Below are 72,089 nucleotides of genomic sequence, written 5' to 3'. Positions count from 1 at the left end.
GGCTTTAAAAACCATGAAAGCGGAGATAAAATTATTTCCCTATTTTCAAGCTGTCGCTAACACCAATTATTGACAGCTAAAAGGAGATAGCGACCATCTTGGGCCCCGCTTTGCATGTCAGTGATACTTATCACTAATGACATGCAAAGTGGCGTGCCAAGATGTTAGCGACTGGAAACAGTCCCTAACATCGCTACCTTCTATTACCAACTTTTGGAGATATTCGCGCTAAGCGCGAATATCTCCAAAATCTAACACCTGCCCTGAGCAGTTCTTAGCCATGTTATCCAATGGGAGGTGGATAACATGGCTAAGAGCATTAGGTCGATAATACATGAATATCGCTGACTTTTCTGCGATAATAGCAAGGTTTATCTGCGATAAAAATCGCCGATGTGCGGCGATAATTTTTGTCTCTAAACAAGTTATAGACAAAAATTATCGCTAGTTGTTCGTAATATGCCCCCGGGTTTTTGCTTGCAGAAATCGGGAGGCGGGAGACTAGCACTGAAATCAGTACTCACACGCCTGAATCAGGAGGATTGGCATGTCTGAATTCTCTACAGCTGGGGCCATAAACTACATCCGCAGGGTTAGGTGATAGCCTGGAACCAGCCTGGCATCTAAAATGGCTGCCGTGCACGACAAAATTGTGGCATTCGAAAAAAGGCAAGATGGCGCAGCCGCTGGAAGAGATGTATCAACATATATCAGCCTCCTCAGCCACCCTCAGGAAACATAGGGGATTAGGATATGTCTCCCGCACCCCCTTATACCTAGTACTTTAATTAACGAAGCACAAAATGGCGAATTCCCGTTTCGCTACCAGTTTGCGGCCCAGTTCGCGGCCCGTGAAGCGCTTCTACCGTGAAAAATCATTTTTTTTTTATTTTCCCCACGGGACCCTTTAATAACCCCAACAACATTCCTAGGGGGTCAAGAGGGGGATACCTTGCCCCCTTTCATTAAATTCCCCCTTAGTTTTTCACCTTTTCTTCTCTCTCGATCCTACCGAGAGACAAGATGGCGGCCGCTCCGGACTGTCACGCAGCAAAAAAAAAAAAAAAGCTCACGCACAGCCGCTGGAAGAGATGTATCAACATATATCAGCCTCCTCACCCACCCTCAGGAAACATAGGGGATTAGGATATGTCTCCCGCACCCCCTTATACCTAGTACTTTAATTAACGAAGCACAAAATGGCGAATTCCCGTTTCGCTACCAGTTTGCGGCCCAGTTCGCGGCCCGTGAAGCGCTTCTACCGTGAAAAATCATTTTTTTTTTATTTTCCCCACGGGACCCTTTAATAACCCCAACAACATTCCTAGGGGGTCAAGAGGGGGATACCTTGCCCCCTTTCATTAAATTCCCCCTTAGTTTTTCACCTTTTCTTCTCTCTCGATCCTACCGAGAGACAAGATGGCGGCCGCTCCGGACTGTCACGCAGCAAAAAAAAAAAAAAAGCTCACGCACAGCCGCTGGAAGAGATGTATCAACATATATCAGCCTCCTCACCCACCCTCAGGAAACATAGGGGATTAGGATACGTCTCCCGCACCCACTTATAACTAGTAATTTAATTTACGAAGCACAAAATGGCGAATTCCCGTTTCGCTACCAGTTCGCGGCCGCGCTTCTACCGTGAAAAATCATTTTTTTTTTATTTTCCCCACGGGACCCTTTAATAACCCCAACAACATTCCTAGGGGGTCAAGAGGGGGATACCTTGCCCCCTTTCATTAAATTCCCCCTTCGTTTTCCACCTCTTCTTCTCTCTCGATCCTACCGAGAGACAAGATGGCGTCCGCTCCGGACTGTTTAGAATGTTGACAGACACCGGAGAGCCAATCAGCTTTCTGCGCGCAAAGTTCCGATAAGCGAAAAGTAAGCGGACCGGATCGCTGCCCAGAGCGCTGTTACAGATATATATCTTGGTTTGAACGTTAATTTCTCAAAAACTACTGGAGCACATATATTGAGACCTAGCAAAGGCACATCGGGCTAACAGTCCCTACAATTTTGCCAAGTTTCGTGCAAATCCATTCAGCCGTTCGAGCTAAAAGTGAGTCCAACCGCCCTATGGAAAACTCAATGCAAAAAACGCGTTTTGGGACCCCCCTTTTTTCTCAGCCCCCCCTTGACGAAACCCCACCAAATTTTCGGGGGCTGCTCAGAAACAAAATGTGCCATTTTCCTGAAAATTTCAGCCGATTCCGTCCACAAACGCCAAAGTTATTAGACATAGAATTTTCAAAAGTCCCATAGGGAAAAAATTCTAACTATATATACCTACTGGCGATAGCCAGTAGGTAATATATATATATATATATATATATCAATGAATGAATAATCTTTATTCGAGTAAGAATATCCATAAAAGTACAGTTCGTCACCACCAAAACAGATTAATAAAATATTAAAACAAATAAATATACAATATCATCCAATGCAAATACACTATACAGGAATAAAAACATAATAAAAGGGGTTCAATGGGCCTAAGAACTAGCAGCATAAATGGCATTGTGCAAAATGAGAGTCTAGAACAATTTGTGCAAATCAGCCATGAGATTATAATAAAGTGCATTAGAGTGCGGTCAAACTTGACAGTGCAAATTATTTTAAGTAGATCTGTGCAACATCAGCAATAATTTACATGGATAATGCATAGATATTCAACAAAACAAAAATATCTTCTAAATGTGTCCCTAAGATTATTATACAATGACTCAACCTTCACTAACGATTAAAAATATATAAAAACAAGATAAAAAGTGCACACCACATAAGGATTCATTCATTGAAGCGCGGGAGCGTACTGCTGCTTGGAGGAATGAACTTACTCTAAAAATTAGATCATTATTTCCTAGCTTTAATATTTCATAATATGGAAATTCAAAGTCCATGATAGCCCGAATTTTGAAATATGGGGCGAGGAACCATTTGGTATATCTTACATAAAAATTACAAAAAAGTAAAAAGTGTAATAGAGTTTGTTTGCTACCAGTGCCACAGGGACAGGTCAATTGCTCAAAATTTTTGTTGAAACCTATTGGGAAGCAAAGTGAGTATTTGATGCTTCCGTCCCTGAGGCGATAGAGTAGACTCCTTTTCCATCTCCCCATATCCTTTCTAAGGTATTGTTGTGGCATATGATGTTGAATACTAGGAATCTCCAAAAGGGGATTGTATCTAGCAACAGATGGTTTGAAATGCTCTTTTTTTGCGATACAGGTCGTAAAGTGCCCCCTGACTGATCTTATGTTTTTTCCTTCCGCATCTAAAGGACATCGAAAAATATGCTCCATGTCCACACTAGCTAAACAGTTTTTTACAGCAGCTAACCAGGGTATGCAGCCGCTTTTGTCGCACTTGAGGCAATCTGTAATTATTTCTCTAGTTAAGGTTGCCGCTGGATTCTGCCATATTTTCGCCCAAAAATAGCTGGGTGCGACCTGATGAAATCCTCCACATATTGTAAGTTCAATTCCTTGTGGCGTATATAATAAGGAGATGATATTAGCGCACCGAGGATTTTCCTACAGAATCTGTTCTCTTCGATTTGAATCTCACTACAATTTGCATGACCCCAGACTCCGGCCCCATAGGTGGCAGTTGGTACACATTGCGATTTATAAATCTGAATCAACTGTACCACAACCTCAGATTGTCTTGTTTGCCGAAGACTGATAATGGAATTTATTGCTTTAGTAAATTTACTTCTTGCTTGGGCCGTGTGGGCTTTCCATGAGACAGATTCTGAAAAGACTAAGCCCAGATAGGAAAAAGTGCTGGTGCCTGTCAACAATTCATTGTTTTATTAATGTTGGGAGATTGTGAGACACAGCACGTGAAAGACAGAGATGCTGAAGCAAGCTTTATTTAAGATCAAGTTCAGGGCTAAGTTTGGGTTTTGGGGTATAGGGGTATTTTTGGGGTTCAGAGGTAGGTTTGGGTTTTGGGGTACAGGGGTATTTTAAGTGTTCAGGGCTAGGTTTGGGGTACAGGGGTATTTTTAAGGTTCAGGGCTAGGTTTGGGTTTTGAAGTACGGGGTATTTTAGGGTTCCGAGGTAGGTTTGGGTTTTGGGGTAAAGGGTTATTTTTATAGTTCAGGGCTAGGTTTGGGTTTTGGGGTACAGGGGTATTTTTAGGGTTCTGGGTAGGTTTGGGTTTTGGGGTACAAGGGTATTTTAAGGGTTATGGGCTATGTTTGGGTTTTGGGGTACAGGGGTATTTTAGGGTTCAGGGGTAGGTTTGGGTTTTGGGGTACAGGGGTATTTTCAGGGTTCAGGGCTACGTTTGGGTTTTGGGGTACAGGGGTATTTTTAGGGTTCAGGGGTAGTTTTGGGTTTTTAGGTACAGGGGTATTTATAGGGTTCAGGGCTAGGTTTGGGTTTTGGGGTACAGGGGTATTTTTAGGGTTTAGGGATATGTTTGGGTTTCGGGGTACAGGATATATTTATAGGGTTAAGATGGGTTAGTGTTTAAAGGTGTTGGGGTATTTCAAGGAGTACGGGTGGGTTATGATTATGGGGTGCAGGGGTATTTAAAGGGAGCAGGGTGGACACCCGGAGCTGGAATGTACAGAACCTGGGAAGAAAAATACAATGAAATATTGGGCATAACGCTCGCTTTTTTTCCCCATAATCCCGCGCCCCGCACACGCCCACGCCCCCAGCACACGCCCACAGCACACGATGTGAGACATGGCATGAAGGGCGGAACGTACACACATGCCCCCAGCGTTTGTCACGCCCCCAGCACACACCCACAGCACAACGCAGACACGCCCACAAGGTACTACTTTGCTGGCACGGTTCTTTTACCTTTTAAATATATATGGTGGGCATCTGCATAGCCTCTGTCCTTCTGCTGCAACTGCCCTTTCCAACGCTGTATTGGGTGTTGTGATTGGTGCTGTGGTTCCTGAGATTACCTGCCTCAAAGGTTTGGGCTCTCTCTTTATTATATTAGTATATATATATATGCTGTCCGTTGCAGAATAAAACTTTCACTCAAGGAAAAATTGGGTCTCCTGTTCTTTGGCGGCGCTGCGGTAGGATCGAGACTACGGCGTTGTTTGCAAGAACCTGTGTGGATATATATATATATATATATATATATATATATATATATATATATATATATGTATATATATATATATATATTCAAGCTTCGATTCGTACCAAGAATGACGGGGCACTGGCTGTGGGTGCCGCAAACACGGTTGGTACGCCGTGTATTAATACTGCTCCAAATCTCCTCCCCCAGCCGGGAAAGAAGAAACAGCACTCGCGGGGTGTTTATTCAGATATTTCCTTTATTCGCTCCTCACAGACGCGTTTCAGGTCAAGCCCTTTATCAATGTGTCAACATGAATGTTGCACGGGAGCCATTTTTAAAGTGCATAGCGCGATCTCGTGAGGAAAGTGAGGTAGGACTGCTCGTCTTCGTTACACGAGCGCCATATTGGAATGTGCAAAATGAGCAAAAATTCACATTTCATCTTCGATTAAAATTACTCACAAGCCGTGATTGTAAACTTTTTGAGAATTAAACATAATGCCGTGAATCGGCTAGCCCAATACATGCAATGTCATAGTTCCACATTCTTAATCAAAATATTTGGCGAGCAATTACACATGTTGGTTGAGAATCCTTGAGCACATGCGTGCTATAGCAAATAAGGACATGACATCTCCAGTAGCTAAGCACTTCGCGATTAAACATCGCAGCAATAGAGATCTTTTACAATACTTCGGGGTTGATCGGGTACCGGAGCATGAGAGGGGCAGAAACAGACTACTCAAACTGAGACACTTGGAATCCCATTATATAATTGACCTGCAAACCAAAATTCCAACAGGCCTTAATAGTGGGGAAGAACTGGCCATCCACCTTGGAAAGTAAAATTACAGAAATTATACCAGGTTCAGTGTGTGAGAGTCTGTATAGGTGTATGAGTGCATATGATAGTGTTGTATTGATGAGTGACTGTAAGTATGAGTGATTCTATGGGTGAATGAGTGAATGTGTGTGTAGACCTAGGAATCAGTGAGTGCGTATGTAGTAACTGGTATTGGTGTGTCAATGGTTTCAAGAATGGTAGTCTGTATTTAACACTGGGTTATATTAGAGTGTGAGGAGGTGCATCGTATTATCACATGAATGATATCATCAGTGATGTGATCAGTGATGTCAAATGAGATGTCATCAGTGATGTCATCAGTGATGCCATTTGAGATGTCATCAGTGATGTCATCAGTGATGTCACTGACCATGTCATGAATGATGTAATATGTGACATCATCAGCAGTGGATTGCGGGTGCGCGAAATATTGTTAGTACAACTAACTATATAGGAGCAATTTCAATGGTTTTTTAAATGCTAATTCCTAACTATATAAGGCCTGAAAACTATGGTTTATATATACATACATATATATATATATATATATATATATATATATATATATATATATATATATATATATATTATCAAAGCTCCAAGGTTCCCACCTGTTGGAGAAGCACTCTGACATCAACTGCAGCAACCGCAGATCCAGTTTACAGCATGCCTGTCGATTCACGCCGGACGCGTATCGTGCTCATTGCACCAACTGGTGTACCACCCGGAAATTATCCGATAATATCCTCTCACACCTACAATGCGGGTTTAGGAAAGGGAGAGGAACTACGGACCAGTGCCTAAACTAGCTTCTATTATCTGGAAAATACATGATTGCGAAGAACGTTTCACTTAATTTTTGCATTTAGGGATCTTTCTTCAGCCTTTGATCGTGTTAAAAGATCCAAATTGTGGTACCTGTTCCTAAAATTAGGCCTAGATGAAAATATAGTAAATATCTAGGCGGATCTGCATCAGGATCTTACAGCCACGGTGAGATTTGAACAAAAAGGTAACCTCACACGAAGTATCCGCATCATCAAAGGTGTGAGACAGGGTTGTATCCTAGCCCCACTTTTATTTACTTTATATATTAATAATCTTGATATGGTTTTAATGGGTGCAAGCTGGTACATCCCCGTGTAGGTGAGCGGTTAATCGCGGGCTCTCCTATACGCAGACGATGCTGCTCTTTTAGCTAGAACTGCTGCTCTTTTAGCTAGAACGGCGATTGTCCCACAGCATCTTTTAACATTGTTTGCGAATTTTATGAAGTCTTTGGATTTGGATGTTAACTTTTCAAAATCCCACACTATGGTTAGGGGGGTAAAGACCAAGAAATATAAATCCCACTATTGTGAAGGGAATGTAATAACACGGGTGACCTCGTTTTAAAATTTAGGAGTGTTATTTGATGAAAAGGGTTCATGGGTCCCACAAATGAAGTCCAAAAGAAATGCAATGGCCAGATCTACTTTTGCTGTCCTAAACTTTGCACGTAGATTGGGATCGAAGCAAATGCATTCCATGTTAAACATCTATGGGGGGGTCGGTGGCTAAGGAGTCCAGGAAGATGGCCGCAGGTCCGGGAGGCTCCGTTGCGACGTGAGGTGACGGGAGCCTTTCCAGGCAACTTACTGCTTCTCGGATTGCCGGAACAGCATTGCAGAACGGCGGAAATTCACCGGCACCCGCGAATGTACTTTCCAGCCCAGGAGACGCTGCGCACTCCGGTATTCTGTTCTTCCATGTTCCTGGTGGCTCGCTTTTGAAGCGCGGCCGCCATTTTGCTGCATTTTTGCCGCGTTTGCTGTTTATTGTGCAGGAGGCTGCCTCTCCGAATCTCCTTAGCCTCTAACTTGCTGTGAGTTTACCACTGATGAACACTGGACCTTAATTGATTTTTTGGATGCATTTCCCTGCACCTTCAGCGCTGTTTTTCCTGCTGATTGACTAGCATTAATCTCCTTCTCCTCAGGATGTGTCCGCCATTTTAGTTACTTCCTCACTTCTGCCTCCTGGTGAAATTCACTTCCTACTTCATATACAATGACCCTCTTCTACACTTATATGTAATTCTTTTTCATTTTTTGAGGAGAGTGCATCAGTGTTGAGCCATTTCTATTGACATTTCAAGAATTTTTCTCCTGTTTATTCTCTTCACATATTAGCAGTGTCTTGGTGGTTTTTACTTCGGGCATAGTGTTTTTTCCCGTGGATTTCTTCATTTCAGTGATTTTTCTGTACCAGTTGGCTCACTTTCTCAATGGCAATGTCATGCACCAATCGTATGGCCGCTCTTCACCAACGCACTATTCCTAATGTACCATTGGAAGAGATTAAGCCTTTTAGTGTTTTACAAGACACATTGGATGATTCACAATCTGATAACATTGCTCTCAAGGCTTCACGCTCATCCTCGAAGCAATTTCCTAAATCTTCCTCTCCATCCACTGCCACTAACTCTGGAAAGAGGACCAAAGCCAATCCTCCTTCTCCCACAAACATGTCAGCAACCATCTCTATGGAACTTATATTGGAGGAGATAAACCTTATATGACAGAGACTAATTCCCGCCTCCAGAGTCTTGAGGATAACTGGTCTCACACACAGCAGAGAGTGGTCGATCTTGAGAGTTCTTTTGCTTCAGCTCAAACGGTCATTGCCCAGGTTCCCTCAATGCATAAGGAGATCTTTTTTCTCAAGCAGCAGGTTGAAAATTTGGAAAATCGAAACAGGCCTAACAACTTACGCATTTATGGCCTTACCCAAAATCTTGATGGATCAAATCCAATTTCCTTTTTCCAATCTTTCCTCACCACTCTTCTTGATCTTCAAACGTCACCGCCTCTAAATATTCAACGTGCTCATCGTCTAGGCCCAGCATCTCGACCGTCAGCCTCCACTTCCTCAGTGAAACCCAGAGGTGTTATCCTGTATTTTCTGTAAACATGGGCGAAATGTGCAAATTTGCGTTATTTCCCCACGAAATCGCAAAAAAAATCCACGAATTCGCAATTTTTCCCGCGAAATCGCGGATTTTTTTGCAATTTGCCCTGGAGTACTTTCTACTGGCTAATCCAGTAGGTGCTCTCTCATTGGGTAAATGTATAGTTCTTTTACTACACTACAGCTCCGTAAAGGGCCAGAAGACGTGTCTCCAGTGACCATGTGTGCCTGTAACATAGGCACAGGCACACATGGTCACTGGAGACACATCTTCTGGCCCTTTACGCAGCTACAGTGTAGTAAAAGCACTATGGGGCAGATTTACAAGCCGCTTGCGCCTCTTTTGCGCCGCAGATGAGTCACTTTTGTGACGCAGCGGCAGCACAAAAGATGCGCCATGGTGCTGGGTATTAACAAAGTGACGCATCTGAGAGATGCATCACGTTGTAAAGCCCTGCGCCATCAGGAGGCGTTCCGGCGCAGGGGAGGGCATTCCTGCACAGGAACGCCTCCTAAAAGTGGCTGAGTGAAATCTACAAGATTTCACTCAGTCACTTTGTGGCCAATGCTGCGTCAAAACCCTGCGTCACAATAAAATACACTGAACACAATCTTAACAAAAGTTATTTGCAAAAGATTAAGCTATTGCCATTATAACTTAAAATCACTTTTATTTAAGTATTAATTATTTAAAAAAATTAAAAGCCCTTGTAATTTGTAATATCAATATATCTAAGTCACGTAAATAAAAATCATGTTGCATTACAAATGCTATAGGTGTCACATTTGCGAAAGTTATAACTATCGGCATTGTAAATGACAAAGCTATTAATTTAGCTATTTTCAAAACCAACACATAAATAAAAAAAATTGTCATTTACAAGACCAATAGCTCAAACTTTCCTAATGCGAGTCCTATTGCATTGCAAATGCTTGTTTAGGTTTCGCCTGGCCGTAGCACTGCGCAGCAGTGCTCGCGCAGGCAAAATGTTTTGATCTACAGTATGGGGCTTTGTCCCGCTTCTCTCTTCCATTGGTTAGCCCCATAAATGGAGGCTAGCCATTGGTAGAGATGGTTGTCAATCACTCTTTCCCCCGTCACGAAGCGATTTGGGGCGTTTCCATGTCTTTTTGTAAGTCCCGCCCCCATACCCCCCTCTCGCCGAGGAGTTATTGTGCCATTGTTGTGCCTTGTTTATCCCCCGCCCTCCCTCCCGTCGTCCGTGTCTTCGCCAAAAGTTAATTTTAATGAATTAGACATGGAGGCCGGTTGACAATGGTTAGCGCCGCGGGGGCGCCGGAATTCATGGGGCTCGGCTGCCTGCTGCAAGGTCGGGCCGTCCACGTTGTGGGGCAGAATCATTTCATCGCTTCCATTGAATACTTATTTCCGAGCGGGAGCTGCTTGGCCGGGCCGAGTGAGAGTGCTGCAGCCTGAGCCAATGTGGCCTTCACAGCATGGAGTTAAGGAACACCAATTTTGCCCCTTTTTTTGCCCCTTTTTGTGGACCTCTGACAGGTGTCCACCCTGCCAGAGCCGAGGTGCCTAAGGAAGTGTTGCCAGGAAGCTGCAGCGCGGGGCTGCACTGTGATTAGCCCCGGGAGTACCGTTGCGTCATCGCCAGGCCCCGCAGCCATTGGTCGGGCCGCGAGGGCTTCCCCCAGATCGGAGGACATCGATAGAGGCCGGGGGAATGCAGGGAGCGACGCTGGCTCCGCCGCAAGGTTCTCCCCGGAGTGAGGGAGCCCCGCCGCCGTCCTGGAAGCAGAAACCCGGAGCCCGGCAAGGTGAGGGCTCGGGGTTGTCCCTGCGAGAAGAGGGGGGCGTTGGTACACATTGCCGGTGTCCGCCCCCCTCCCAGTAACGTGGTCTTTATCCGGGGGCCGTTGAGTTGGTTTCGAGTCCCCCCTGCGAGGGACTCCGGCGAAGGGGCCATCTTCTGTTGAGTCACGAGGGTTCCAGGGGGCAGTTTGCTTGTTTCGAGTCCCCCGAGAGGGACTCCAACAAAGGGGGGCCATCTTTGTGTGGAGCCCATGAAGCTCAGAGGGGGCAGTTGTTTCTCTCGAGTCCCCAGAGGGGGGACTCCACCGAAGGCACCAGCATTCCTTAAGAGCCCACGAGAGGCTCAGGGCATATTAGTTGACGAGCCCTGAGAGACTCTTGGTACCATAATTACATTTGGAGTCCCCCAAGAGGGACTCCGACGATTTGGGGCATTTTGGGTGGTAGAGCGGCCCCTGCGCTCATTTAGGATTGCCACGAGGCAGACATTCCAGCCCCTCACCATAAATGTAAACTAAGTTTTGCTTCAGCACTCAGCTCACACAGTTACCCCTAATTATGATGGAAACCCGGAATCCACTGCTCGTAGCTTACCCTTTTCACCAGGTCCCTCTGCCACTCTCCCCGAATGTCTGACATAATATCGACAGACAGAATATCTACATACAAAAATATCGAGACAAAAATATCGAAATCAAAAATATCGGAGTCATATCTTCATAAAGGTAAGTACAAAAATATCGAAAAATTAATATTGTAGTACAAAAATATCGAAATTAAAAATATCGTTTTTTTAAATGTATTAATAATAATGTAAAAATAATTTTAAAATACATATAATTTTACAAATATTAAATAAAAACATTAAAACATAATTAAAAAATTAAAACTAATACATATACATTTAAAATAAATTAAAAACTTAATAATTTAATGTAATTTTATTTATTTTAATTTCATTTAATTGATTTAATTTAAATTTATTTTATTTTTACCCTGTACGCCTGTACCCCAAAAACCCAAAACTGACCTTGAACCCTAAAAATACCCCTTTACCCAAAAACCCAAAACTGACCGTGAACCCTAAAAATACCCCTTTACCCAAAAACCCAAAACTGACCCTGAACCCTAAAAATACCCCTTTACCCAAAAACTGAAAACTGACACTGAACCCAAAAAATACCCCTTTACCCAAGAACTGAAAACTGACCCTGAACCCTAAAAATACCCCTTTACCTAAAAACCCAAAACTGACCCTGAACCCTAAAAATACCCCTTTACCCAAAAACTGAAAACTGACCCTGAACCCAAAAAATACCCCTTTACCCAAGAACTGAAAACTGACCCTGAACCCTAAAAATACCCCTTTACCCAAAAACTGAAAACTGACCCTGAACCCTAAAAATACCCCTTTACCCAAAAACTGAAAACTGACCCTGAAGCCTAAAAATACCCCTTTACCCAAGAACTGAAAACTGACCCTGAACCCTAAAAATACCCCTTTACCCAAAAACCCAAAACTGACCCTGAACCCTAAAAATACCCCTTTGCCAAAAAAAACCCAAACTGACCCTGAACCCTAAAAATACTCCTATACCCAAAATTAATTAATATTATTTAATTACCAATTAATTATTAACAATAACAATAAAGTAAATATATTAGCACATTAGCTGTAATTAATTTAATTTAATAATTAATATTATTTTTCCCCAATTAATTAATTAACAATAACAAAAAATTATATATATAAAAAAAGTACTCTAAATAATGTAATTAACTAATTAATATTAATTAATTACCAATTAACTATTAATAAAAAATATGTAAAAAATTATATTAATTAATTAACTAATTAATATTAATTAATTACCAATTAATTATTAATTAAAAATATTTACAAACATATATTAATTAATTAATTATTATTAAATTACTTCCCACCCTATTCCCCTATAAACCCACAACCCGCTCTGATACTAAAACGCAAAATGTAAACAAATTTACAAGTTTTCAAACATACATTACAAAACATGTTTAACAAACATATAAACAACATAATAAAATACATAACACTAAATTTTTTTTCGATATTAGTAAAATTCGATATTAGTAACATACATACCTTCAAAAAACATTATTCTGTCTGTCGATATTTTGGACATCGATATTCTATACTGTCGAAATTAAAACATCGATATTATTGTATATCGATATTTTAATTTCGATATTTTGTCTGCCTACCACTCTCCCCTCAGGGTTGTCTCATTCCCCGTCTTGTCAGACACAAGTCTCTTCTCTTCTGCTCTCTTCTCTTCTGCTCTCTTCTCTTCTCTTCTCTTCTGCTCTCTCCTTCTCTTCTTCTCTCTCACTCTCTCTTCTCTCCCCTCTCTCTTCTGCTTGAGCTCGTCCAGTAGGGTACAATAGGTCTCACATTTGCGAGAGATTAAGCTATTGGCAATGTAAATGACAATGCCATTTATTTACCTGTTTTCAAAACCAATACATAAATAAAAATGTTGTCATTTACAATGCCAATAGCTCTAACTTTTGCAAAGGCGAAACGTTGCATTGTAAATGCTTGTTTTATATCTGTCAGTGCTTCCTGTTGAGGTTTAATTTTCAAAACAGGCGCCTCATTGCCTACTTGTAACTATTCTCTGACCCTTATTCAAGGGTCAGAGCAGGGTCAGAGAATAGTTGCAAGTAGGCAACGAGGCGCCAGGAAGCACTTACAGGCTTACAGCAGCAGGTGCCCAAGTTGAAGTTAATTTCTTTGTAACCCTTTTGTAAAAGGTTACAAAAAATTTGCTTAAACCTTTACACCTGCTGCTGTAACCCTGCAAGTGCTTGGCTGAAAATTCGTTCCCGCTGATTTGTGGATTTTACCGCAATTTCGCGAGATTTGCCGATCGCGAAATCGCGGAAAATCCGCAAATTCCGCTAGCGGAACGAATTTTCAGCCCATGCTTAATTTTCTGTAATACACGGATCTTCTTCGAGTCCTTCAAGCAGCCAAGCAAAAAGGGAAGATTTCTTACAATGGCTCTAATCTCTACTTTGCTCAGGACTATGCTAAGGCTACTGCCGATCGTCGTAAGAAATTTTTGGCATTGAGACCTGCTTTACGGGCCTTGAATGCCCGCTATGGTTTGTTTCATCCCTGCCTTTTTAAGGTCACCTACAATAACAAGACGACATCTTATGAGGATCCAATTTTTCTGCAGCAGTTTCTGGATTCCTGTAATGCCGACTCAATGGACATCCCTGATGCATAATTATCGCTTGTTTTATTGTGTTTCATTGTAATGGCTTGTCATGTTGTTTAACTTTTTCCTGCTGTTTGTTGTTTTCGTGAAGGTGCTATGTCTTAGTTTCATGTTTAATTTGACCTCTTGTTTTTTCTTTTTTGTACCTCTTTAGATGCTGGTCTTGTGATCCCTGGAATTGTTTTCATTTGTTCTTCACAATTTGCCTGGTGGCTCTTTTCCCCTTGCCGCGTCTCCATGGTGTCTTCGGTCCGTTGTGCTTCCTTCCTTTTTTGGTTCCTCCATCCCCGGTTCTCTTGTTGTTCTATGGTATGTCTTTTGTTATTCAACTTCTGTTTCCATCTCCTCTTTGTACCTTCTTTTCTATTTTTTCCTCATCTCTTCCTCAGCTCCCTCTTTTCTTCTTCTTATTTTCTTGTTTCGTGAATCATTTACTTTCTTTCCTTCCATTTTTCTTCTCATTATCTCATTACGATTCTCAACTCTTCTATATTTCCTTCATGACATCTCAATATTTTCTCTTCCTTCTGTTTTCTTCTTCCTTTTTCACTATTTTTGATATATTGCTTGTATTTGTTCCAGTTATCATTCGTTGTTGGTTTTCATGCTGGTTACTATCCATATTTTTTATATATTTCTTAGAGTTTTAAATGTCAATTAATGTAATTTCTTGGAATGTTAAAGGTTCGGGTTCTCCCATTAAGAGAGAACGTGTTCGTTCCCACTTAGCACATTTGAAGGGGGACATAGTGCTTTTACAGGAAATTCATATCAAAGATGTTGAGGTTTCTAAATTACGTCGTAATTGGGTGGGACATGTTTTTGAATCGCCCGGGACAGGAAAGCGTAATGGTGTTGCTATTCTCTGTCATAAACGTTTGAATGTTCAACTTGTCAAGCAGGATAATGACATGGAGGGCAGGTGGGTTGTTGTATCGTTGTTGGTTAACAAAATTCCTTTAACTATTTTCAATGTATATGCTCCTACTGTACAAGATAAATTGTTTTGGCCTCAAATTCTTTCTTACACGATGCAATACACAGAAGACTATTTTATTTTAGGCGGGGACTGTAATATGATTATGGATCCTTTTCTTAGATTGTAAGTCGAATTCCCGGTTTTCTCCTTCTCCAATGCATGCTAAATTCAGTTCTGTTATATCTCAAAGATCCCTAGTTGACTCATGGAGGCTTTATAACCCTATCTTGTAAAAATATACTTATTTTTCCCCTATCCACTCTTCCCAATCCCATATAGATTATATTTTTATTTCCAAAGCTCTCACTCAACACATTACTCATTCTGATATAGGTTCCATTTTGATTTCAGATCATGCCCTGATCTCCCTGCAGCTTGATTTACTTCCCCCTAGTAGAGGAACTAGGAGATGGAGATTCAATAACTCCCTTCTTTTAGATAAGTCTTTTTCCACTGCTTTTCTTGACTTTGCTTCTCTCTTTTTTACAGACAATGAATCTCCCCAGTCCTCACCTCAATTGATTTGGGACACCTTTAAAGCTGCCTCTAGAGATTTCATTATTTCTTAGGTTGCCAAAAAGAGACGTTTAGTCTCACAATCTTTGTCCAGAATCACTTCTCAAATTAAACAATTAGAACATTTATATTATTCGACTAAATCACAATCTGATCTCAATAATCTTATCACTGCCAAACTTTCCTTCAATAAATTATCTACTGATTCTGCTAACCTAATTTTGCTTAAGTCTAGCGCTAAATATTATTCCTCACAAAATAAAGCTGGCAATATGCTCGCGTACTATCTCAAAGTTAGAAAGGAGCGAATGAAGATTGACTCAATTGTCTCCTCTTCTAATACCATCCTTCATAAAGATGAAGATATTTTAGCTGAATTTACCAACTTTTATCAGACTCTCTATACTCCTGAATCTCCTCCTTTGTCTTCCGACATTGATCATTACTTATCTTCCATTCCTTCTCCCTCGGTATCTGATGTAGACTTTTCCTCTTTAGATAAAGATATTGGCCCTACAGGCATCTTGGAAGCCATTCGCGTTCTTAAAAAAGGTAAAGCTCCTGGCCTGACGGCTTCTCCATTGAATTTTATTCTCATTTCTCCAATTTTCTTGTTCCTAAACTTCATCAACTATTCTCCTTCTGCATAACTTCTCAGAAATCTGAAGGCTCTTTTCAGGAGGCGTTGATTTGTCTTCTTCCCAAAGATAACAAGGATCATACTTTATGTAAAAATTACAGGCCTATTTCTTTGATTAATCTTGATTATAAGATTTTTGCAAAAATGTTAGCTTTACGTAGAGACAAAATGTTACCTCAATTGATCGGTAGGGAACAATGTGGGTTCATCAAAGGATGGCACCTTTCAGATAACACTCAACTCTTTTTCAATGTTTTTAGTAAGTCTCAGACCTCTGATCATTCTTTGACTGCTATCGCATTAGATGCAGAAAAGGCTTTTGACAGGGTTAAAGTATCCTTTCCTTTTGTCCTCTCTTAAATGGTTTGGTTTTGGATCTCAATTTCTTTCTTATGTCTCCTTGTTATATTCTTTTCCTAGGTCCTTTATTTTTGCTAATAGTCTTGTTTCTTCTTCCTTCCCCTTGTTTCGTGGAGTTCGTCAAGGATGCCCTCTTTCACACCTTCTATTTATTCTTGCTTTAGAACCATTCTGGACAAAAATTCAGCTCAATGATAACATCTCTGACTTCTCCTATGGTGAAAAACAAGTAAAACTTTCTGCCTACGCGGATGACATTCTCCTTTTTATTTCTAATTCACAAGCTTCTGTCCCTGCTTTTCTCTCTGAAGTCTCGAACTTTGGAGCTGTATCAGGTTATAAACTGAATGTCGATAAGTGTGAAATCCTTCCCCTCAATAAACTTTGTTTCCATGCCGATTTTCTAATCTCCTCTTTTCATTGGAGCCCTTCCAAAATCAAATATTTGGGTCTCTGGTTTACTCCTTCAATTAAGGATACTGTTGCTCTTAATATTAAACATTTACAAACTACTCTAACAGACTCCACGACAAGATGGCACCCTTTATTTCTCTCCTGGTGGGGTAGATTAGATTCCATAAAAATGATGTTAGTACCTATTATTTTATTTTTCCTTTCTAATCTTCCTGTTAATATTCCAAAATCTTGTTATAAAAATATTTACTCTATTTTGTCTCATTTTCTATGGCAAAATAAAAGAGCAAGAATGTCCTTTTCCAAACTTAAATGTCCCAAACACATGGGAGGAGTTAATTTTCCTGATTTTTCCTCTTACCATACTTCCTTTTTTCTATCTCATTCGGTTTCTTTTTTCTCTGATTCGTTATCAGATGTCGCTTCTTCTCCATTATGGGTTGACATTGAATCCTCCTTTTTCACCCTTTTACTTTTAAAGAATTTGTCTTATTATCTCGAGCTCCACAGAAGATGTCTCTACCATTCTTAGGAATTCCAGAAAACTTTTTCTTCCCCTGTTTATGGATGGCCTTGATGATCGTACACAATTTTTACATTCTCCTATTTGGTATAATACTCTTATTAAATTAAAAACAGAACTTTTTTCTGGAAAGATTGGCATGCCCATGGCCTTTTATGGGTTCATCAACTCCTTCTTGACGGTGCATGTATTTCCTTTTCTACTCTTCAATCTCGTTTTTCTCTCCCTCCTTCTTTCCTTTCCAATTATACTCTGTTGACCGCTGTTGTTCAGACAAGTAATGACTCTTTTACACCCTCACTTTCTCGTAGTCCTTCTTCCTCTCTCAAATTACCCTTTTTGTTATCTTCTTCTTCTGCCTCACAAATCTATAAAAAATTACATGAATTCTCTGTTGATAGAGATAAGTCAAAAGTTGAAGAAGAGTGGGAACTTGATTTGGAGGAGTCTTTTTCTATCTCTTTGTGGCAGGATATATGGAACAAGATAAGGAGGTCTTCTAGAGCAGCTAATACTACCCAAACTTTCTTTTTTATGTATAATCGACTTTTGATCACCCCTGCTAAACTACATATAATAAACTCCTCTCTCTCTTCAACATGTTGGTCCTGCTCGGAATCGAGAGCGGATCTTAAACACATGCTTTTCTCATGTCCTATGGTTCATATTTTTTGGTCTAAAGTATGGCAACAACCTAACACTATTTTTTCTACTAACTTCCCCTTCTCTCTTACACATATTTTTCTAGGTAGCCTTTCTGATATATGGTCCTCCTCCGACTTTAATACTTCTATTATTGACCTTCTCCTGGCTGTTGCATTTCAACAAATTACCAAAGCTTGGAAAGACACATCGTCCATCTACTTTCAGGCTTGGTGGTATGGTGTTTGTTTTAATCACAGACTAGATAGAGCATATGTTTATCCTGTTACCATTGCTATCAAACGTGATTTATTGTGGTTACCCATTACTACTTTCTTAGACTCATCAGCTCAATCCTCCATGTTGAATTCTCCCCGTATTGAGGACGTACCCAAACCCCCTTGATATGTTTCTTGCTTAAATTTACTTATTTTTCTACATATTCTTATCTCTTTAATTTTATATAATGTTTTCTGGAAGACTTGCAGGTTTTTTCAATATGTTACATTTTATATATGGATATTGTATTTTATTAGCTGAGTCCCTTTTCCTCTCTCTCTCCCCTCCTCCTTTTTTTCTCCTCTCTTTTTCCCTTTTTCCTCTCTTTACATTACCCACATTTTTTACTTGCATTGTATTTGACATTAATATTGTATCTTATTTCTTTTTTGCATTCTTTCTGTTCAATAAAGTTCTTCCTTAAGCTAAAAAAAATCTATAGGGCTAAATGCCTGGATGTAGCCAACTATGGTTATGATCTCTGGGGTTACAGAGAAGCGAGTGATATTCAAATAGTGGAAAATACATTTTTAAGAAGTTTTTTATCCATGCCACAATCGACATCTACCTATATTATCCATCAAGAAACAGCTTTAGGTTTCATATCAGATATTATAGGTATGGCACCTTTACTTAAATGGATAAGTATTTGGACTAACCAGGAGCTTGGGATGAACCGCGATATAATTAGCAATTTTTGAACTCTTGACCAAGCAAATAGTATCCCTTCGCTAAGTTGTGTGATTAGGAATGCATCTTATTTGGGGAGACCAGAGCTATTTAGCTCCCTAGAGAAACTCCGAAAGGTGGACATGCTCTAGGCTAAAAGCACGTACCTTGAGATATCAGAAATGGATAGAGAGGCTTTAGAATTAACCACGCCCATTGTGTGGGCACATCAGCTGTTATCCACCTCACAAACAATTGAACTGTACCTAAATATAGTTACTAATCACCATCATCATTTTCTCCTGGTGAGATTTAGACTGAACCAACTACATTTAATTCCTACAGAACCAATGGGATGGCAAAAGCCGAAGGATCTGAATGTTTGTACATGTGATAAGTTTTCCACTCAGGACTCAATGCATTTTGTCTTATTTTGTGATCATTTTTTGTACATCCGAAAACAGTTTATTTTACCCATTTCAAAATGCAAATGTTTTAGATACCGGCTTTTAAAAAAAAAATGTGTCCTCATTTGCCTTGCTTCCGCCCTTTGTCTTTCTATCGATGCCAGCCTTGGGTTTTCTGACCTCAATCGCTATGACAGGGATAAATAAGGTCTAGGCTCCCAGAATAGCAACCATGCTATCTTTTAGCGAAAGCTCCTCTTTCTATCCAACATAGACCCGTCCCCATATCCTTCTGCTCGCACAGAAAAGACTACTCACAGCGGAGGCAGTGGAAGGCTCAATCATTGGACCATTCCCTCTAAACATATAGCTCACCTAGACACAAAGGGAGTCCAGAATTTGTATCGTCCTTTCCCCTGATCCGAAATGTCCAAATTGTCAGTATAGCTCATAGATTTTAACCAATCACACAAACTTGGTGGTGTCGGAGATACCCACAATTTACATATCTCCCTATGAGCTAAAAGCATAGCATAAAGTACGAATTTTGCATTGTCTTTAGTAAAGAAACTTTGGCATTCCAATACTCCAAAAATAACCAACACAGCCCTTACCTTGATCTGCGGGTTTAGGGCGCTAGTTAAACATTTACTTACTGCCTCCCAGAAAGCTGTAACTCCGCACAGTAGAAAAACATATGTAAGTCATCGGCGCTCTGACTGCTGCATTTTGGACATACCACCATTCTTCCTGGGCCAAATTTAGAAAGTCTTTGTGGAGTCCAGTAAGCCCTATGTACAGTAAAGAAATGATTCCTCCTGAGATATGCAGGTTTAACTATTTTATACAGTGTAGTCATAGATACTTGCCATTGGTCTTCCAGCTCAGTCTCTGGCAAGCATCCTCCCCACAGATCCGCCGGCAAGGTAAATACACCATCCTCCATCTCCAGAATCATCCAATACCATAGAGCGATTTCTTTTTTAACAACTGTAGCGAGGAGAAGTTTTTCTTCTAACTCATTTGGTTCTCCTAACTTTTCCCCCATAGTCTGAAACCAGCTTTGCACTTGAAGATATTTAAACCTTGAGAGCCTTGGGCCCACCACCCGCTCGCACCAGTTCCACGGCACCAACTGACCGTCCAGCAGCATGTGCTTCCATCTTAAAATGCCCGCTTCTTTCAAAGACAAAGCCAATGAGTCTTTTGTCCACTCAGGAGAACCTGGGGAGTCCCAGATAGGGGCCCGGTAGCTAAAATATGGTATATTTAACCCCTTCCTAATTTTAAACCATGTTTACGCCATCTCCCTCAGAGTCTTAAACCTGATCTTCTTAAAGTATTTCGGATCGGCGATTTTAAACATAAAACCAATTCTTGCTCCCTTTTTCTTTAATAAGCATCGCTCTAAACATCCTGCCTATTTCTAAATCTAGAGGGATATCTAATAACATTCTACAGTTTTTTAGAGAAAAGGCCCAAGAGTAAAGTCTAAAATCTGGAAGAGCTCTACCACCCTTCAACAGCCTCCTCCTTAATTTGCGCCAGGAGATTTGCGGCCCTTTTGATGCCCAGATAAATGAACTTATATCGATCTGTAACTTAACAAACCATTCTTTTCTAAATGATAAGGGGATAAAATCAAACAGAAAAGTTAATTTCGGAAGCAAGATCATTTTACTAATTTCACTCTGCCAAACATAGTTAGCGGAAGATGCATCCAACCCTGAATATTAGCACAAAACTCTTTTCTAACCCGGTCAAAGTTGACTTTAGTAAGGTCGGCAATATTTTGAGTGATCCTTACCCCCAAATATCTAATTTCTCTTTCAACAGCAATCCCCGTCTCGCCCATATTCCAGCTCATCACTTCTGTCTTGTCTCTGTTAATATCATAACCTGACACTTTACCGAACTCAGTTGTTAATTTCATTACAGCCTTCATGGTTCTTGCAAGGTTCGTTGTAAAAATTAAAATGTCGTCAGCGTACAACACAACCTTCTTTGTCCAGCCGTTAAACCCAAAAGGCACGTGTCCCACAAATGAAGTCCAAAAGAAATGCAATGTCCAGATCTACTTTTGCTGTCCTAAACTTTGCACGTAGATTGGGATCGAAGCCAATGCATGCCATGTTAAACATCTATAGGGCTAAATGCCTGGCTATAGCAAACTATGGTTACGATCTCTGGGGATATATAGAAGCGGTTGATATCCAAATAGAAGAAAAAAAAATTTTAGGAAGTTTTTATCCATGCCACAATAGACATCTACCTATATTATCCATCAAGAAACAGCTTTAGGTTTCATATCAGATATTATATGTATGGCACCTTTACTTAAATGGATAAGTATTTGGACTAACCAGGAGCTTGGGATGAACCGCAATATAATTAGCAATTTTTGAACTCTTGACCGAGCAAATAGTATCCCTTGGCTAAGTTGTGTGATTAGGACTGCATATTATCTGGGGAGACCAGAGCTATTTAGCTCCCTAGAGAAACTCCGAAAGGTGGACATGCGCTTGGCTAAAAGCACGTACCTTGAGTTATCAGAAATGGATAGAGAGGCTTTAGAATTAACCAAGCCTGTTGTGCGGGCACATCAGCTGCCACCTCACAATCAATTGAACTGTATCTAAATATAGTTACTAATCACCATCATCCTTCTCTCCTGATGAGATTTAGATTGAACCAACTACATTTAATTCCTGCTGAACCAATGGGATGGCAAAAGCCGGAGGATCTGAATGTTTGAACATGTGATAAGTTTTCCACTCGGGACTCAATGCATTTTGTCTTATTTTGTGATCATTTTTTGTACATCCGAAAACAGTTAATTTTACCCATTTCAAAAGGCAAAGGTTTTATATACAGGCTTGACCTGCTTTTATAAATCTTCAAATGCTGACCAATGTTTGGGATATTTTTAACATAGCTAGCTTTTCGACCGCAGCAGTTAGATTATGGAAAAAAAGAAGTACTGTCCTGGGGCTGGTGTGTGGGGCTACCACAACAGTAAAGCACTTCAGATTGAGGAAAATGGTTTCCTCAAACATCTGCTTTGTCTGCGTACTGGGGCTTTTTCTGAGGTCATTCACAGAGAAGTAGGGGTCCAGCACCTTGCAGAGATAGTAGCACTTCGTAATCTGCGGCTCTGGCATTCTATAGGGTTCAAAGAGAAAACTAGTTTTACAAAGTCCATCATTTTAGATTGTTTTACCTTGGTCAATGCACTGCCAATTCCTTGGTAACGCTACATTGATTCTATACTTAAGATGTAGAAATGACAATGTCCTTTTTAGGTCTCGGTCTATTCCATTCTGCAGGAATGAATAGGACGAGTCTATTGCGGTGAAACCAAGAGTTAAACTAAGCTCTTCAAAAAAGCGGATTTCCACGAGTGCATGTGCTCTCGTGTATGAGCTTTTGTCAGAGCCACCTGCCTCCAAGAGCTTCACATCCAAGCCATCTGTTACTTCCCCAGCGTGGTGCCGCCAGCAGCTTCACTTCAAGGGGTTTCGCTCCGCCCCCTGCTGCATCAAAGGCTTTCATTTCGCGGCCGCTGAGTTTATTTTTTATGCCGCTCAGACCACAGACTTGCTCCATTACTTGCGTCCTATTTTTTTTATGTGATACAAGTCACATCATAAGTACAAACTGTGGCGCCCGACTTGTATTTTGCTGTTTCCGTCATTGCATCTAAATATATGATACAAGTTTCATGCTTTTGGTAAAATGTATTTCTTTTCCTTTACTGCATGCAAACACGCAGACCATAGTCTCTCTCTCAGTCAGCTGCACGTTCGTCTATTCCACCCCCTCCCTCTCAAGCATGCTCTTCGCTCTCTAAACCCATTACTCAGGCCACAGACTCCATTACTTGCGTGCTATTCTTTTAGGTGATACAAGATGCATGCTCTTTGCTCTCCAAACCCATTACTCAGGCCACAGACTCCATTACTTGTGTGCTATTCTTTTAGGTGATACAAGTCATCATTGCATCCAAATATATGATACAAGTCACACAAGTACAAAGTGTGGGGCACGACTTGTATTTTGCTGTTTCCGTCATTGCATCTAAATATATGATACAAGTTTCATGCTTTTGGTAAAATGTATTTCTTTTCCTTTACTGCGCGCAAACGCACAGACCACAGCCTCTCTCTCAGTCAGCTGCACATTCGTCTATTCCACCCCACCCTCCCTCTCATGCATGCTCTTCGCTTTCCAAACCCATTAGTCAGGCCACCGACTCCATTACTTGCGTGCTATTCTTTTAGGTGATACAAGTCGTCATTGCATCCAAAGATGTGATACAAGTCACACAAGTACAAAGTGTGGAGCCCGACTTTTATTTTGCTGTTTCCGTCACAAGATTCATGCTTTTGGTAAAATGTATTTCTTTTCCTTTACTGCGCGCAAACACGCAGACCACAGCCGCTCTCAGTCAGCTGCACGTTAGTCTATTCCACCCCCCTCCCTCTCATGCACGCTCTTCGCTCTCCAAACCCATTACTCAGCCCACAGACTCCATTACTTGCGTGCTATTCTTTTAGGTGATACAAGATGCACGCTCTTCGCTCTCCAAACCCATTACTCAGGCCACAGACTCCATTACTTGCGTGCTATTCTTTTAGGTGATACAAGACGTCATTGCATCCAAATATGTGATACAAGTCACACAAGTACAAACGGTGGTGCTCGACTTGTATTTTGCTGTTTCTGTCATTGCATCTAAATATATGATACAAGTTTCATGCTTTTTGTACATTTTTTCTTTTCCTTTACTGCGTGCAAACACCCAGACCACAGCCTCTCTCTGAGTCAGCTGAACGTTCGTCCATTCCACCCCCTCCCTCCGTCTCATGCACGCTCTTCGCTCTCCCATTTTTTTTATCGCAAACCCCATTAATCAGGCAACAGACTTGCTCCATAACTTGAGTGAGAGTCATGATTTTTAACCACATCATTGCTACTGTATTTTCCTGTGCTGAGCTGCAATTTTCAAAATCCCATGTTATGTGACAAGGTCAACTCGTCATAAGCACAGCGCAGGTAACACCCATGACGAGTTGACCTTGTCACAAGCATGGAAGTGGTTAAAAGTGACATAAGACCTACTCACTATGGCCTCAGCACCACAGAACATTTGTAACAAAGACTAACACAAAGCTCTGCAATTGTGTGTACCATCATGTTTTTTTTTTCGTGGGACGGGGGGGCGTCTGGGGGCGAAACCACACCAGTATACTAGAGTGCTTTAAGCTCAGCCATAAAGATTCTTATCTGTTGGCGGCCATCCGCTGTGAAATGCAAATCTGAGATAAAGGAAACGAAAAACACAACAGCCCATCCACAGTCACATCATAAGTACAAAGTGTGGCACCCGACTTGTATTTTGCTGTTTCCGTCATTGCTTCTAAATATATGATACAAGTTTCATGCTTTTGGTACATTTCATTTCTTTTCCTTTACTGCACGCAAACACGCAGACCACAGCCTCTCTCTCAGTCAGCTGCAGGTTCGTCTATTCCACCCCCCTCTCACTCTCATGCACACTCTTCGCTCTACATTTTTTTTTATCTCAAACCCCATTACTCAGGCCACAGACTTGATCCACAAATTGTACTTTGCTGTTTCCGTCTTTGATTTCAATTATGTGATACACTTCATAAATATAAAGTGTGGCGCACAACTTGTATTTTTCAGTTTACGTCATTACATCAAAGTCACACAAGTACAAACTGTGGCGCCCGACTTGTATTTTGCTGTTTCCGTCATTGCATCTAAATATATGATACAAGTTTCATGCTTTTGGTAAATTTTTTCTTTTCCTTTACTGCGTGCAAACACCCAGACCACAGCCTATTCCACCCCCTCCCTCCGTCTCATGCACGCTCTTCGCTCTCCCATTTTTTTTATCGCAAACCCCATTAATCAGGCAACAGACTTGCTCCATAACTTGCGTAATAGTCATGATTTTTAAAAGTGACATAAGACCTACTCACTATGGCCTCTGCACCACAGAACATTTGTAACAAAGACTAACACAAAGCTCTGCAATTGTGTGTACCATCATGTTTTGTTTTCGTGGGAGGGGGGGGGGGGCGTCTGGGGACGAAACCACACCAGGATACTGGAGTGCTTTAAGCTCAGCCATAAAAATTCTTATATGTTGGCGGCCATCCGCTGTGAAATGCAAATCTGAGCTAAAGGAAACGAAAAACACAACGGGCCATCCACAGTCACATCATAAGTACAAAGTGTGGCGCCCGACTTGTATTTTGCTGTTTCCGTCATTGCATCTAAATATATGATACAAGTTTCATGCTTTTGGTACATTTCATTTCTTTTCCTTTACTGCGCGCAAACACGCAGACCACAGACTCTTTCTCAGTCAGCTGCACGTTTGTCTATTCCACCAACCCTCACTCTCTTGCACGCTCATCGCTCAACATTTTTTTTTATCTCAAACCCCATTACTCAGGCCACAGACTTGATCCACAAATAATACTTTGCTGTTTCCGTCTTTGATTTCAATTATGTGATACACATCATAAATACAAAGTGTGGCGCACAACTTGTATTTTGTAGTTTACGTCATTACATCAAAATATGTAATACAAATCACATCATAATTGCAAATGTGTGGCAAAAGAATTGTAATTTGCATGTTTACATCATTGCATCACAAAAATACACAAGTCACATCATAAATACAAAGTTTGTCGCACAACTTGTATTTTGATCTTTACGTCATTCCATCCAAATATATTTGACAAGTCACATCATAAATACAAAGTGTGGCAACAACTTGTATTTTAATGCTTACGTCAAGACATCAAAATATGTGATACAATTCACATCATAAATACAAAGTATGCCGCACAACTTCTAAACATTACCAATGCTGTTCACTTTTTTAACGCAGGCCATTTAAGTATGCCTTTCAAATATGAACAAGTCCTAATGTTTCTCAAAACCGCCCACTGCTTCACAATTTTAACGACTACCAGGCCATGTCTCAGATTTCTCCTCCCCCCCCTCCCCACAGCAATACCAAGAGCTTATTGTACTTCCATCCTCCCAGTCTTGTTTTATTCACAAGGCTTAAGTTTTTTTTCTAGTGAATTTTTTTTTTTATTATCTACTACTAAAAAAGGTGGTGTTACTTTGACCACAATACCTACATTTACAACACAAGCATTTTTATCCCTTGTTTTTCTGACCTTCTGCCCTCTGTAACACTCTTTTTTGTGCCTTTCTAGCCTCAGCATCACCACTTCATCACTCAGCGCTAACCCAGCATCACTCAGCACCACCACATTATCACTCAACACCACCACACAAACACTCATCAACACCACAGCACCACTCATCACCACCACAGTACCACTCACCACCAACACAGAAACACTCAGCACCACTCAGACCAACCACAGCATCACTCTGCACCACCACAGCACCACTCAGCACCACCACACATCACTCAGCACCACCGCCGCAACACTCAGCACCACCACAGCATCACTCAGCGCTACCCAGGTTATAGGTGTCACACTTGCAAAAGTTATAACTATTGGCATTGTAAATGACAAATATATTACTTTAACTAATTTCAAAACAAAAACATAACGAAAAATTGTCATTTACAAAACCAATAGCTCAAACTTACCTATTGCGAGACCTATTGCATTTCAAATGCTTGTTGCCTTTGTTGTCATCTGAATGTACATGACCTGACAGAAGCATCAGGTGTCCATATGCGAGCAAAGCAAGCAAGCCTCTGTCAGGTAACCACACGTGCACAGCATCAGTAATAGCAATTACGTCACCACACGTGCACAGCATCTGTCAGGTAAACATTCATGCTGCGAAAAGCATTTTTGACACCTGAGGCTTCTGTCAGGTCGTGTACATTCATGTCCGCATCGAGGCATGTAAAACGTCATCGTATCCATGCAATGACGTCATCACACGTCAGGTAAACGCCACACATCAGATAAACGGCACACAGTAATTAATGTCATCCCAGCGTCATCATATTTATGCAGAGAAAATGTCATCCCCTCACATCGTTTGATCTACACAAAGTCATTGTTTTCATGCATAGAAAAGCGTTTATGACACCTGAGGCAGCATTAATGTCATCCCATCGTCATCGTATTTATGCAGAGAAAATGTCATCCCATCACATCGTTTGATCTACACAATGTCATCGTATTCACGCATAGAAACGCATTTATGACACCTGAGGCAGCAATTAATGTCATCCCATCGTCATCGTATTCAAGCAGAGAAAAGCGTTCCATGTCACTACATCAATGACGTCAAGCGTTCCATCTATTCATGTCAGCATGACGTCACCATCATGTAAAAGAGCAATCACCATCATGTAAATGAGCAATGTCAGTTCATCAAGGACGTCACCATCAGGTAAACGAGCAATTGAGAGCAATGTAACTACATCAATGCAGAGAAAAGCGTCCCATGTCACTACATCAATGACGTCAAGCATTCCATCTATTCATGTCAGCATGACGTCACCATCATGTAAACGAGCAATCACCATCATGTAAACGAGCAATGTCAGTTCATCAATGACGTCACCATCAGGTAAACGAGCATTTGAGAGCAATGTAACTACATCAATGCAGAGAAAAGCGTCCCATGTCACTACATCAATGACGTCAAGCTTTCAATGTATTCACATCAGCATGACGTCACCATCATGTAAACGAGCAATGTGACTACATCAATTGTGTCGGTATAAAAGGGGGTGGTGATGGACGGAGCATCTGAATCAATCAAACACTCACACCCAGTCAAAAGATCTGGGTTTAATCCATCACCGTTCTTTAACCCACTCTGCCACCCCAGTTCAGACATGGCTATATGCAAATCAGTCTGACCCTGTGCCTCATGGGAACAGTCCAGCCCGAACTGCCAAGCCATGTCTTCCCTGATTCAGATGCTCCGTCCATCACCACCCACTTTTGTACCGCTTTTGGCCGCCATAAATGTGGCAAGGTATGCTCAGACGTAAGTCCCTTGCTCACTTTGCCACTGGATTCAAGCAAGCCGGGCTGAAGACGGCTGGAATGCCAGAAACCGGTCCTCGGAAGCTTGTTTCCGGTCCAGGGAAGGCATGGCTTGGCAGTTCGGGCTGGACTGTTCCCATGAGGCACAGGGTCAGACTGATTTGCATATAGAGATGTCTGAACTGGGGTGGCAGAGTGGGCTAAAGAACGGTAATGGATTAAACCCAGATCTCTTGACTGGGTGTGAGTGTCTGATTGATTCAGAAGCTCCGTCCATCACCAACCCCTTTTGTACTACATCAATTGTGTCAGCATCAGGCAAACACTACATCAATGCAGAGAAAAGCGCTCCATGTCAATACATTAGTGATCATGTGTCAGCATGACGTCACAATCATGTAAACGAGCAATGTCACTACATCAATGACATCAAGCATTAATGTCATTGCACAGCATGCAAAACGCCACAGCATCTGTCAGGTTCATGTCACAACATCAATGACGCCAAGCATTAACCGCATCGCTGCTGCGGTTATTTTTCCCCTGTGCGGCTGTTTTCGAATAACCGCTTTAGATGACGAGCTCAGCTCGTCATCAGCACACGCCACCCGTGGCTGATGACGAGCTGAGCTCGTCATCAGCATCGAAGGGGTTAATGTCTTCCCATCGTCATCGTATTTGCATCAAAAAGCGTTCTATCGCTGACGTCAAGCGTTCCATGTATTCATGTCAGCGGACTCACAGCATCTGTCAGGTAAACAAACGCGTTGTAATAGCACGCGGTGTGGAAGACACTGTGATGTAACAGGATGCGTTGTGGAGACGTTCTATGTAAATGTTTCTGCGATGTAAAATGTGCGTTGTAATGCCCCCGCGATGTGTGCACGTCGTGGTAGAGGGTTTCGCTGATGAATTAATTTATATTGCTAATCTCATACATTGTTTTGAACTAATTAGATTCAAATTGGGAATTGTCCTCCACCTTGTTGCCTTCCACAAGATGAAAATGTGTCCCCCGGATTCGACTTCATTTCCATGTGATGGACAGAGTAAGCAAAGCACTGTGCACTTTATGTTGTTTTGTGGTTTTTATTCTGGTTTTAGAAGTTATTACCTAAAACCATTTCTGCTTGTGTTTGGCAATGGATCGCATATTGCTGCCCTAAAATACTTGTCTGAATTAAATGATGCTAGGGTTTGTCTCAAAGTGGCACTTTTTATTATTAATGCTATTAACATACGTAAAAGCATGGCTGTTTCATTATAGGGACGACTCAACATTAGTTTTTAAAGGGGATTGTACACCTTTTAAACATTTCTAAGTGTTTTCAGACATAACCAACTTTGTTTCCTTGTTGAATATTGAGTATTACGTTGTACTATCTTTTATAACTTTTATGCTACCTCTTTGTAATGCATCTAGCTTTTATCTATGTATAGTCTTTTGGTTGTTTTAATCATACCGAATAAAGTTTTCAAAATCAAATCAAAACACAAATCTACTCTTTCTGGCCTTGATTCCACGTTATACGCTCACGGGTTCTTTTTTATCCATGCTGTGTCCCTTTTCACTATTTTTCTATCTTTGCCTTCATCCTTCTTCCCTTTCTGTCTCTCTCTCTCTTTCTCTCGCTCTCTCTCGCTCTGCATTAAAGTCTGATGATTGAAAATAGGTCCTGGTCCCTAAAAGTAGGCGCTGGTACCTACCACCTGAACCACTGGCACGTATTAATCAATGGCTAAATCTGGGGTAATATTTCAGGAAAGCCAAAAACATATACAAATATCCTAAAGGAGCTAATTTATATTGTCAGTGATTATCTTAAATATTTGACATCGATTTGGTCATCCTGGGCCAAAAACAGACACTGTCGCTCCAGAACATTCCCAAATTCCTAATACTTATGTGTGCAGTTTGTCACAGCAGTTAATTCTGACCAGAGGAATTTACTATAAACTTCTGGGCACATTTTTCTGCAAATATAAGAAAGCGCCCAATTGTCCTCTTGTATTCACTTAATGAATGATGAATCTCCGGATCTGGCATGTTGGGTTTCGCTCTCCCGAGCCCAGAATCTACTTTGGCTTGTTTTATGGCGTGCAGGGAAAGGTCTGAAATGGAAATCTTTTGCCAACTTTTGAACTGCAGATGATTGATGTGTTGTGTGAATTTGGATAGGGAAAGGAGGGAACACTCCTGTAAATGACTGGCTTGGCATGAGTCCACGGCACCGGCGCTCTCTTAATTAAACGGCGGACATATGTCTGGGCTGTTGTACCAGCATCTGGGAGGGAAGATTCAGCCTTTCTGTCACTGTCATTCTAATTTCTTAATTCCGTATTCACATCTTATTAATGAACGTTGTTGCTTTTATGAACAACTGTACCCAGCCATGCGGTGGTCTGTATTTAATCTGGCGCTTTGTCCCTGCAGACCTCTTTCTGATTAGTTGCATAGTGTTATTTGTTTTGGTTTTGCCATCAGGCCTCTAAGCATGATATCTCATTAGGTACCATACAATTGTAATTCATTTCCTGTTTCAAAAACGCAACTTGTCTAAAGTGGCCAAAAGTGGATATTTATTTAGTTTTCCATGAGACAAATTTTAGGCCTGTGCTGAGCTTTTTTTTCCAGTTGTGCTGCAAAAATCTACCAGGATAGTGGGTTAGTTTAAGCGAAATTTTGGGGCATTCCACGTTCAGAAACGAGTCCTTGTGTGTTGGAGTGCTCTTCTGGCAAGGTGGGAGTTTGCAAGGTAGAGTCAGCCACTAACGAGCAGTTCATAGGTTGAAGGGAAGGGCTTTTCTGAAGGATAACATGGAGTGGCGGCTGGCACAGATTGGTGGGGGTGGGCAGGGAGACAGGAGTGGGGTGGTGGGGACGGGGACGTGGAGTAAATAAAAAACAAAATAAAGTTTACTTCCTCGCCATGTCCTCCCTCGCCATGTCCTACTCATTGCGTCTTTTCTCTAGGAACCGGAAGCACCCAGGCTGAGACTCCCCTAAGCCAATCACAACTCTGCAGTGCAGCGTTGTGATTGGTCTCAGCACCGTGGTTCGGAGCTCAGACGGGGACAGGGACCTTGGCATGTTCTCCGCCCAGGCTTAATGTAGCCTGGGTGGAGAACATGCGAAGTGAGCATGAACGTTTGGCCGGCCCGATAGGGCCGGCTAAACATTCATGCACTCTCAGGGAGTGAAAACCACTCCTCCCCTCCTCTGCTCTGCCAGAACAGCAGCCCCACCCTGCCTGGCAAAGCTGCAGCGCCTGCAACTGGAAAAAATATAATAATAAAACCTTTCAGTTATTATCATTTTATTTTTCCTTACACTGCTGAAAAGCAGTGGGCCGACGCTCCTCTGCCTTAGCGGAGGAGCCGCCACTGATAACATGCATTGAATCGGAGCATCTTTGAGAGAGTACTGTTTGGTCTGCATTACAACTTATGTCAGTTGTGTCAAGCTTTCAAGTTCCATGCACAACTATCTGCTGCAGTCCAGTTTTTCTAAGCCCTCTGAAAGCTGGATCCTGTCAAATCTCTTTATTTTATTTATAAAGTTTTGTATAGCGCGAACGTGACCCTAGTGGGTATCAGAGGGCATTACATGATGAGAATAAAAGTAACAATTGGTCTGGTACACAGGCAAAAATATGAGTGAGAGCCGAACATATAAAGTAAAAGAGGATAACAGGGATTGCCCTGGATTGAAGTCAGTACTAGGAAGGACAATAATCATAAGAGTTTGGTATCTATACCTTTTCAATGTCACCAATATATTGACTTAGGGTACGAACTTAGTCACTCGATAAGATTTGGCTTCTTTTTTGAAAGAGGAGGTATAGGAAATTAGGCCATGATCCGGTGGTAAAGAGTTCCACATCTTGGGTGCAATAGCCGAGAATGCACTTGCCCCAATTTTCTTTTTGTGGGTTCGTTGGGATTTCAAAAGCAAGGTGCGCGCACTTCGTGAAGGTCTGATGACCCCTGATTTTTCTAGCTTTTGGGCCAGGTAACTGGGGTTTTGAAGTATAATGCTTTGTGCATCATGCAAGCCATTTTCAGTTGGATTCTTGCTTCGTATGGTAGCCAGTTTAAGGATTTTAGGGCTGGTGAGATGTGTGCGTTTCTTTTAGTTATGAGGACAAGTCTTGCTGCTGCGTTGAGGGAGGCAAGTTTGCATCTAGGTAAGCCACATAGTGTGGAACTACCATAGTCCGGTCTGGGTAATACTATAGCTTGGGCTGCCTGTTTTAGATCTTCATGTGGTAGGTAGGGTTTAAGTTTCCGCTGAATGCTCAGTTAGTAGTTTCTCATTTGATTCCCACCCCACCTCTAGACACCTTCAAAATAAAATGTGAAATAGCTGAGTTCTGCAGAACATTGAAATTGAAGGCTTTCTTTTCAGGGTCAGAACAAAAACAGAATGAGGGTGATACTACACTCAGGAGGAAATCCACATGTAATCCACCAAATAGTTCTGTCCCAATTGAAATACAAACATTTGAACAAGCGCTTTTCAAGGGGATAGACAACTTTGACAATACAAGAAAAACTTTTCAGAACCTGAGCAAAAAAGAACGGTTGGCCCTGAATGAACTACAAAACAATGACGCCATAACCGTCAAACCGGCGGACAAAGGGGGAGGGATAGTAATCCTATCAAAAGATGGATATGACCAACAATGTCTTACTCTACTATCGGTTACCAAATTTTACAAGAAATTAGACAGAGACCCAAACGATAGACTAACAAACACTGTCGCCATAATGATCAATGAAGCAGAATTGAATATGTGGATCTCAAAGAAAGAGGCTGATTTTTTAACACCTAAAGAACCAAGAACACCGTTTTTTTACTCACTGCCAAAAACTCATAAAAATAAGTCCCCCCCTCCGGGATGCCCGATAGTTTCGGGAATTGATTCTATACTGGAACCTTTATCCAAGTTTGCGGATGAATACCTGAAGCCCATCGTACAAAAAACCCCCACGTACTTAAAGGACACCCGAGACCTCTTGACCCAACTTTCAGGAATGAATTTTGACCCACAGACAATGCTATTAGTAGGATTAGACGTGGAGTCATTGTACACCAGCCTCCCGCAGGATGACACCCTACAAATGCTGGAAGACATTTTGTTCATGGAAACCTGGACACACAACACCCCCAGACATTTTATTCTCGAGTGCTGTCGCCTTGCTCTAAAAGAAAACTATTTTGAATATAACAGTGAATTGTTCTTGCAATGCCATGGAACTTCCATGGGCAGTGCTTTTGCCCCTTCAGTAGCTGGACTTTATGTGAGCCAATTCAAAAGTCAATTCGTCCTCAATGACAGCAATCCATACGTTTCCAGTATTCTATACTGGAAACATTACATTGACGATATACTACTGATATGGCAGATTGACAAAGATTTGAACCTTTTCATTGAATGGTTGAATGGCAGAGATCGGTGGCTAAAATTCACCTTCACTTCAATCAACAAGAAAATAGACTTCTTGGATCTGACCATCTTTAGTGAAAATGGCACCCTTGAGACAAAAACCTATACAAAACCCACTGCGAAAAACAGTCTTTTGTCTTATAAGAGTTATCACCCAAAACCATTGCGCGATAACCTCCCCTACAGCCAATTTCTTAGATTGAAGCGCAACTGTAGCAAGAACAGCGATTACTCTGAACAAGCACATGAACTGAGCCAAAAACTAAAGGCTAGAGACTACACAGCATCCACCATTTCCAAATGCCGCAAACGGGCAAAACATCACCCCAGAGAATGTCTGCTTGAAACTACTGAAAAAGAACCCATCAAAGACTTGGTTACATGTGTTACAACTTTTTGTCCAGCAACATATGAAGTACAAAAGTTGATTAGAAAGAATTGGAGTATCATTACTTCGGGACAACACAACTGGCCCAAACCAAGGTTCGCAAACAAACGAACGAAAAACCTAAAAGATGTGTTGGTACATACCCGTCCCAAAAAGAATAAAACCATCCCACAAATCAGAAACCTGAATTTATTAGCAATTACAGGACACTACCCTTGTGGAACGTGTGTGGTATGTAAACTTACAACTAAGACCCTACAACTCAGTGAAACGTTCCTTTGGACACAGCGACAACACACAAATTGTAATTCCACTCATGTGGTTTATTTAGTGAATTGTCCGTGCCAGCGGAAATATGTGGGAATGACCTGCCGGAAAATCAAGTTGAGAATTGGAGAGCATAAGAGCAATATAAGAATGAAGAAAAATACCACCAAACTTTGCTCCCATTTTGTATAAGCAGGCCATGATTGTAAAGATCTCAGATGGACAGTGCTCGAGATGCTAACAGATAAAACCAGGAACGCTGAAAAAAATCCTTTTTGAGAAGGAACAAAGGTGGGTAAACCGCCTCCAGACACACCTTACAGGTTTGAACGATAATGTACCATGGCATCAGTTCACGTAACATATACGCACTCTACAGTTATTTTATGTATTTTGTGTAATTCTACATGGCATTAATCTATTCGACACAGGGAACTTTTCCGCGTTGCCATATCTTAAACATGTTACAAACATCCAGACTATTACCCATGATGCACCTCTAAGGAACATACTATGTACCCCTAACATTGTGACGCTCCTTTTGGAACATTGATCCCCTGAACATATGTTTTGAAATTTCTGTGTTTATTAACCATCGATTTCAAAACACGTTTGCAATCCATCAATTTTATATCCTTTGCCTGGTATGCCCAGACATAAAAGAAAAAACGGACTTTAAATACAAAACAAAAAATCATAGGTGATTTGTTTGTTTTGTACAAGAAGATCGAGGGACATATAGCAGCCTCGAACTGTTCTTGAATAGCACCCTACTGTCTCTAGTCCTACCTTTATTGCACCATATTTATGACAGGATCAGGCAGGGCCCGTCATACTTCCGGGGGCAGAGTCAGCACTAAATGGTGAAAATCTCCACACACGCGGGTAAGAATGGCGGCTGAACCTGGCGTTTTGGATATTACCGAACGATTCTTTTAATTAAAGACTACATTGCTTCATCTTTAACTAATATCAAATACCATTTCTCTGCACTTTATTTAGCTCTGGGATAATTGGAACCCAGGCACCCCGAGGACTTCCAAAATACAATTTTCGAAGGTAATACCCTTATTTTCTCATTGAACACCTTCCGCTGTAGGAATACCTAATTTTGTCCTTGTGTTCTCTATAATACGTTCCTAATTTAACGAACATGGAGTATATAATAAAAACAAGCCTTGCGGTGTCCCAATAACGCCATAGCGCTCGTGACCCGATAACCAACTTTACATTTTACATGTAAAACATACGGCGGTGCTTTAGCAGAACACAGCACCATAGTGCCACGCTTCACAATTCCATTTGCGTTACGCTTACAACAGGACCCAGGTCAAGCACCATTTGTACCCATTATAATGTCCACACGTTGTGCCGCTTTTTCTTCTCTTCTAAGTATACACCACAATGAAACGTTGCTCCCTATTAATAATGTTTAAACTATGACCCAATTGACCTCCAGAACTCCCATTGTATTTAGGTCCTGTGAACAAATAATAGTACAGATATTTGTTTATTCACCACTCTAGAATTAGAAGATTGTGAATGTGCTATATGAGATAATGTTTACATGCAAAATATGGATGTTTGTCATTTGTCTCCCTCTCTAGAAATTCAGTTAATTTCAATCGAGTGTTAAGAATTCTGACACTTTTGAGAACTACACAAATGGTGTGAGTACTTATATGTTTTGTATGTCCTGACGAATGCTCTATAGACCCGGCTGGGCCCAAGGAGCAGAAACATGTCGACCGTTTTGTAAAAGGTATGAGGTGATCTAGTAATTCGATTGACCTTAATATCGCAATTTTTTTTAAAACAACACTACCTCTCCATTTATATTAAAGATTTCTGTATGGAGAACTACTGTTTTTTACAAAGAGAAACCCCACTTTCACTTTTTTCGCACCCTCCATCTGGGAGAGTCTTTTAATTTCTTGGCACTGCTACCCAGAGGTTGCCTCAGGATGAGGCTGGCATATAGCACGGTATTTAACACCCGATGACTATGCCATAACGCTGATAAGGGGCGGATAACAGATATACACCGCATTTAAAATCAAAGCGTTTATGGGGGTGCTTCAAGTATAACCAATGGTTATGAAGCTACAAGTGTCCATTCTTCCTATTGATAAATCTGTTTCTCATTTGATGCCTTTACTAATGTGATCCTGCATATTTAGGTGTTTGTCTAATGTAATACTTCAGGATCTGTCAGATCGTATGATGTGGGCCGAGCATTTGAGGGCTGTAAGATGTTCAATCTTAGGGTTGTTATTCGGTGGAGAGATGAGAAGAAATTCAGTTTTAGCAGCATTGAGTTTGATATGGTTAACCATGAGCCAGAGGTGCGTCTGTTGTAGGATGGAATTGAGGGATATAATGTCTTCTGGGGAGGCGATTTTGAGATAAAGCTGAGTGTCATCCACGTACATATGGTAGGAGGTTGGCTAGTGATTCCAGGAATAAATTAAAGAGAATGGGTGAGAGAGAAGATCCTTGAGGAACACCAAGAGTGATCGCATGGGACTTAGAGAGAGATTGATTTATTTTGACTCTTAAGGAATTGTTTTGGAGGAATGAAGAGAGTATTGTAATATGACCCTGATAAGCCCATCCTTTGCTCCAGCAGTTTAAGTAGATTACCCTGTCAAAGGCAGCAGATAAATCAACCAATATTAGAAGGCACGATTCATTATGATCCAACATTTTTAGTATGTCATCTATTATATTAGTAAGGGCAGATTCTGTGCTGTGATCCTGACGGAAGCCTGATTCGCGTTGTTCGAGGAGTTGAAAGTTTTCTATGTGATTGCAGAGTTTGTTTTGTACACATTTTTCTAAAAGCTTTGCCAGTGTGGGGATGTTTTAGATGGGCCGGACATTGTTAGGATCAGAGTAGTCTGCTATAGGTTTTTTTAAGATGGGTGTTATTTGTCCTACTTTTAGGCAGTCAGGGATAGTGCCTTGACATAGTGAGGCATTTACAATCTTGGACCATAGTGTGAAAAATACAGGTTTTGTTCTCTTTTAATATGCTGGGAGGTAGAGGGTCCGTGAAGTGGTTAGAAGGGTTCAAAGAAGACAGAATGTACATTTAATGTTCGCTGATTGTGGAGGAGGTGTTCCAAGTGGCATTGTTTTTGGAGGGGGCCCAGGGTGTTTCCTTCCCTTCTGTAAATTGGGAGGTGTATGAGAAACTGACTGGGGTAGCAGGTAGTAGTTCCTTTGCTAGTTGAAGTTCGTTCTCTATCTTTGTTGTTTTTTCCTTGAAGAAGGTGACCAGTTCTTCGCAATTTGGAAGTGTGCTGGACCCGGCCTTCAGCCCCCTTTTCTTCAATGTCTATCTCGCTCCCCTGGCGGCACTGGTCGAATCTTGTGGTGTGAGGGTGATCTCCTACTCTGACGACACCCAACTGGTGTTTGTCTTTAATGATCACTCTGAGGCAGCTTTTGCCAACTTTAGACGCTGCTTGTATAACATCTCCTCATGGATGTCACAGAACACTTTAAAACTCAACTCAGACAAAACCGAGGTCCTATTTTATCATCAAAAAGCCCCCTTCTCCTTCACTCTGGTGGCCATCTGTACTGAACTCCCCTCCTAAACCTGTAACCTCAGTTAGGTACCTTTGCTTCCGGTTCAATAATAAATTGTCCTGCAAATCTCAAATTAGTCTGGTCTCCTCTGCCTGCATCGGCAAATTACACATGCTGGGCAAAATGTTCCCTTTCCTTCCAGTAGAGTCCTGCTGCACCATCATTCACGCTTTAATTACCTCTCATCTTGACTATGCACTAGGAGCTAGATGTAGGTAATTCCCATTTACAGACTCTTAAATACCGAATTTTACCAAATCGGTATTTAAGAGTCTGTAAATGCCAAGGGGGCAGATTTAGGTAATTCCGAATTTAGGAATACCGAATCTGTAAGATTTGGTATTTACCGATTTGGTAAATACCGAATCGGTATTGCCCATTGATTCCTATGGGCCTTGAAGCCCTTAGGAATCAATGGGAAATACCGTTTCGGTATTTACCGAATCAGTAAATACCGAATCCTGCAAGGGTGCAGGGGGTGTCACTTTGACACCCTCTAGCACCCCAAGTACAGGCTTGTGTGACATGTGGCACACATACATGCCCTAAGGGCATGTCTGTGTGTCACATGGCACAGGTGTGCATGCACAGATGTGCATGCACACCTGAATTCGGTATTTTACCACACAATATGATTGTGTGGTAAAATACCGACTCTTAAGGGCCTGTGGCACTCTTAGGAGTGTCAGCTACATATGGATTTACCGATTCGGTAAATATACCGATTCGGTATTATACTGAATCGGTATATTTACCGAATCAGTAAAATTACCGAATCGGTAAAATTACCGATTTGGTAAAATTACCGATTCGGTAGGCCCCCTACATCTGAAAAGCCTAATACCGGTCGGAAACGGCCGAAATCGACCGTTTCCGACCGGTATTAGGGCTCCTACATCTGGCCCTTAGTCTTTATGTGGGAGTATCATCTTACCTGGTTAGACGTTTGCAGATCGTGCAAAACACGGCAGCCTGGCTAATCTGCAATATCCCGTATAGTCATTCGATCACACCCCATTTAAAGAAGCTTCACTGGCTTCCCGTGTCCAAACGCATTCAATTTAAGTCTCTCGTGCTGGCCTTCAGAGCGCTTCAGTGTTCAGGCCGAGCCTATCTTAGAGCTCGCCTTAAACAATCCCAGTCGAGTCATGTCCTCAGATCTAACTTTCTCCACTTTCTGGTGACTCCCCGTTTCCGATGCACAAGAATGGGAGGCAGAGCCTTTGCGGTCTTCACTGCCAAACTCTAGAACTCCCTACCACTCTCCCTGCGATTTGCTGAGTCGGAAACAATTTTCTGACGTGCCTTAAAGACCTGGTTATTCTCCAGCCCGTAGACAGACTACTACTTTATCTGCTGCCTGCATTAGCGCCGGGACACCCCTGTTGGGGATAGCTGTGTGCTCTACAAGCTTAATAAATAAATTCGGAGTCTAATGGATTTGATGTGTTGTGTGACTGCTGCTTGACTATTTTGAATAGTTTGTTGGGTCTATTTCTAGCTTGGCCGAGCTGTGTTCTGATCAAATTAGCTTCCACTTGTCTTATTCTTCTATTGTATGTGTTCCACATTGACCTTAAGCATTTTAGAGATTCCACGGAAGGGGATTATCTCCAAGCTCTGGCGGGCAGGGAAAGGAGGAGTGGGGGTTGTACATTAAAATAATAAATAATAAATAAAAAAGCACTTACCTTCAGGCAGCCTCTCAGTCCACTTGCCGCTGCCGCCACTCGCTCCACGGAAACATGAACCAGGAACCAGGAAGCACACAGGCTCCTGACTCCCCAAGCCAATCACAATGCTGCAAAGCAGCGTTGTACATGCTCTGTGCACCATGGTTCGGCGCTCAGATGGAGAATGGGGGCCTGAGCATTTTCTGCACCCAGGCTGTAATGCACACTTCAGAGTGAAGGAACCAATTCTCCTCCTGGCCCCTGCTCTGTCAGCCCAGACCTGCACCCGCCAGGAAACGGAAAACTAATATGATAATAATGCTGGTTATTCTAATTTTAGTTTTCTTTTTTTTACATTGCATAAAGCAGTGAGGTGAAGCTCCTCCAGCTTAGCGGAGGAGCCAACACTGAGCTCCTCAGTATTAAATGAGTTTTTTTTAATAGGGCTCACTATCATGATTTTGTGTGTGATAGGAACATCTCTGGTTATCATGCAGGCAATAAGGAATTTGCTGAAAATAGGTCCAGCGACATCGGGAATAGATGTAATCATCTTGAACTCTTCTACACAAACTCCAAACCATCCAGAACGCTGCAGTCAGAATCGTCCTCGGGACACCGCGTCACGAGCACATGACCCAACACCTACAAGACCTCCACTGGCTCCCCCATTGAGAAGTGGGTCACCTTTAAACTCCTCACCCATGCCTGCAAATCCCTAAACAACATCGGACCCAAATACCTCAATGTGAGAGTATCCTTTCACGTACCCGAGAGGAACCTCCGTTCGGCCGACCTCACACTGGCAGAGGTCCCCCGCATCCGCAGAAATAGAACCGGCAGGAGAGCTTTCTCCTACATTGCAGTCAAGACCTGGAACGAGCTCCCTGTGAACATCAGACACTCCCCAACCCTGCACACGTTCAGGAAAGACCTCAAGACCTGGCTTTTCGACTGAGTCGGAGCAACCCCCCCCAACCCCCCCCCCCCAGCACCTTGATACTCTCGCAGGTGAGTAGCACGCTATATAAACCCCTGATTGATTGCTTGATCTTGTATAGGCACACATATTTAGGCAAGCCAAATCCGGGCTTGTCTTTCATAATGAAAACCATCTCTGTCAGAGTCAACATAGTAAAAGATGAAAGCTTAGTGTAAGGACATAGAGCAAGAAGTAAACGTGTGTGATTTGCCGGACTTAATTAATTATTAAGCCCCTCATCATCATATTTGTTTCCAGGAAGTAACTGCTAGGTTCCTCTGACTGAAAGTAGAGTAGCTGTGACAACTAAGCATGGGCGAATTTTGCGAATCTGGCGTTCGCGAATTTGCGTATTTGCGAATTCGCAATCCGCAAAATTCGCGAACTCTCGCGAATTTGCTGATTTTTTTTTGTGTGTTCGCAAGGGTTTCTGCCAGTTCGCGAGGGTTTTGTACCAGTTCGCAATTGGGAACTTACTTGTCGGCTCGCAACGGTCACGACTATGTTGTTTCTACATCTGGTTCATCATCACAGGTTCACAGCACCCTCTGTTTCACCACTGCCACCCTCTGGTTCACCCATGCCACTCTCTGGTACATCACTGCCACCCTCTGGTTCATCACTGTAGATTATGGCGGGGGGGAAGTAAGCACACCTGCCCTGCTTCAACTGACATGAATTAATTTGGGGTTGATTAATGTGTCACTGAATTTAAACTTCCAGTCTGGCACCTGCTTCCTTATCTGTAATTTGCTTTCTGTTGCTGTGCAATTTTTTTTCCCAGGACCTCTGAGGCCTACTTGTAGCTATTCTATGAGCCTGCTGTGAGCGTCAGAGCAGGGTCATAGAATAGTTGCAAGTAGGCAACTGAACTCTGGAGGGGCCCCTCAGGAAGCATTACAGGGAATGGTTACTAATGATGAGTTTGAACTTTTGCACCTGCTGAGTGCTTTCAGTTTTGCAAAACTCGTTTTTCTGCAATTTCGCGCGATTCGCGGGCGTGAATTTGCGCGAGATCGAATTCGGAAGCTGCGAATTTGTGCGAATATGCGATTTGTTTTTTTGCGGCGTGTTAGTTCGCGAGGTTTCGTGCGTTTTAGCGAGCCGCTTGTAGCGCAATGGCGCGAAGTTACCCGCAGCAAGATCCAAAATGCCGCAGCACTCGCAAAATATTGAGAAAAACAACTCGGCAAACGCTGAATGACAGTAAGTGAACGCTGCGCACCGCAATATTGTATCACCAAGCAAAAAAATCCGCCGCGTGCGAATTTGTGGATTTTCGGCAAATTCGCGAGAGTTCGCGGATTGCGAATTTACAGAAAATCTGCGAAATCTGCGAGCGGAACGGATTTTACGCCCATGCTTAGTGACAACCAGCCCCACTTGCTACCATTGACCCACCAAAAAAAACCTGGTTACAACCAAACTCTGATGCGCAACCTCCAGGTTTCACTCTTTTCAGTTACTGGTGTCACTCTATTGGAAACAGTGGCTTAGCAAGCGGGAGGCAGGGGGGTCTCCTCCCACTCTCACCTGCTGTCTTGGGGCGGCAATCACCAGCACCCATGGCACCCCACTCTACAGTGCAATCATCTGCAGGGCGGCAATCAGCGAAACAGCAACCGGCCCCCTGCTGTTCAATGTGGCTGCAGGGTGGCAAATGCAGGGACTACCACAGGCGGCCAAAGTGCTAGCTACACCACTGATTGGAACACTATTCTGACTGAACTTCATTCGGTTTCTTTGCTGGCTTCATTCAAAACTGCTCTCAAGGAAAGACTCTTCTTAGAAGAATATTCTTAACTAACTGCAGCCTCTTGCAAATCTGTGACTGAAGCTATGTATATGTGTAAAAAGAATAAATGTATGTAATGTTGTGTATTGTCCTCAAGCCAATATAGGCCCCCACCTGTAAGTATCTACCCAAAACAGATAGGTGTCTTATGCAAAGGCTTACTATTTCAATACACAGCATTTCTTTTGGGATTGCTTTGATTGTGTGAAATAAATAAATGATATTGTCTCTCTCCTAATGTCTACTTCATCTTCAGGGATGTTAGAATTCTGCAGCACGCATAGAAAGAGGGAATAAACAAGTAAAAATGCATTTACCTGGGGAAGGGTTGCAGTTTAGTGCAATCCCAGGTGTACCACTGATGGTAAATTTGAGAACGCGACAAAATCCATGGGTTTTGTGTGGGAACACCCACACACCACCCATGGAACGCTTCGCAACACAGCGATTTGCTCTGTGTTGCATTACTCTGGATTTATCAAGCCACTCAGGGCCAGGCAAGGTGGCCTCCCTTGGCTTGAGGAATCGCATTTTAGGGTTGCTTTGTGCGTTCCCTTTGAGTAGTGCAAAAGTGACGCATCCTTTTCATAAATATGACCCTAGGTGCACAGACATTTAAAGCACCGCCGGTGGGTTTCTGAGCAGAGCTTTGAGCACTACCACGCATTATATGTTAAATTAGGCACAGGCCGATGGTGCCTGGAAGAAAGAAAAAACAAACATGTATCTCTGTATCACTGTCTTTATGACCTTCTATTAGTTGTGGTCTCTTGATCACCAATTTCACCAACGCCAACTGCCGTGAGCACCAACAAGTATACTGGTGATACTTATGAGTACCTCTACTTCTGCGTGTGGTTTTGGGAGAAAGATTGAAACCTACGTCCCTCTGAGTACTAAAAGAAATAGAGATAAAAGACCCCGGCTTCATTTTGCTTTGAAGTAGCTGTAGTTCTCTACAGCAATTCCAATTCGTTAGTGTCATACCTGCTAGATCTCCTTCATTTTGGACCCCCAAACATGATTGCTTTACATTTTTTTTTTACAGATGGATGTATGCTTTTTTCCAAAGCTTGTCTATGAGAATAATAGATTATTCCAATGTGGTTTTCTTAATCTCCCTCAATTTGCCTTCCGATATTGGAGATGTATTCTTCCGATCTCCGGAAGTTGCCTCCCGAGTATGGGTCCAGATCTCACTAAATGGAGTACTCCAGGGGCTCCAAGTATATGCACAAAAGAGGATAAGCGAGTCCCACATGAAACGTACCTAGTTCAGTGGCAGCTCCTCCGCTAAGGTGGAGTAGCGTCGCCCCACTGCTTTAAGCAGTGTAAGGAAAGGAAAAATAAAATGTTATTATTTTCGGCTGCTTTGTGGGTGGGCGGGGCTGCTCTGCTCTCAGAGCAGGGCAGGGGAGGAGTTGTTTGCCCACTCCAATTGTGCATGAAGGCTTGGCCGGCCGCCTCGGGCTGGCCAAACATTTATGCACACTTTGCATGTTCTCCACGCAGTCTGCATTACAGCCTGCATGGAGAACATGCCCAGGCCCCCAAATCCCTGGCTGAATGGCGAGCCATGGTGCTCAGACCAATCACAACACTGCATTGCAGAGTTGTGATTGGTCAGGGGAGCCTGGGCGCTTATCAATCACAATGCTGCATTGCAGAATTGTGATTGGTCAGGGGAGCCTGGGTGTGCTTCCTGGTTGCTGTTTGGCCAAAGTCCCATGGAAGAGATACATACCAGAGATGAGGGATACAGCAACAAGGTAAGTGTTTTTTTGGTTTATTTTTTATACTCCCCTCCAACTCCAACCTCCCGGCCTGCTCCCCGTTCCGTCACCCCTGATCATGCTGGCTGCCACTGGCCTAGTTGTAGCACCAGTGGTGTAACAAAAGTTTAAGGCCCCCCCCCTGCAATGTACACAGAGGGGCCCAGCTCCGGACGGATATTATCCGGAGCGCTCAGATCTGAGTACTGTGCTAAGGAGGCCCCCTGCAGCTGGGGGGCCCACACCACGGGGATGCAGGGGCCTGTATTACTCCCCTGTGTAGCACCAGTTGCTAGTTCACACTGAATTAATACCTCATTCTTTCTTAACATGCAGGTGCCAGAATGAGTGCTTCGACAGGCTTTCATTTTGACTTTTTTTGTTTACAAATATTCATGTGACTGCTGTGGTTTTATTTTTAAATATTTCAGCGGCTTCTGATGGACTGTAAAAATGTTGATTTGATGCAGTTTGTTTTTTTACATTCCGAGAAGTGTGAAAATACTGTGTAAGTCGTTATTTGCAGTGGGTGAAAACTCATTAGCAGCATTAAGATTGCGATGGATTATCACATGGTCAGCACAACACCACGAGTAGCGGAGCGATCCTTTTACCAGACATTTAAAGAATGAGAGAAGATTTCTGAATTGGACCCAAGGTTTATATTAATGATTCCATCTTCGACTGCAGTAAAACTTCGAATAGGATCATTTGAAACCAATGTATTGTAGGGTATAGGCAGGGTTAGACTGGAAACCGAAACCGACCCCTGCAAATTGTTCGGCCGGTCCTCGGGCTAGTGGGGGGAGGTTGGCCAAACTTTTGCAAGGGCCGGTTTTGCCCAATTACTTTTACAAGTGACTGATATTGCAGGCCTTGGTAATAAGCATGGGCGAATTTTGCGAATCTCGCGTTCGCGAATTTTGCGGATTTGCGAACTCGCAATCCGCAAAATCCGCGAATTCTCGCGAATTTGCGGATTTTTTTTTGTGTTTGCGCGGGTTTCTGCCAGTTCGCGAGGGTTTTTTACAATGTCGCAAATTGCGAACTTACCTGTCGGGTCGCAAGTTTCGCGAACTTGTTGTTTCTACGTGTCCAGCCTGTTTGGGACACTCTTCTTCATCACTGCCACTCTCTGTCACCACTGCCACTCTCTGACTACTCATGCCACCCTCTGGCCCACCCATGCCACCCTCTGTTTCATCACAGCACCCTCTGGTTGTCCAGTCAGTGTACATTATTGTGGCAACGCAAGCACACCTTCCCTGCCTCAAGTGACCTGAATTAATTTGGGGCTGATTAATGTGTCACAGAATATTTTTTTAGCTGGCACCTGCTTCCTTAGTGCTTCCTGATTAGTGATCTTTTGCACTTGCTAAGTGCTTTCATTGTTGCAAAATTAGTTACAACACCTGCCCTGCCCCAACTGACAATAATGCATTAGGGGCTGATTAATGGATTTGAACTTCCAGCCTGGCTCCTGCTTGTCTCCCTTAGCTGTAATTCAGGACCTTTGTGGCATATGTGTAACTATTCTGAGGTTCAGAGCAGGGTCACATAATAGTTTCAACTGGCAACTGAACTCTGGAGGGGCCCCTCAGGAAGCACTACAGGAAATGGCTACTAATGATGAGCCTGAACTTTTGAACCTGGTAAGTAGTTACTTTCAGTTTTGCTAAGATCGTATTTCTGCAATTTTGCACTTATTCACGGGGCGCGAACTCACGCGAACAGTGCGAACAGTGCGAGCAAAATCCGCTGCTCGCGGATTTGCGGATTTTGCGGGAGATTCGCGAATCTCGCGGATTGCGAATTTACCGAAAATCCGCAAAATCCGCGAGCGAAACGGATTTTCCGCCCATGGTTACTTGGTAACAAAAGCAGCCCACCAGGGGCACAAACCGGGCACCCATCCGGGTGGCCCACTGGGGAAATGCCCGCTGCAGCCAGTCCGGCCCTGAGGATAGGAATGTAAGGTTGTCAGTTTTCTCTTCAAATTGTACTTCATGTTTATATTCTCAACATGAAATCAAACAAGCAAAATAGGTTTTTTGAAAATGTGTTTCCCCGTATATGGCTCAGCATAAAAGTAGGGGCCATATATCAATCTACGGAGATCTTCAACTTATTGCTTATTTTTTTTTTTTAAATGAGGTACACCTTTCTGACAAAGCGCAATGATATGGAAACACATTTGAGGGTCTTTGGGGTCACGTGCTGGAGTGGGGGTGCAGTCTGGCAGGTGGAACTTTACTTCTACTCTACCATAAACATCCAGTGCCTCATTTACAATCAAGTGACGCATCTGCATAGATGCGTCAGTTTCCTTGCGCCAGCGCCAGTGCCAAATATCCTTGCGCCACCATGGGTGCACTGTATTTATAATACAGTGTTCCACTGCACAAGGATTAACAGATGCGTCAGAAATTCGAACACATCTGTTGGCACAAAAGTGGCACACTGCTGGTTTTGCTCATGAAAGTGACGCAACTCGAGCACTGCACCCCAACAGATAGGTGAGTCCCATTCAAAAAGCCCTGCGTCATTCCTTACACCTGGTCTTAGCAGGCGTACGGATTTTGACGTAGTGAAGGCGTAGAGTGATGCAGTGAAATGTTGTAAATTTCACTACATCAGTTCTACATGGCTTTTTACACGGGAACGCCCACCCTGCATACAATATACCTGACGCATAATGTGGCACAGGGCTTTACAATGTAATGCATCTCCCTAGATGTGTCATGTTGTAAATGGGCCGCAACGTGGCGCATTGTTGACACAGTTGTTGCGTCACAAAAAGTGATGCAACAGCTGCGCAAAAGTGTTATAACGGGCTTGTGAATCTGCCCCGCAATGGTGACTCAGTCAGCTCTTTAGTCCTTTGCAGAAAGCTCAATCTACTTATGTGGGCAAAGCATGTTGACATGGAACAAAAAAACTTTAGGTAGATTGGTGCTGCCTCAATAAGACATCCTTTACCAAAATAGAACATGAATACCACGATACAAAGTGAACTATATTGATGACTCTGCATAGAAAGAAAGAAAGGTATTTGGATCAAATGTAGAAATTGTGCAACACTCTAAGGACCTTCTAACGACTTTGGTGGTCCTCCTGTAGGACCGCCACCACCGCACCTACAGGTGGACCGCTAAGGCTGTAGTGCACCCGATCACTGGATTTTGACTTGAATCCATGGCGGGTGGGTGGTGCAGCGGCAGTCTTACACCGGTGGTATATTAGGTTCATATGAGAGCATAACATGAAGTCTGCCGCCGTGAGAGCAACAACTGCACGTTCTTGCAAGGTGTGGCAAGCATCATTTTGTGCATGCCACACCGTGTAATTCCAGGGGGTACAACATGTGACACTCTGCATGCACCCCCAGGCCCTGGAGTGGCTTTTAGGCCCCCCCTTAGTTGCCTCTCCACAGCTGGCAGCAAGGGCAGCTTCACTCCTGTAAAGGGTGGTTGGTTACTTCGCTTGTGTTGTATCCTGTGCCCACAAGGTTAAGGTGAGGTAAACTTCACACTCAATGAGCCATTTGCATCTTGAGCCTCTGTGGTCCCAAGGTCTTTTAATCTTTGGTTTAGGCCCATCTTCAGTGTACTGTTAAAGTGACCTCTCTTACTTGAATCTGTAGCTGGTCTGGTCTTCGCTGCTCCCCTTCACTGTTCCCAGCTGATCAGATGATTTGTATCCCATTAGATAGAGCAGATTCTCTCTCATTGAGAGTCTACCAAGGAAGAGCCTAGGAGGAGCTGCTGTGGTTGCTATGCCTTGCCTGGGTCAAGGCTCCCATGATGCTGTATTGTTCTCCATGCTATGGGCTGTTAGACTCCACAGTGAAGGTACTTTCTGCTTTACCATTAGTAGTTTTAATTATATAGTGTTGAGCTTCTTTATCTATAAATGGGGCTCTGTGTGCATTTTTCTTCTTCATCCCTTGCGGAGAGTGAAGTATTCAGCAATATTGTGAACAGTGACATTTTGGGGGCACCTCATTTTTGTTGTTCCTTTCTGGTGGAGTTGGATAGAGCTACATGATAAAGGAAGCTCTGCAGTACCTGTCCAGAGTGAAGAGCTAAAGCTACAGAGTGATGGGCGCAGTGCAAAAAATTATAACAAATAGTGATAAGTGCAGATTAAAATTGAACATCAAAAGAGAAAATATTTTAATGGGTATCTTTTGATATCCAAACTAAAAAACAGTGCAAGAGCAGTTTTGACAAAATAACTGCAGGAATTATCGGGTCAAACCGATAATTCCGGCAGTTATTTTGAATGAAAACGTCAGTGAGCTCCCTTCAGATAGACAGAAGGTCGCAGCCCTTGGTTACCTCAGTGTGTAACAAAGAGGAGATCCAAGATGATGAAGCATGTCACCTAGGTGAGTGATGGGAATCTGTCCTCCTTTTAGGATTTTTCCCGAATTTTTACATCTTCTTGCTTCCTTCCCAATCATTGGTTTATGATATCATTACTACTCGACATGAAACTTGTGTGAGGCTTCCTGGGCCTTTAAGACCCGTGGATCTTTTCTAGTGTTACATTTGTTATAGATGGGAAATAGGTCCACGCTTGGTCTCTAAACATTCCCTTAGACCCTCTCTCTCGTTGGTTTGTTTCTGTATTAAAAATAAAACAGAAAAATTCTGTAAATAATGAATTTATGTTGTTGAGAATATTTCTTAGGAGTGCATTTGTTTTATGTGTGAATTTGGAGTATACTGTTTATTTACGATGTGTAAAGTTTATTTTTTTTAATAGCATTTTAGTTATATTTAAATAAAAAAATACTTTAAAAAAGTATAATATTTTTATGATTTTTAAAATAATATTGCAATTGTTTATAGGTTAATTAATTTATATAGGTATAGCAACCCTGCTTTCCCTTCCAAATATATGCAGTTGTCTCAATATTTGTTACATTGGAGTTAGAATATATACTTTGATCCTTTCACCAATGTATGCACTTTTCTCAGATGTTGTTAGGCTGAAGTTGAAGTAGTACATCCTACATCATCCAATCTATACACTTTCTACAATCATTTATGGTTTGGAGTTATAACAGTACATTTAAATCTCTCTCCCAATCACATTTTGCACTTTCTCCAAGGTTTGTTAAACTGGAGTTAGAATAGTAAATCCTACCCACCCAAATGTTGTGTTTTCACCATTGTTTGCTGGACTAGAGTTAGGATTGTAAATCTGACACATTGCATCAAAACCATGGATTCACTTTTCTGAATGTTTGTCATGCTGGAGTTTGAATAGTAAATCGCATAACCTTTCCACCCTCCCCCATGTATACACTTTCTTCATCTGTTGTTGGATTGAAGTTAGAATGGTACATTAAAACCCACATCCCAATATGTACACTTTTCCCAATGTTTGTTAGACTATAGTAGAATTGCAAATATTACTCCCGCACAATGTAAGCTATTTTCTTAACGTTTGTTATATTGGAGTTAGAATAGTAAATCTGCCACCTCAAGGGTGACACCTTCCCAATGTTTGTTAGATTAGTGTTACAAAAGTAAAATAGTAAATGTTAATGGTCTAATGCATGCACTTTCTGCAATGAATATTCTACTTGAGCTATAATAGTAAATCTGACTTCCCTCTTTTATTTGTAGTTTTCCTAATGCTTGGTTGATTGGAGGTTGAATAATATATTTGATCCCCAATACATGCCTTTTCGTTTGTTCCTTAGTTGGACTTAGAATAGTAAAGATGATTGCCAAACATTCTGTATGTATTTTACTTAATGTTTGTAGGATTGAAGCTACAGTGGTGGACTTTGATTTTTTAAAATATTTTTATCGTGTTTTTTGATTGATGCATTTTTTAGTCTGATATTATAAAGTGTTGTATATATTTTGTTATGAGTCATAATATTTGATAAATATTAGCTTTAGTAGGATATTTTTAGAACTAATATTTAATGTTTTATTATGCACATAATATATTAGTTTTTTTTCAATTATTATTTTATATATGTTTCCAAAGTAATGCTATTATACTTTCAAATGTAGGAATTATTTCTATTAGTATGATACATTTATCTGAAATTATAATTTATTTTTAGAATTTTTGTAATATTTGTTAAAGTTACATGTATTTTTAATCGTATGTATATTTAAAAAAACATGTTTTTAATTATGATAAAATTCATCTCAATTAAATATATATTTACCTATGTAATGTCAATATTTTGCTCCATAATATTTTTGCAGTTGAGATTCTGGTACATTGCATTATAAAGTCTATATTTTAGAGATCAATATTATATTATTTCTACAATATCATTGTATTGCGGTATTTTGTTGGTTGATAATCTGTCATGCACCCACATTGTGCAGATATAACACAGTACAACACTACTAAGAATGTAGTGAAGATAACTGAAAGACTTTAGGCACTGTATTGTTCTTTTCACTTCCCTTGTTGGAGTTAGAGCTCTCGCTGAGTGAAGACTAGGGGTGTGCAAAAATCATATAATTGACTTTTGCGTAATTATGTGAATTGCAAATCTTTCATATAGCACTATGTTTTAGTGTGAATGCGTCCTTGCATCAATTTTTGACATGAGAACACATATTGGGGTAAAAAAATTGCACGAAAAACACAAGTGCCGTGTGGAACAGTCACTGGCGTTTTACTACTAATGGCATTAATTATGTGACTTGGCATTATAACAAGATTTTAGGAATTTTGCATAGCAAGCAATGTGTGGGACTCCCAAAACTACGTGAATTACAATGGCATAATTTAAATTCCACCCTGGCCTGGTGAATGCCCAGACGGCCCATCATGTGTCACTCTCAAATATGCTTGGTTGCTTCTCTGCTTAGTGGTTTCACTTCTTTCTTGACAACCTGAAAGTCTTTTCTTCTTGTCTGAGTAGCCCTACAAAGGTTGGTAAAATGTGAATGTTGCTGCTCTTCCAGAATGGTCCCTTGTTTCTTTGTGGCACGTTTAATTAACTTGTCTCTTTGACGCTGCCTAAATGTACTACAGTTGTTCTTGTTCAGCTTGAGGCACCCCCAGAATATCTGGTAGGAATGGCTGGTATTCCACGCTTAATATTCAATGTTAGAGGTGGAGCTCGCACAAATATTCACTATGGAACAAACCCAGGAGGGTTTTTGAACCTTATCATTCTTGGAGACAGGAGGAAACCCTAGCTCTCGGTCTGTGGTTGCTCTCTATGAAATTTCTAACTCTGCCATCTTGGTCTCCATACTGTTCACAGAGGGGAAAACACATTCTCTAAATTTCTTTTGGAGTTGGTTCTCCATGTCATGCTGCTTGAGTTGTTGGCTTATGGATCAAACACTGTTCTGCAGTTCCTGCACTTCTCACTCTGAATTGATCACTCTGGTTTGCATCTGTATGGTTGTGGTTGTGGGTCGGTGTGGGACAATAAATAGGTGCAGGCACCAATATAAAAGGGGGAACATCCTTTACAACGCAACTTTTACCACGCAGTGCCTTTACGACGCAACTATTACAACGCAAACCATTACAACACCTTCCCTAGTGTCCACGGGGACTGGAGATGAAATAGTAATTTAAACTATTCACTATCCAGCACCCCAAAGCACTATGCGTTGTAAAGATTTGCGTTGTAATACTTACGTTGTAAAAGCATGCGTGGTAAAAGCATGCGTTGTAATATCATATATCCATATAAAAGCATTAGTAAAGCAGATAGCTGAAAAAAGTTGTAATACCAGGGAAGTCAACAGTAAAAACCGACCCACCTTACCATAACACTGGTCCAGAACTGCTAAAAATCCGCCCGACACACTGACATTTCAGACCAGCTCCATAATTTAGTCCGAACCTGCTGCCTTCTCCATGACTGAGACTTCTCCATTTATCTCCCATATAGTGCTGCGGGTCTTGCAATATTTTGAACGAAATAGATTAACCTTTGTGAATCTGTCCAAACGTGGGTCATCTCACCCCCAGTTACATCTTTCTAGTTGAGCAGTGGTTTGGGGCACCTTGTGTTCTTTGGAGACTGTGGTAGAGGCCATCACCTTCCCTGCAATCCCTGCACCTTTGCGCGTCAGTACCACTGGTTTTATTTAATGCGATTTTATACAGCGCAAACATTACCCGAAGGTGTCAGAGCGCTTTACATAAGAACCAGTTTCAATACATAAGGATTTAGGATTATGTGTGTTACATAAAAGATACAAACAGAAACAATTGCAAATGTACAAGTTGTAAAGTCACACAAGGAATAGAGTCACTCAAGGAAGCGATACAAATGGATAGACTCTAAGCGTCACATAGGAATGGTAGAGAGTACAATGGTCTACTGCATATACTAGTGATTAGAGTTATCTCTATATACATATATATACAAATAGTAGAATTGGGTGGGAGTAGGGAGGGTGGGAGGAATACTGGGGTATGGAAAAAAGGCAATTCAGAAACATTTGAGGATCGTCAAGGGGGAAACAAGGGAGAAGGGTAAAGGCCGAGGGAACGAACAAGATGGTGGGCCAGGGTCAGGAGAAAGAAGCGGCCGAGAGCAGCAGCAAAATGGCGGCCAGGACAAAAGAAAAGAAAGTAAAGTAGTCCATGAATAAAGGAGCAGAGCAGAGGGGGGCAGTCACAGGAGCAAGGAGGGAAAGGGATTGGGGGACCACAGAAACCAAAATGCTCTCTGGTGGTTTCAGTATGTCTCCTCTGTCTGCCCTCACGTTTATCTGTGTTTAAAACCCACAGCCTGCTGAGCTAACTGTGAGGTACCCCAAGACCCAGCGTTATGCCCTAGCTTAATGGTCTAAGTCACCTCAAAGCATATCAAACAACCAGTCTGCCGTAGGGAACCTGGTTATAAACGTATCTAAGAATACAGTGGTTCGGCACTGGTTCCTTTCCCAAGTAATTACATAAAGGAAAGAAAGTACTTTTTGCATAAATAAAATGTGTGTAAACATTAGAACACTCAGCTTAAGTTTTTTTTTTTAACTAGGCTACTTTTTTTAAGTTTGAGTTTATTAAAGAAATAAAGAAGGAAAGGAGAGGGGAAGGGAAAGGGATAAAATCATCATGGTAAACATATACAAAACTAGGCTACTTTTTAAGTAATATTAGTATATGGTTTAGTGACAGACATCTATTCGGCTAAACCCGGGTGTCCTATTGTCAACGAGGTTATAATCTCTTTTCAGCTATGGAAGGATCATCAGGGCACACAGAATGTGGAACACCTATCTGCAAAAAAACCAAAGCAATAACAACGGATGCGTGTGTGTGTGCTTGCGTGTCTGTTTGCGCCACGAGGTGTCAGCATCTGCGGACAGCTGACTGTGCTGGTGTGAGTGTTTGTGTGCGTATGTGCATAGGTGTTGCTTAGCAGGCGCAGGTGATGAGTTGCTAGTTTGTACACTTGGCTACCTGTGAATATCCTCGTTATCATGTCTCTATTAAAGTCTATGTGTGAAGCTGTCAACAATTCTCCAAATTAGAGGTTTTTGAGAAAGCTGTCAAATGACCATCTGTTTTGTTCCCTTGCCTGCAACTGAAGTACTTTCATCACCTGCACTATGATCGCCTCAGACAGGCACTGGATGCACCATATGTTTAGGTCAAGGCACTTTTGCGCGGGCATATTAGTATTTCCTGTATAGTGAATGGGGGGAGGGGCCTAAACCAGCGAACTTCCTCCTTGTGTCATGCTGGCACTATCATGCAATGGGGCAACCAGCACGCTGGCTTTATACATGATTTTGGTGACGGATATTGCTGGTGGGCAGGGACATGTTTAGGATTTGGGGGCCCTGGGCCAAGCGTTTTTGGGGGCCCCTGTTCGGAACAGCTTTGAATTTATGATCCAGTTTCAGCTCTTTATGCCCTCTTTGGCAATGTCACTGACAGTGCACAGGCGAACTGGTCCAAATTCTAAATGTGTTTACATATAAAATTTAGGGATAGTGATGTGTGTTTTCAAAACTGCAACACAGCAGCAGCTCACTAATATTAATGCAAATAATCTCTGTGACACCCTCCCATCTCACATATGTGAGGTCCTATTTTGATCTAAAAAAAACTTTTTTATTGATGTTGCATGAAACAGAAACACTTTTCCTGCAAATATCTGTAATAGATTCTCACACATCACCCACATTAAAAAAAGGTTAAAGGAACCTGGGGCTCCATTACGATGTAGGGCGGATCGCCATCGCCATGGTGGCGGTGGCGATCCGCCCGACAGAAATGCCCGCCCGCCACCTTTTCCCCCCCCCCGCCACATTACAATGGCGGGGGGACCACAACGGAGAGAAACACCGCCCGCCACTTTTCCGCCCCGGATGCCTTGCGGCCGGGGCGGAAAAGGAATAATATGGTGGCGGTGTCTAATAGACACCGCCAGACATATTAAGATGAGTGGTGTGCAGTGCCTTTCCGCGGCGGCGATGCCGCCACGGAAAGGCATGCGGTCTTCCCTCTGGGGGCCCCCTGCGGGCCCCCAGAGTGAAGTACAGGTGGGGGGTGCACGTGGGGGGTACCTGTGGTACCCCCTTCATTGTCATTTGCAAAGCGGCAGGCACCGCGGGGTGCCTGCCGCTACGCATATGACAATGTTAAAGTGCATTTTCAGCATTGTGGCGGGCGGTGCAGAGAGCACCGCCCGCCACAATGCTGAAAATACAGGATGTGCCCGCCACTGTGGCGGGCACATCCTAATGGCACCCCCGGGACCCCCGCCCTTATGGCGGGCGGTCCCGATTTACGATGGGATGACGGGCGGGCAAAGTCCGCCCGTCATCCTAATGGAGCCGTTAGTGTTTAAAACCATCTGTTTAAGAATCATTCAAGGTCATCAGGGCAAGACTCTGCAGAAGAGACCTGGCTCTATCAAAGGCTCCCCTGAAAGGCCGTGACCCTGGGCCAGAGCCCACTTTGCCCATGCCTTAAAACGCCTCTGCTGGTGGGCACCGTGGATATATAGGGGGCAGTATCAAAAGTGTCTGCTGAGGGGCTGAAGCGGCCTGACATTAATACGTGACCCTACGGGACCTGAAAGGAGGCCCTTGCCGCAGGTAGGATTCCCACCGTGGACGGGCCTGCTTGCAGAAAGTTGGCAGAGCACCAGTGGGAAATGTACCTATTATTTTATATGGGCAAATCTTTCCTTTTTTTTTGCTATAAATAGCGTAGACGATTTTAAATGCACTATCTATTGAAGATTTAAGGAAAAATAATATGCTGCTGCATCCTTGGGTATCAATGCCAAAAGATTGAGGGAGCCCAGTTTGCAACAAATTAGGCCTTGCTCAGTTCCTGAAACTTGAATATATTGATGCCATATTACAGGTAGTTTACCAAGACGACACATGGGTAAAGGGGAGCTAGTGCTGGAGCTCTGGCAAAACCCCATATTCGCTAGTGAGAGTCCCAAGGCTTATACTGCTACCCATGACTAGGATCAGGACCAGGGGCATAGCTCCAGGGGTGGGAGGCGGAAGCGGTGTTTGGGGTGTATCCCCCTCCCCCCAAAATAAATAAAGTTTTGCATTTATAGGTCTGGAGCCCCTGAGTTTGTTTCTGTGTTGGGTTTTCTCGTTCAAATTTAACTAAGAGACAGTTTAACGTGTTAATTTTTGATCCAGAATCCTAAACATATATGATGACTGATTAATAAAGAAAATAATAAATGTGCACCCCCAGAAGCACTCCTATGAATGGCTGCAGATTTACTGCTTTTGGAATTCACATTGGCAATTTGGGGCTTGGAAAGCTGCACCAGTCTCAAGTTTCCAGGAATAATAATGGCAATGTCATGTGACATTTTGATTGTGTGACAGATTTGGATTTTGTTATTTCCAAAACACCAATTGCAAAACAGCGCGTTTTGTCCCTGAGAAAGGTTGCTTTGCACGTGTGGTTTCTTTTCTCCACAGGGAAAATATTTTTTCTGCATGAAGAAAACTCTTTCCCTGCACCCCACAACATTCTGGGCTATTCTGTTCCCCTTCCCACATTGAAAGTTGTTTTGAATACAAAGAGAATTTAGGACAACATCGGCATTAATTGCCACGGGAACAGTGCTACTCACAGGCAGGGCCTTTTCCTGTTTTTATCCCGTTCAATTGTATTGCACATATTGTAAGAAATAACCCATTTGGGGCAAAGGGCGTTTGAGAAAGGACGATAACATAGAGAAACACACAAGCCTTTCTCACTCTCACAAACTGACACCTCCTTCATGCACCAAATTCACAAAACCAAAGGTGAATCATCATTAATTTATCTTTAAAGTGAGAAACATCGCCTACAAATGAGATATTATTATATGTAGGAAAATTGAAATAATTCTAAAAACGACAATGAAAAAAATAATATTCAAGAAGGGAAATGTGAACAGAAAAAAGAGGTCGTGAAGTAGGATTAGAATAGTGTGAGACTCGGTTTACTAGTTCTTGTGGCTCCCATTTCTAATCCATTTTTAGAGAAAATACAAAAACATTATTAATAAAACAAGCAGCATTCTGAATAATATTCCTTACATTCCCAGTCTTTCTACTGGAGGTCTGATACCAACGTGGTTGTTTATTGTGGCTCTGATACATGTTTAGTGCTATTTGTGGCTCACAGGAAATCGATAGTTCCCATTACAACACCTCAAAAGAAAGACACTACAATAAGGCAGTAAGTTCACCTTAACATGTGCATGTCTAGTCTGCCCTTCTTCTCACTATTCAGCTGACAGTATAGATATTGGACTGTAAAAAGGTTTTAACGGTGAACTTCAATGACCTAGAAAGGAATGGGCATCAATAGCTTAACTTGCACCTATTGAGGGTGGCACACAAATGCTGCGTAAACAATAATGGACAGAGGTTTAAAAAGACGCCATCTTCTTTATAGAAGAGAGTGAAATGCCCTGAGATGGTGGCACATGTGATCATATGGGATCACTTAGGAAAACTGCTTTTGCCTTGAGCTGGGACCCTGGTCTGCTGTTTTGGACCTCTGCCTTCACCCTAACTGCTCAAGGAACCCGCTGCGCGGGTCCCGCTTCGTGTGGGGCTCCTTGTGGGAGGTTGACTCTGCAGGGCTGCGAGCGTGTTGCGGCGCAGGACTACAAGTCCCAGGAGCGCCAGCAACCCCCAACCGCCACCACCTGGGACGCTCTCCCTGCAGCTCCTCCCTGCAAACAACACAGTTAAAAGCTGTCTCCATTGGCTGCAAGTTGGATCACTTTGGAAAACTGCTTTTGCCTTGAGCTGGGACCCTGGTCTGCTGTTTTGGACCTCTGCCTTCACCCTAACTGCTCGCGGAACCCGCTGCGCGGGTCCCGCTTCGTGTGGGGCTCCTTGTGGGAGGTTGATTCTGCAGGGCTGCGAGCGTGTTGCGGCGCAGGACTACAAGTCTCAGGAGCGCCAGCAACCCCCAACCGCCACCACCTGGGACGCTCTCCCTGCAGCTCCTCCCTGCAGCTCCTCCCTGCAAACAACACAGTTAAAAGCTGTCTCCGTTGGCTGCAAGTTGGATCACTTTGGAAAACTGCTTTTGCCTTGAGCTGGGACCCTGGTCTGCTGATTTGGACCTCTGCCTTCACCCTAACTGCTCGCGGAACCCGCTGCGCGGGTCCCGCTTCGTGTGGGGCTCCTTGTGGGAGGTTGACTCTGCAGGGCTGCGAGCGTGTTGCGGCGCAGGACTACAAGTCCCAGGAGCGCCAGCAACCCCCAACCGCCACCACCTGGGACGCTCTCCCTGCAGCTCCTCCCTGCAGCTCCTCCCTGCAAACAACACAGTTAAAAGCTGTCTCCGTTGGCTGCAAGTTGGATCACTTTGGAAAACTGCTTTTGCCTTGAGCTGGGACCCTGGTCTGCTGATTTGGACCTCTGCCTTCACCCTAACTGCTCGCGGAACCCGCTGCGCGGGTCCTGCTTCGTGTGGGGCTCCTTGTGGGAGGTTGACTCTGCAGGGCTGCGAGCGTGTTGCGGCGCAGGACTACAAGTCCCAGGAGCGCCAGCAACCCCCAACCGCCACCACCTGGGACGCTCTCCCTGCAGCTCCTCCCTGCAGGCTCCTCCCCATTTCTTAGGATTGTACATCAGTAGCAGCCGTGTCCCGCTGCGCGGGAGCGCGCAGGAGTGCGCCGGGAGAAGCCCGGGACAAGGGCGGGACCGTCTGTGGCCGTCCGTGGTGGGACAAGGTTGGGTTGGGCCCGGACCCCTGTCAAAATTACCATCAGATCTACGTTATTCCTCTTGCACGGCTCTAAAAGGTATCTTGTCATTATTAGCCTTCGCAAGGAAGGGGGACATATAGCACCCAAAGCACAGTGGAACTATTTATTGACTTATATACTTATCCACTTAGAATCTCACCATGCCATTGAGATCAGGGAAAGAACGTTTAGTCCACATACAAACTTCTAAGGGCGTAGTCTCTGGTCCCCTAGACGCCTTTATCACCAGAGCCACTGGGATTTTGGAAAAAGAAATAGAAATGGTGGAACAAAGGCTGTCCCTCGACCTAGTCACCGGAAAGCGCTCCTCAATGGGTGCTTTAGCTTTAGCCAAAAGCCCTGTCTCTCATGCAGCATTTAACTGCATTTCTACCATTGAGACTGAGGCAATAGTTCACGTGGATGGAGATGGGGTGACCTTACCCCCTTCCCTAGACAACAGGGCCCAGAAATCCAACGTTAATCAGACAAGGGATCGGGATGAAAGCCAGAATACCGGGGATGACGAATATAGTTTGGTCAATTCACCCCAATCTATTGATTCTACTCCACCTAATTTGATTGAGTTGACTCAAACAAGTCCAAAACCGATATCCCGGAAGAGAAAATATGTTTCGAGCCCACAGGGGGAAAAAGATGAAAAACAGCCCAAATTGAATGACACTTGCAGTGTGAGTATACCACCCTTACAACCCCCCCCATGGTTTCCCAATTGTGTATTGTCCATCATTAGCTCCCCTGGGGTCATCTAATCCCTGCCCAACATGCCTCAATAGTGACGACACCTTGTTGGTCAAAATTGAGGCTATGCTAAAAACCATTCTGCTCCCGGTTTTGGAGAGAACAAGGCTGATGACCGTTAAAATTGATGCACTGGAAACAGTAGTAAACACCAATTTGGGTCTACTGCAAAAATTATCAATGTCTAGTCCCGAGGTGGGGGTTCGTAATCCGACTCAGGGTAAAAAACAAACAGCATGTAATCCCTCAGTGACCCAGGTAACCAAGCCCGCACTGCCAGGGGCAACTACTAATATTAATAAACCCATAGTAGGGGCAAAGTCCGCTGTTACAACAACCACTGCTAGTAGAGGTACCTCAAAGAACCTACCAAGGGAAAAACACCCACCCACATCTAACTCAGCTATAGCGAATCAGTCTATGTCAAATGGCTTGGTAAAACAATCTAATAGTACCCCAGTCCAATCACTTAGTAGGGGTAAAACTAACCCTCAATCTTCTAGGACTCAGCTGGTGGGTAAACAAAAGTTGCACCCCTCACCCCGAGTCAATCTACCCCCAGAAGCGTCCCAATATACCATAGTTTTAACTGGCGTAGCTCCCCTAAGGGACGGTATCAAGGAGACCCAAGGGGAATTGCGGAATAAAGTAATCTACTGGTTAAACAAAAATCGCCCACTTCCACCATCATCCCCTACTGAAATCCTTTTTGTAAGGAGAGTAGACTGGGTGGGTAAGGGCACCAAAGATTTGGAAGAGGACTGTATCTTGATATCATTCAAAGACCCCTGGGTGGTCGACCTAATACGACGGAATGCTAGATTTGCCCGTCAGGGCGACGTCCAAACTTTGGACCTTGCTTACTTTTACCCTCATACACATACCAACTATCCCATAGACCCAAACCAGTGGAGAGTGAGAGATGGGAGGTTTCGCGGGCCTAGAACACCCCACCCACAACAGTACCCCCTACTTTTCAATCATTTTGGAGCGCTGTCTGACTTGGAGTTGGTAGATTGACTGTGTTTACCAGTACGACGAATAACCCTACCGATGATAGCGGGGAAGAAGTACAAATTCTACTTAAACCCCCTATGACACATACACTGGGTAATCAGTTTATGCCATACAAAAAGGCAAATATGATGGTCCCGGCTGAGGGGGAAAGTGTGCAAAAAATCAACACTGAAGAAAAAGGGGTCAGAAATTTGCCCATAAGCACCACCCTAACCAACTCCCCCTCCCCTCCCCATTTAGGTAATAACCTTGCAGAACTCACTACAGCGACATTTAACATTGTGTACTGGAATGTTGCCGGAGCGAAGGCTCGTATGGACTCTGAGGATTGGCTGGAGTTTATCGACAAATTTGACGTAGTGTTACTACAAGAAACTTGGGCAACTGCACCTATACACAAAGCTGGCTTCATAAACTTTTTCAAACCTGCAACAAAGAGCAATAAAGGGCGCGCTTCGGGGGGTTTGACAACGTGGGTCAAACAGGCTTGGGGATATACAACTACAGAACTTTATGAGGACAATCCCGATATCTTGGCTATTAGGTTGAGCAAGGAAGGTGGTCAGGACATGCTTATTATTAACATCTACTCTCGTGGCCTCCCTGGTGGTCGATGTCCCCCGATGGTGGGTGCCTTGGACAATCTTTTGGCAGGGTGGAACAAAGGAACATTGATCCTGTTAGCTGGAGACTTAAATTGCACCATTGAGCCGCTTTACTTAGCAGGGGATAGCTGGGGGTCCGCAGAGGATGCAACTTGGAATATACCGGATCTATTGACCAGCAAACCTGTTAAAGCAACGGAGGCTGCCTTGAACTGGACTGCTTTTTGTCTTACCTGGGGGTTAAGGGCTGCAAACGGACGCACTCCATCCGACCTTGGCGCCAATTTTACTTTTGACAATGGCCGGAGAAAAAGCCGTATAGACTATATCTTCTTAAAAATGGAATTCTGGAGTCTGATGGTCGATATGGAAATTGTCCCTCGCCCAGAAAGCGATCATAACCCTCTGTCTCTGAAACTAAAGTTGCACGGTGTGGTAAGATTGGAAGTTCCAGTTCCTAAGGGGCAAGGGGTTGTAATCTTATCAAATGATCGGAGGAGATTGAAATGGTCTAACATATCAGAAGATGAAACCATACAGACTAACATAGAGAAATTGGTGAAGCTCGCATCAAACAAAATGATGTCAGAGGACCTCGGGAGGGGTACCATTGAACTAAACAAAATTATGGACTTGCATGATCAATGTTTTGCTGAGCTTAAGCTACTTCTCTCTAAACCATGTAAGAAGGGTGTTGGGCGACCGCTTGCCAATCGGGCAAAATGGTATAACAAAGATTGTAGGGAGGCTCACAGTAACCTAGTTGAAAAAGTTAAATCTAGAAATATGTGTGCTGTAAAGGAGGCTAGGAAACGGTACAAAAGAGTACAGTGGGAAGCAAAGAGGGCGTGGGAGGATGATTATTGGGCCGACCTCTTGGATGCCACCAAGTCAAACAACCAGACTAAATTTTAGGACATAGTAAAATGGGGGAAGGATGGTGACTCCCGTATTCCAACCAACCATGTGTCCCCAGAAGCCTGGATAACCCATTATTCATCCCAATTTAGCTCAGAAGGTATTGACCCTCCCCTATTTTGAATCAGTTGCTTGTAATGCCCACTTGTGAAATGACCCTGACCTTCACTAATATCGAGACAGAGTTAGCCCTTGGTTTGACTCAGCGGGGGAAAGCTCCTGGGTTGGACCAAATACCAGCCGATTTGTTTAAAACAAATACTGCTCTCTGGGTGCCATATCTAACAAATATAGCTAATGCTATAGCAAAGGGTGCACGCATCCCCAAAACATGGAAGGGGGCTGAGATTCTTCCTATATATAAAAAAGGAGACAGGTCTTATCCGGGCAATTATCGCCCGATTAGTTTAATCGACTGCCTCCAAAAGGTCATTGCCCGTATGATCTTGGCCAGAGTGCAAGGGTGGATGGACTCTGAAAACATACTGTCTCCCATGCAGGCGGGCTTTAGATCTGGTATGAGTACCATTGATCAGGTGCTCCGATTTTGTATGATCTTCTGGAAGGTTGTTACGCTAGGCGGTGGTACCATCTTTGCCGCATTTATAGACCTGAAGTCAGCCTTCGATCTGGTACCTAGGGGTAAATTGTGGCAGGTACTGAGGGACCTGGGTATGCCTGGAGAATTACTAGAGTTGATCATTAGATTACACGAAGAGAACTACGCTAGGGTAAGGTGGGGAGAACAAGGACAACATACGGATTCCTTCCCTGTAACCCGAGGAGTCCGACAGGGGTGCGTTCTCGCGCCCACTCTCTTCCTACTCTTTATAGACCAAGTAGCAAAATTCTTCTCGGCCACCCATACTGATGCCCCATCCTTGGCAGGGACCAAATTCCCCATGCTTATCTTCGCCGACGACACCTTACTCCTATCCAAGACCCGGGCAGGCCTTCAGCGGGCGTTGAACCGTTTTGAGGAGTTTTGTGTGAAAAATGATCTCCAGGTAAATGTGGGCAAAACTAAGTTCATGGTTTTAACCAGAAATAACTTCGTACGCAGTAACGTTCAAATGAGCGGGGTCAACTTGGAACAAGTTGAAACCATGACTTATCTGGGGGTCACCCTGGACCGCCGTCTGTCGTGGAAAGATCAAATAGCGACCCAGCAGTTAAAATTCGCCCAATTGACCAGATGTCTTTTGCGTGAGCAGAAGAGATCTATTACCAAACGGGTCATCCCTGCCATTAGAATTTATGACACTAAAATAAACGCTGCCATACTTTATGGGGCTGAGTTATGGGGATTTATGGACCTCTCTAGTCTCTATAGAATCCAGTGCAAATTCCTTCGGAACCTGGTAGGGTTGCCACAATCCTCCCCATCGATACCCCTCTGTCATGATATGGGCTGCCCACCAATTACAGGCATGGCTAGATTTAGAGTAGTGGCTACTTGGAGGCGCTTGTGGACCTCCCTGGATCTCACACTCTTTGCTAAGGAGTTAGCAGAAGTGAGGTCCATGGGGGGGCTCTGAACGAATCCCATGGCTTCGTTCGGTGAAAAAGAGCCTGCATGATATGGGTTTAAAACATCTGTGGGTCTCCCCAGGCACCAACACTTTCCCATCAAAAAAAGAATTCAAAGAACTATTTTGGGCCTCAACCCGCCACTCCTTGGTAACCGCCTCCAGTTCTGGCAGCCTCACGGGAAGATTCTTAAGCTTTAAGCTAGATCCCTCCCGCGAGATTTACTGGGACACCATCACCAGACCACTGGACAAGAAACTTTATCATCAGTTTCGTGTGGGTGCCTTACCTTTGAATTCATTTACTTCATCCGGGGGTAAAACTTCCTCTAGTTCATGTAGCTGGTGCCCTGATCAAAAAGAAACAGAAGGTCATCTATTGTTTGCTTGTCCGCAGTATTCAGAACCTCGTTCCACATGGCTAAAACCCCTGTTCAAACGCCTTTCTTGTAGAAGGTCTTCTGAGGCGATCTGGGTGTTGAAAACTAATACCTCGGAAACTTTTGTGATATGCGTGGCCAAATTTTTAGGCTGGGCATGGGCAATTAGGGCCAGAAGGAACTTATCTTAATTGTATCATGTAAGATCTCACTTATAAAATGTGCTAATTCTGCTCTTTTTAGCCCCCAGGTTTATACATGTCTTGTAAAACTAACAAAGTTTAATATTTAATAATTAGTTTTAATCGTGTTTTCAGTGAAAAGTTAATAATATGTTCATTGGTTTTTTATATAACTTAATGTATAGTGGTTGTTTTGTTTTGTAATGTTTTTAATTTGTCTTTTATGATTTTATTATCGAAATAAAGACATTAAAACCTGAACCTGATCATATTTCCAGATCCTGCTGGGATGGTGCATTTTGCTAATGAATTGAGTGCACTAGAAAACTTGGATATGGGGTATTCTCATATTCTAAGACCCTGCTAACTAGAAAAGGGCTGTATTAGGATTTGTATTGTGTCAGGGTACCACACATATTGGAATACCGACTTTCATGGCAAACAGCACACCCACTGAAATATCCAGAGCAAAATTTCCACCGGTAAAACTTGCTGAAATTTACCAGAAAAATATGGCATAAACTTAGATTCACGCGGAGAACAACAGGTATTTACTGCTGGTAGTATATACCCCACTGCAGTGTAATCATTTTAGCCCACTGTGCTTAGAGATCTAGAAAGTTCTGAGTAGGGAGCTACCCTTTCTAACAGGAAAAGGATTGGGTCAACAATCATGCAAAATACAGAGCTCCTTCTCCTGGATATAATAAATTGTGAGTGATGTACATCCCTAGGGGGACGTTCTCATTGGAAAACAAGGAGTTTGCAATATTGTACGGGTTACCAAATTTACAACTAAACAATCTGTTGGACCCACAAGTACTATGGAAACCTCATGCACATGGACAAAAGTTTTTTTTTAAATGTCATTCATTTATTTTCTAAAAGTTAAAAATTCATAATAACATGGAACTGTTATATGAAACAACAAGAAATACACTTTCAATTTTTGCAAAAATATACACTCAAATGTTAAAAAAGAGTTATGAGATTAAAAAATGCTGTTATAGCATTGGCTACATCAACATGCTAAAATATCACATTTATTAGTCAAACAATGATAAAGGAACAAACTGTCGATGCGGCGTTTCGGTGCCCTTTTTTTTGTTCTTGCACCTTCTTCAGGACTCGTTCCCTGTATTGTCACATCTACAAAGATCACAGTACATTTCATTAGGTCCCATTCCATTATAACATCAAATGCACTTAGAATGCTACATCTATTATGCCCTAATATTTGGTAACCCTCACACATTACAATCCAAGGTTCATTTATATTGTTCTAATGCATCTCTAATTTACTGCATATTTTCTTAAAGATTTATATCAAGGACATATATCATGGTCTCATACTTTAGATACATGTTGGATGTTTATTTAATTAGCATCAAGGGCTGTTTGCCTTAGTGACTTTGCAGTCCCACCCACATGTTAACTTACCCAGGTTGATTAATCCCCTGGATTTGTTGTGTCAGTCTCAATGAGCCTGTTTCTATCCGCTCTTTTCACTGTATCTTTGTTTGTGCTAGAATGAAAAACTTTTTCATTTAGTTCCTGATTCTATCTTATATAGTCGTTCCTAGGAAAACCTATGGTACTGGTTTTTACCTTTTATGTTGGTATTTTCGGGTTTTTCACACTGTTTATATGGAATGGACCCACTTTAATCCTAATTGGGAAGAGACATACTCTTGTAATTCTACACTTTTCCCTCCATCAGTCAGACACTGATATTCTCAGTTCTTACCGGTCCTCTTTCCTTATCCCTTTGCGTGGTGGGAAGAACGCCTCTGGGAGCTACCTTTTCTTCTGTCTTTGTGGCTGCTTTATCTAAGAGACAATGCATGTACTTAATTTAAGTCATTCTTGTTCCCCTGGTACTATGTCTCATATTTACAGTGATGTTCTTTTACCTCACTAGTTAGGCAAGGAGTTACTTTATGTTTACTTCACTCTCTTGTTTTCCAATTCTTTGGATTCTGCAGTATCTCGGTTGGAGCTTTTTTAAAATTAGCTGACAACTCTAGAAACACAAATAGATACCAGAGGCGTTCTTCCCAGAGTGAAAAACCCGAAAATACCAACATAAAAGGTAAAAACCAGTACCATAGGTTTTCCTAGGAACGACTATATAAGATAGAATCAGGAACTAAATGAAAAAGTTTTTCATTCTAGCACAAACAAAGATACAGTGAAAAGAGCGGATAGAAACAGGCTCATTGAGACTGACACAACAAATCCAGGGGATTAATCAACCTGGGTAAGTTAACATGTGGGTGGGACTGCAAAGTCAATAAGGCAAACAGCCCTTGATGCTAATTAAATAAACATCCAACATGTATCTAAAGTATGAGACCATGATATATGTCCTTGATATAAATCTTTAAGAAAATATGCAGTAAATTAGAGATGCATTAGAACAATATAAATGAACCTTGGATTGTAATGTGTGAGGGTTACCAAATATTAGGGCATAATAGATGTAGCATTCTAAGTGCATTTGATGTTATAATGGAATGGGACCTAATGAAATGTACTGTGATCTTTGTAGATGTGACAATACAGGGAACGAGTCCTGAAGAAGGTGCAAGAACAAAAAAAAGGGCACCGAAACGCCGCATCGACAGTTTGTTCCTTTATCATTGTTTGACTAATAAATGTGATATTTTAACATGTTGATGTAGACAATGCTATAACAGCATTTTTTAATCTCATAACTCTTTTTTAACATTTGAGTGTATATTTTTGCAAAAATTGAAAGTGTATTTCTTGTTGTTTCATATAACAGTTCCATGTTATTATGAATTTTTAACTTTTACAAAGTAAATGAATGACATTTAAAAAAAACTTTTGGCCATGTGCATGAGGTTTCCATAGTACTTGTGGGTCCAACAGATTGTTTAGTTGTAAATTTGGTAACCCGTACAATATTGCAAACTCCTTGTTTTCCAATGAGAACGTCCCCCTAGGGATGTACATCACTCACGATTTATTATATCCAGGAGAAGGAGCTCTGTATTTTGCATGATTGTTGACCCAATCCTTTTCCTGTTAGAAAGGGTAGCTCCCTACTCAGAACTTTCTAGATCTCTAAGCACAGTTTTTTTAACTGGGGAGTTTTTGTTCTCTCTTCCTCACGAAAAAGTGAGGTGTGATTCATCACACGGTGGTCCAAAAATTAACAAATGGACACCTTCAAAGTATTTAGCTTTTCAGAAGATCAATTCAACAAATTAGTTAACTGTCCAGATAAAAACGTCAATACAATAACATCAAAAAATACTGACGTAGAACAATGGAAAGAACTTTGGAACCATAAGAAAAAGATAATTAGGACCGAACTACACTCAGACTTCCTAATACAATATTGCAAAAAGGGAATGATACCCAAAGGACTACAGGTTAAAAATGAACCAAGCCTTTTTGTAAAAAATGAAAAGTTTCTAGAGACATGGACTTTTATAGCTAATAGATGCAGTAGGGATTGGCTTCTATTAATTATTGAGACAGCACCAGCCACCCTAATCATAGAAAGAACAGAACTAGATGAAATGGAGAGGAAACTTAGGGACAACACTACAGTCGAGGATGCCAAACAAAAGTTAGAAGAGATACAAAGGGACTTGGATGGCTACAAAGACTACCTAATAAATAAAAAGAGTAATAAATTTAGGAAAGACCTTAACCAGTACAAACAGGAATTAGTCTACCCTTATATACAAAAAGATTATTTCGACAGACCTAGGGAAGACTGGTCCAGTAAGAACAACTGGCAATCTAACAAACGGAATGGCCCGAGAAAGGCAGTAACATTCTCCGACACATCCTACACCAGCAGTGAGTCAGAAAATTAAATGACTTCAGTAAATCAAACTGAACAAGAAAGAGATATGCCACAAAAACAAGCCAGAGATAGTCTTATTTTTTTAGACCGACACAAGGGAAATCAAAACCAGAATCCTACCCCAAGGGGACGAGGGAGAGGGAGAGGATACCATCAGACGAACTAGGGCCAACAACGTCCAAATATGAGAACAAGGAGTCAGAAAATATGGGACTAACCCAGGATACTAAAGCACCCATAATTAATCTATCAAATAGAGAAATGAAATAAGTTTATTAGAAAAAGGTTTGGGCTTCGCAATAGCGGGACCCCCAGATAGATACACACTAGAAAGGGACCTACAACAACTGATATGGAAAATAAGACTTCATAAATACTTTGAAGGCAAAGAAAGAGTACCCACAGACAATAAATCTGGCCTAAGCCCTAAATCCCTATGGACTCCATTGAGCTCAATGGTAAATAGAAATGTAGAAACATTCGAGAAAGTTATAATAAGAGAATTAGATGATATATTAGAGCAAAAAATGTGGGTCAAAAATAATCTCCCAGTAGAGGAGAAAAAAGCCCTTAAAAATTTAGAAAAAGATGATAAAATTACAATTAAGCCTGGAGACAAAGGGGGTAGTATAGTTGTTTTAGATACAACAGACTATGATACAAGAATGAATAATTTATTAGATAATCCAAGTCACTATGTGAAGTCTGATATGCAAGAATGGCAAGACTTAGGGAACCGCATAAAAAGTCTATTGCTCCTAGCGAAAGAGGATGGTGTAATAAACCAGGAAGAATTTAATTTTCTTAACAACGAAACTCCCACCATCCCAGCAATTTACGGTTTGCCCAAGGTACATAAAGACATGAATGACCCACCCATGAGACCCATAGTATCTAGCCTAAACTCATTGACGGAACCTCTAAGTAAGTACATAGATAGATTTATCCAACCTTTAGTCACAGTCCAACCTGCTTATATAAAAGATACAACAGATGTGATAAGCAAAGTAGAAGGTGTAGAGTTTAACCCTTGCACTCAGTGGATGGTAACGCTTGACATAGAAGCGTTATACACGAACATCCCTCAAAGTGACACCATAACAGTAATTAAAAAGATGTTAGCCAATGAGGAAGACCTGTCAGAACACTCCATCTTTAATATAGAATGTTTAGAGCTTATTCTAAAAAACAATATTTTTTTATTCAAGGAAAACATGTACAGAAAAACAAAAGGGACCAGCATGGGGGCCACCTGTGCTCCCAGTCTGGCATGTCTGTACGTAGCGGACTTTGAGGAAAAACATATCTTTAACCCAATGGCGCCATTTTATGAAAATATTTCAAAATGGTCAGGATTTATTGATGACATTTTTTTCATATGGCAAGGGAATGAGGAAGGTTTGTTAGAATTTATCTCCTGGCTTAACCTTGGAGACGAGAACCTGAAATTTACGTCCTCATACAGTAATGAAGAGTGTAATTTTTTAGACATTAAAATAAAACACGTAGATGGCCATCTGGAGGTAGAATTATTCACAAAACCGTCGGATCGAAACACTATGCTCCACTTTAAAAGTCATCACCCAGCCACACAAAAAAATAACATACCATTCGGACAATTTTTAAGGGTACGGCGAAACTGTACAACCAAAAAAGAATATGATAAGCATGCAAATGTGCTAATCAACAAATTTATAGAGAGAGGGTACCTGAAAAAAATGGTGAAGAAAGCTTACAAACGGGCCAAGTATTTCAACAGAGAGAGTCTTTTTGCACCAAAAACTAGACAAGAAAAGGAAACTAAACCTATGGTCTTTGTGACAAATTTCTCATGTATATCTAACAAACTGAAAAATTGCATCAATAGAAATTGGAAGTTGATAAATGACCGGGCGAAGTACCCATTCCGAAACCAATTTTCGCCTTCAGGTGCAATCGGACAATTAGGAACTGTCTAGTTCAAACTTACCCGGATAGAAACAAATGAAATCTGATCAGAACCATAGATGGTTCAACACCAACAGGCAATTTTGCCTGTGGGAACTGCAAGAACTGCCCTTTGATAATACCAGGTCCAGCTATAAACTACGGCAAAATAACACACACACATAAGGCCATGTTTAATTGCTGTACTCAAAATGTCATCTACATGATCAATTGCCCATGTGGTAAAGCATACATTGGCGAAACCCAAAGGGAAATAAGAGTCAGAATAAACGAGCATAAATCAGCCATCCGTACTAAAAAGACAACAGCCCCCCTGGTGACACATTGGATTGAGATGAATCACCAAGTGGAGGATTTGCGATGGTGTATATTAGAAGCTGTAAACCTGAACAAAAGAGGAGGTGACTCAACTAGAAAACGAAAACAAAGAGAACAATACTACATGTCCAAATTCAGTACCTATAAAACAGGATTGAATAACAAAGAAGAATGGGAGATAATCCTTTAATATGAGACTGAAGGGAATTAAACTTGATCAAAAGAATTTTAAGATGTATAGATTCAGTCTATATCCACATTACTATTCATATTTGCCAAAACTGAATCGTCCCACTGAACTGACCAACATGAAAATCAGTTGACCTACATCGTCTTTGTAACAAGTATTGATGGATAAAGACTGGAAGAAACAAGAGATGCAATCGAACAACCCCCTTCCAATTTTTAAATAGCCAAACAGAAGAGCACTATCCCTTAAGGAGGAGCGCAGACCCCCTAGTCAATCAGACCCCCTAGTCAATTAGATCCATAACCGTCACCCGAGCATCGATGACACTAAATAAATTTTTTTTTAAAAACAAATGTCTATAAACACCGACCAAGTAGCGCAATATGATGAGTTAAAAATGAAAATAACAGATTGTCATTTGCGGAAATAATAATCCCATAATTAAGAAGAAGTCCCAACAAAGAACGAAAATTTTAAATGATCTTACTATGACATCAGAAACATAGATAAATCAAAACAAACAGAAGAGGCAACCATCACTTCGCCTTTCCCAAACTAAAATGGCGCGTGATAAATGTAAACACAACGAGCGCCGGCAATGATGGGACCTAGAGGTTTCGAATTGATATAAAATAATACTGATCACTAATTAGGTTCATGTATACAACAACTAAAATATCCAGATGCTTTCAGGGGGTTAAAAAATAAAAGTTAAAAATTATTGCCGCAATTTAAGAAAGGTCGACTACTACCCGATCCAAAATGGCGGCTATAAACAAAGTCCGCTTCGTGAAACCGGGCTTACAAAAACGCTTTGGTTACTGGGTGATAGCAACCCTGAGGGCGAAATGCGCCAAGGGATAAGGAATAACATAATAACAAAAGGAAAATACAACTAGATAAATCTGATTTCGAAATAATAATGAAGTTCACGAGATGAGGAACGATCAGACATCCAGTCTATATAAATAGGATCGGATGACTAAAAATAATTCAAACAGCAAATTTAGGTCAGAACAGTATGCAATATAAATTAAACAGTCCAGTTGCCACCACAAATGTAAACAAATAGAAACACTAAAAGATGGCGGCTGAAAAATCTAAATCGTACCAACTAGCTAACAACAATTAGATTCCAGGTGGAAAGAATGAACTAATTAACATGGATATATAAACCGGAGATAGGGTGGGAGTCAACCAGTTCCAGAAAAACCCGGAGGAGAGGAAGGCGCCACGCAGTTCAGCTACCTAAATCAAGTAAGTAGGATAAAAAGAGGGGGCTCTACTTAGAAAGAGAGTAGGCACAAACAATTTATAATTTTCCCTTTTCTCTTATCTATTTGTGTTTCTAGAGTTGTCAGCTAATTTTAAAAAAGCTCCAACCGAGATACTGCAGAATCCAAAGAATTGGACAAACAAGAGAGTGAAGTAAACATAAAGTAACTCCTTGCCTAACTAGTGAGGTAAAAGAACATCCCTGTAAATATGAGACATAGTACCAGGGGAACAAGAATGACTTAAATTAAGTACATGCATTGTCTCTTAGATAAAGCAGCCACAAAGACAGAAGAAAAGGTAGCTCCCAGAGGCGTTCTTCCCACCACGCAAAGGGATAAGGAAAGAGGACCGGTAAGAACAGAGAATATCAGTATGTCTGACTGATGGAGGGAAAAGTGTAGAATTACAAGAGTATGTCTCTTCCCAATTAGGATTAAAGTGGGTCCATTCCATATAAACAGAGTGAAAAACCCGAAAATACCAACAAAAAGGTAAAAACCAGTACCATAGGTTTTCCTAGGAATGACTATATAAGATAGAATCAGGAACTAAATAAAAAAGTTTTTCATTCTAGCACAAACAAAGATACAGTGAAAAGAGCGGATAGAA

This window comes from Lissotriton vulgaris, chromosome 7 (genome assembly GCF_964263255.1).
Source record: "Lissotriton vulgaris chromosome 7, aLisVul1.2, whole genome shotgun sequence".
NCBI lineage: Eukaryota > Metazoa > Chordata > Amphibia > Caudata > Salamandridae > Lissotriton > Lissotriton vulgaris.
The sequence above is the reverse complement of the archived record's forward strand: the minus strand, read 5'-3'. Positions refer to the sequence as shown.